The sequence below is a fragment of the Symphalangus syndactylus genome, chromosome X (genome assembly GCF_028878055.3).
Source record: "Symphalangus syndactylus isolate Jambi chromosome X, NHGRI_mSymSyn1-v2.1_pri, whole genome shotgun sequence".
Classification (NCBI taxonomy): Eukaryota; Metazoa; Chordata; class Mammalia; order Primates; family Hylobatidae; genus Symphalangus; species Symphalangus syndactylus.
Genome location: NC_072447.2, coordinates 85,847,553 through 85,919,641, shown reverse-complemented (window position 1 = coordinate 85,919,641; position 72,089 = coordinate 85,847,553). Strand labels below are relative to the sequence as shown.

General features: G+C 36.6%; 1 protein-coding gene across 5 annotated transcripts; it reads right to left on the bottom strand.

Annotated features, from left to right (window-relative positions):
• Positions 1-31,630: 31,630 nt before the first annotated feature.
• GPR174 (G protein-coupled receptor 174) lies at positions 31,631-62,411 on the bottom strand. 5 transcript variants are annotated; one of them, XM_055267163.2, is made up of 4 exons: positions 62,105-62,355; positions 61,592-61,696; positions 50,015-50,111; positions 31,631-36,483 (listed from the first exon to the last, which is right to left on the bottom strand). In XM_055267163.2, the coding sequence occupies exon 4, from the start codon at positions 35,928-35,930 to the stop codon at positions 34,929-34,931; it is 1,002 nt and encodes a 333-aa protein (XP_055123138.1). In that variant the 5' UTR covers positions 35,931-36,483; positions 50,015-50,111; positions 61,592-61,696; positions 62,105-62,355; the 3' UTR covers positions 31,631-34,928. The 5 variants fall into 5 exon arrangements, 3 of the variants coding, with proteins under 3 accessions (XP_055123138.1, XP_063490788.1, XP_055123139.1); XR_010119607.1 differs by having other exon boundaries at positions 31,631-31,875; positions 61,592-62,373; XR_010119606.1 differs by having other exon boundaries at positions 31,631-35,085; positions 61,592-62,358.
• Positions 62,412-72,089: the final 9,678 nt, after the last annotated feature.

Here is a 72,089-nt window from a genome sequence, read left to right as displayed (position 1 = left end):
TATAAATTGGGCCATTCAGAAATAACCTACGTAATACTGGTTAGTGATTAGTTAAGTGCAAAAACAAAACAAAAACTAAAATCTACCATCTTACTGTCTTTCCTGTTAGAAATGCCATAATGTGAATTCCATGAAGACGAGGTTCTTCTTTTAGGGTTTCTTGTTTACCTCTGCAGCCTCACTTTCTAGAGCACTGTTAGGCTGAGAATAGGCATACATTCAATAAATATTTATTGAATGAATATTGAAGAAGTAGTCATTTCAGGCTGTAGAGAAGATTTTTAAACATGAATATGAACAGGTGGCTGGCAAAATGGCCAAGTTGGAACAGCACCAGTCTACAGCTCCCAGCGAGATCAATGCAGATGATGGGTGATTTCTGCATTTCCAACTGAGGTACCTGGCTTATCTCATTGGGACTGGTTAGACAGTGGGTGCAGCATAAGCTAAAAACCTTGAAAAAAGTTTAGAAGAATCACTAACTAGAATAACCAGTATAGAGAAGAATATAAATGACCTGATGGAGCTGAAAAACACAGCACGGGATCTTCGTGAAACATACACAAGTAACAACAGCCAAATTGATCAAGTAGAAAAAAGTATATCAGACATTAAAGATCAACTTATTGAAATAAAGTGTGAAGAAAAGATTAGACAAAAAATAATAATAATGAAAAGGAGTGAACAAAGCCTCCAAGAAATATGGGACTACGTGAAAAGACCAAACCTAAGTTTCATTTGTATACCTGAAAGTGAGGAGTAGAATGGAACCAAGTTGGAAACAGTTCAAAATATTATCCAGGAGAACTTCCACAACTTAGCAAGACAGGCCAACATTCAAATTCAGGAAATGCAGAGAACACCACAAAGATACTCCTTGAGAAGAGCAACCCCAAGACACATGATCATCAGATTCACCAAGGTTGAAATGAAGGAAAAAATGTTAAGGGCAGCCAGAGAGAAAGGCCAGGTTACCCACAAAGGGAAGCCCATCAGATTAAGAGCAGATCTCTCTGCAGAAACCCTAAAAGCCAGGAGAGATTGGGGGCCAATATTTAACATGCTTAAAGAATTTTCAATCCAGAATTTCATATCCAGCCAAATTAAGCTTCATAAGAGAAGGAGAAATAAAATCCTCAACAGACAAGCAAGTGCTAAGAGATTTTGTCACCACCAGGCCTGCCTTACAAGAGCTCCTGAAGGAAGCACTAAATATAGAAAGGAAAAACCAGTACCAGCCACTGCAAAAACATACCAAATTGTAAAGACCATTGACACTATGAAGAAACTGCAACTAATAGGCAAAATAACCAGCTAGCATCATAATGACAGGATCCAATTCACATATAACAATATTAACCTTAAATGTAAATGGGCTAAATGCCCCAATTAAAAGACACAGACTGGTAAATTGGATAAAGAGTCTAGACCCATCAGTATGCTGTATTCAGTAGACCCATCTCACATGCAAACAAACACACAGGTTCAAAATAAAGGAATGAAGGAAGATTTACCAAGCAGGGAAAGCTAAAAAAAAAAGCAGGGGGTGCAATCCTAGTCTCTCATAAAACAGACTTTAAACCAACAAAAAATCAAAAAAGACAAAGAAGGGCATTACATAATGGTAATGGGATAAAAGCAAGAAGATGAGCTAACTATTATATATATATATATATATATATATGCATATATATATGTGTGTATATATATATATATATATACCCAATACAAGAGCACCCAGATTCATAAAGCGAGTTCTTAGAGACCTACAAAGAGACTTAGACTCCCACACAATAGTAGTGGGAGGCTTTAACACTGCACTGTCAATATTAGACAGATTGATGAGACAGAAAATTAACAAGGATATCCAGGACTTGAACTCAGCTCTGGACCAAGCAGACCTAATAGACATCTACAGAACTCTCCACCCCAATTCAACAGAAAATACATTCTTCTCAGCACCACATTGCACTTATTCTGAAATTGACCACATAATTGGAAGTAAAACACTCCTCAGCAAATGCAAAAGAATGGAAATCATAACAAACAGTCTCTCAGATCACAATGCAATAAAATTAGAACTCAGGACTAAGAAACTCACTCAAAACCACACAACTACATGGAAACTGAACAACCTGCTCCTGAATGACTACTGGGTAAGTAACAAGATTAACGCAGAAAAACATAAGTTTTTTGAAATCGATGAGAACAAAGACACAATGAACCAATATCTCTGGAACACAGCTAAAGCAGTGTTTAGAGGGAAATTTACAGCACTAAATGACCACAGGAGAAAGTGGGAAAGATCTAAAATTGACTCCCTAACATCATAGTTAAAAGAACTAGAGAAGCAAGAGCAAATTCAAAAGCTAGCAGAAGACAAGAAATAACTAATATCAGAGCAGAACTAAAGGAGATAGAGAGACAAAAATCCCTTCAAAAAATTAAGGAATCCAGGAGCTGGTTTTTTGAAAAGGTTAACAAAATAGATACACCACTAGCCAGACCAATAAAGAAGAAAAGAGAGAAGAATCAAATAGACACAATAAAAATGATAAAGGAGATATCACCACTGATCCCACAGAAATACAAACTACCATCAGAGAATACCATAAACACCTCTATGCAAATAAACCAGAAAATCTAGAAAAAAATGGATTAATTCCTGGACACATGCACCCTCCCAAGACTAAACTAGGAAAAAGTCAAATCCCTGAATAGACCAATAACAAGTTCTGAAATTAAGGCAGTAATTAATAGCCTACCAACCAAAAAACCCCAGGACCAGATGGACTCACAGCCAAATTCTACCAGAGGTACAAAGAGGTGCTGGTAACATTCCTTCTGAAACTATTCTAAACAATTGAAAAAGAGGGACTCCTCCATATCTGATTTTATGAGGCCAGCATCATCCTGATACCAAAACCTGGCAGAGACACAACAAAAAAAGAAAATTTCAGACTAATATCCCTGATGAACATTGATGCAAAAGTCCTCAACAAAACACTGGCAAACTGAATCTAGCAGCACATCAAAAAGCTTATCAAACACAATCAAGATGTCTTGATCCCTGGGATGGAAGGCTGGTTCAACATATGCAAATCAATAAACGTAATCCATCACATAAACAGAACCAATGACAAAAAACACATGATTATCTCAATAGATGCAGAAAAGGCTTTCCATAAAATTTAACACCCCTTCATTTTAAAAACTCTCAATAAACTAGGTATTGATGGAACATAACTCAAAATAATAAGAGCTATTTATGATAAACCCACAGCCAATATCATACTGAATGGGCAAAAGCTGGAAGCATTCCCTTTGAAAATCAGCACAAGACAAAGATGCCCTCTCTCACTACTCCTACTAAGATAGTTTTGGAAGTTCTGGCCAGGGCAATCAGGCAAGAGAAATAAATAAAGGGTACTCAAATAGGAAGAAAGGAAATCAAATTGTCTCTGTTTGCAGATGACATGATTGTATATTTAGAAAACCCCCTTGGTCTCAGCCCAAAATCTCCTTAAGCTGATAAGCAACTTCAGCAAAGTCTCAGGATACAAAATCAATGTGGAAAAATCACAAGCATTCCTATACACCAATAATAGACAAACAGAGACCCAAATTATCAGTGAACTCACATTCACAATTGCTACAAAGAGAATAAAATACCTAGGAATACAACCTGCTAGGGAAATGAAGCAGCTCTTCAAGAAGAACTACAAACCACTGCTCAAGGAAATAAGGGAGGACACAAAGAAATGGAAAAACATTCCATGGTCATGGATAGGAAGAATCAATATCATAAAAATGGCCATACTGCCCAAAGTAATTTACAGATTCAATTCTATTCCCATCAAGCTACCATTGACTTTCTTCACAGAACTAGAAGAAAAACTACTTTAAATTTCATATGGAATCGAAAAAGAACCTGTACAGCCAAGACAATCCTAAGCAAGAGAACAAAGCTGGAGGTATCATGCTACCTGACTTCAAACTGTACTACAAGGCTACAGTAACCAAAACAGCATGGTACAGGTACCAAAACAGATATATAGACCAATGGAACAGAACAGTGGCCTCAGAAATAACTCCACACATCTACAACCATCGGATCTTTGACAAACCTGACAAAAACAAGTAATGGGGAAAGGATTCCCTATTCAATAAACAGTGTTGGGAAAACTGCCTAGCCATATGCGGAAAACTGAAACTGAACCCCTTCCCTACACCCTATACAAAAATTAACTCAAGATAGATTAAAGACTTAAATGTACGACCTAAAACTATAGAAGTCCTACAAGAAAACCTAGGCGATACCATCCAGGACATAGGCATGGGCAAGGAATTCATGACTAAAACACCAAGAGCAATGGCAACAAAATCCAAAATAGACAAATGGGATCTAATTAACTAAAGAACTTCTGCACAGCAAAAGAAACTATCTTCAGAATGAACAGGCAACCTAGAGAATGGGAGAAAATTTTTGCAATCTATCCATCTGACAAAAGGCTAATATCAAGAATCTACAAAGAACTTAAACAAATTTACAAGTAAAAAAACCAAACAACTCCGTGAAAAATTGGGCAAAGGATATGAGCAGACACTTCTCAGAAGACATTTATGTGGCCAACACATGAAAGAAAGCTCATCCTCACTGGTCATTAGAGAAATGCAAATCAAAACCATAATGAGATACCATCTTACACTGGTTAGAATGATGATCATTAAAAAGTCAGGAAACAACAGATTCTGGAGAGGATGTGGAGAAATAGGAATGCTTTTACACTGTTGGTGGGAGTGTAAATTAGCTCAACCATTGTGGAAGACACTGTGGCAATTCCTCAATAATCTAGAACCAGAATTACCATTTGACCCAGCAATCCCATTACTGGGTATATACCTAAAGGATTATAAATCATTCTACTATAAAGACACATTCACACGTATGCTTATTGCAGCACTATTCACAATAAAAAAGACTTGGAAACAACCCAAATGGCCATTAGTGATAGACTGGATAAAGAAAATGTGGCACATGTACACCATGGAATACTATGCAGCCATAAGAAAGGATAAGTTCATGTCATTTGCAGGGACATGGATGAAGCTGAAAACCATCATTATCAGCAAAATATCAGAGGAACAGAAAAACATACACCACATGTTCTCACTCATAAGTGGGAGTTGAACAACGAGAACACATGGACACAGGGAGGGGAACATCATACACCAGGGTCGTTGGGGGGTGGGTGGCTAGGGGAGCGATAGTATTAGGAGAAATATCTAATGTAGATAATGGGTCGATGGGTTCTGCAAACCATCATGGCATGTGTATACCTATGCATCAAAGCTGCACACTCTGCTCATGTATCCCATAACTTAAAGTACAATAATTAAATAAATAAATAAATCCAGAACAGTAAAAAATAATAATAATAATAATGGTTTGTTCTCTTGGGTTTGAGATAATCCTCACAGAAACACAGATGCAGGAAGTAAAAGCATGGCCCAGGGATCAATATTAATTTAATGTAGTAAGATAGTAATTCAAAGCATTCCTTTATGGCCTTCCCCACCCCTGAGTCCGTGATCCTTCAATCTATGAGGGTTTTCTCCATTAACCCAAACAGTCTTCAATGCCCACTTCTCGACTTCTAAGCATAACATGGCATAGGGGCTCAGATAGAAACGTGAAAAAAAAAGAATATGATCAATGATAGGGTAAATAATTTGGATACAAATTTTCTGTTTCTCTCCTGGCCCTATTCCCATTTAAGGAATATTGTGTGGAACTAGTACCTCTAAGTACTCATACAGCACTGGCAGTCTATGGCGTCCTGTACCTGTAAAACTTTCAGCTTAGAGATAGAAGGGTACAAAGCAGGAGTCATCCCCTAAGAAACGTAACAAAGGTAGAGGAATGAGTCCTAGTGGTTGTTCCAATTCAACTATCCACAATCCCCTAGTGGATTTAGAAAGAAACTAGGAGAATGAACATTTGGGCTCAAATTTTGCAGCAAAACTCTTTGCCAAGTCAAAGGGTTCTAATATGAATGTCAAAGTCCCAACTTCACATCTGGAACTAATAACTATTGGGTAGTAGGCTTAGTACCTGGGTGACAAAATAATCTGCACAACAAACCCCCTTGACATGACTTTACCTATATAACAAACCTGCATATGTACCCCTGAAACTAAAGTTTAAATAAGATAAAACTTTAACACTCAGACATACACACACACACCACCTGAATCTTCCAATGCCCTTGCATACAGATGTCTCTTTGTGTCCTCAGAGCATTTTCATAAAGGGGAGAGGAGTAGTGGTATAGCGGGAAACACACTTTAGAAAGTGCTCTACTAGGAAGATAGTCCAAATCAGGAGCCTCCGAAAATTTTGATCATATATTCCTATCAGTTAAAAATACTTGAATACTTTGCATGTTTCCTTACTGCCAGAAATGGACCAAGTTCGTATCAAAACACGTAGGTGACTGGCCAGAATTAAGTTGGCAGACTCAAAATAACACTCTCTATGTATAAATGTGTTTAATAGCGATGTTGAGCACTGCATGGAGGAAGGTGGAGAAGGACAACTACAAACAACTCTCAACCTCTACCATCACTAATAACTCAGTCCTAGTCCTTAACCCGCAAATGCTCTTCAGCAGAACAAAAGACCTGCAGTTAACTAGACCCACAACGTCAGATATTAGTGCTCACTAAATATTCAAAGTGTTTTTCTATATTTCTCAACTGCCTTTGCTATTAGATTGGGTTGTGTGACCAGTTCTGGCCAATTTATTCAGAATGGGTTTGAAGGCTTTTATTGCTGGGCTGAGGCAGTTAAGAACCAATATGCCCACTCAATCTTCCCCCTCCTCTTTCCATGATGACCTTGGAGATCACATGTTTCAGATGGTACAGCTATACTGTGGCAGAAACCTCATTAGCTCTGGGCCCCTGATTTTGTGAGGAGAACCTTCCCACCTACCACCAATGTCAACCCACATTAGCCATTTAATGTGGGAACAAATATTACAGTGTTAGCATATTCACCATCCTTAGAGGGCAGTTTACATCCATCTGTTGTTATTTAACCTTGCCCCTGAAAAAAGTCCTTCTGCTCAAAATACCTCTTTCTTAGCCTATCACATGTATATGACATTAGAGACTCTCCTTAGATACATATTTAATTTAAGGCATTGCATTATGTAGTCCATAATGCATTAATTGAATTCACTTATCTCATTAACCCATAAGCTACTAACATGTATCTAGGAAACACAAGGACCCTGAGGAAAGCAGAGCTAGAATAAGCAAGTTTTGTTGGAAGATTACGTGAGTAGAAACATTAGACAAGGTGTAAGACCTGTAGTGGGTCAGGATAGGACAACTGGAGGCTGTGGATGCCCTGGGGGCAGTATGAGGAGGAATAGTTATTCAAAATGAGGGCAAGAGCTGGGCTGTACCTTGTACATTGGCTGGGGTCCTCATTTCCTTTTTTCGAATTTCTTTCACCTTGACACTGGCTTACTTCCTTTTTAATTTCATAGGTGACTGCAAGAGCTCTAAGGGAAAGGCTTGGTATGGGTAGGGCTTGGGTCCTCCTTTACGTGTCCTAAGAGTCATGAATTTCACAGTAGAGAAGAGACCACCTTCTCTGGCCATCACAGGGCTATCAAAGTGTGAGTACAATAGTCTAGTCTCTGTCAGGAAGGAAATGGTAAAAATGTCAACTGAAATGTGGACATCTAGGTTTCATTCCTCATTTTAACAAAAAAGAATATTTTCAAAAGCAACACAAAATAGGCTTTGTAGGAATAATCAGAAAGTCTGACATCTATAAATTATCTGTTGAGTAGCCAGTGATGATAGTGGTGAAAGGTGTTTTTTCTATAATCAAGAATTTCTAGCAGGGAACCTGGGATGCCAAAGAGGTGATGAGGTAATTTGAATCTAAAGCTGTAGATACCAGTGACTCCTCAAACAGTTTGCTGGCCCAGACCAGTCAAGCCTATAAATGCACATGTTTTTGTTTTGTTTGTTTGCAGCAATAGGAGTCTATTCTTTGTAGTTTTTTATAGATCTTGTGAGTTCAATATTTTGAGTGTTGACAGGTATCCTCCACAGGGTTAAATCCCTAGCTAGGCATAAATACTTTTCACAATCCGTCTCCAGTTGACCAGTCTCTCCTCATCTGCAGTCACTTCTCTGGATCTAAAACTTGAGCAACACAAGCTACTCATGATTCCTTTAATATAGGTTTTGGATATCTTCTATTAATTACTCCAGCTCTAATCTCTACTCTTCTCTGACCTATTTTTTGCACCCAACAGGTCTACCTGTATAGAATATAGTGAGGAGTTCCTTTGCCCTTAGCTTCCTATTGGCTTTACCCAGTGGGGAGAACCAGCAAGAGAAAAGAGGGAAAAAGAACAGTAAGATCAGGACATATATTTTCCCAGATCTCTTTTTATTAGTTAGCTGTTGCTGTGTAAAAAACCACTCCAAAACTAAGCTTAAAATACAGTCATTTGTTATGGCTTATATAATTGCATGTAGCTGTGGTTCAGCTTCTCTGGGCTGAGTGACTGGGTGACTGTTTATGGTTGAAAATTTATGAATCATAACCAGAGGAGGTTCAAGTCCATGTTTGTCTCCTTTTCCTTGGATTAGCAAACCATGATTGTCAGGGCATGTTTTTCCCATTCTGATACCAGAAGTACAAGAGGGCAAGTTCAATCATGAAAGTGTTTTTATGAATTTCTTTTTCTTTTTCTTTTTCTTTTATTTTTAATTTTTGTGGCTATATAGTAGGTACATATATTTATGGGGTACATGAGACATTTTGATACAGGCATGCAATGTGAAATAAGCACATCATGGAAAGCAGGTTATCTATCATCCCAAGCATTTGTTATTTGTATTGCAAACAATCCAATTACACTCTTAGTTATTTTAAAATGAACCATTAAGTTGTTACTGATCGCAGTCATATTGTTGTGCTTTCAAATAGTAGATCTTATTCATTGTTCGAAATATTTTCTTTGTACTCATTAACCATCACCACCTCCCCGCTAGTCTCACATTACCCTTCCCAACCACTGAAAACCATCCTTCTAAACCCTATGTCCATGAGTTCAATTGCTTTAATTTTTAGATCTCACAAGTAAGTGAGAACATGTGATGCTTGTCTTCCTGTACCTAACTTATTTCACTTAACATAATTATCTCCAGTTCTGTCCATGTTGTTGCAAATGGCAAGATCTTTCCTTTCATGGCTTAATAGTACTCCACTGTGTATATGTACTGGATTTTCTTTATCTATTCATCTGTTGATGGACACTTAGGTTGCTTCCAAATCTTAGTGATTGTGAATGGTGCTGCAACAAACATGGGAGTGCAGACATTTATTACATATACTGAGATCCATTTTGGGGGGTAAATACCCAGCAGTGAGATTGCTAGGTCATACAGTAGCTCTATTCTTACTTTTTTGAGAAACCTCCAAACTGTTGTTCCTAATGGTTGTAACTAATTTACATTTCCAGCAAAAGCGTAGGAGAGTTCCCATTCCTCTACATTCTCGCCAGCATTTGTTATGGCTTTCTTTTGAATATAAGCCATTTGACCTGGGGTGAGCCATTTCATTGTAGTTTTGATTTGCATTCCTCTGATGATCAATGATGTTGAGCAGCTTTTTATATGCTTGTTTGCCATTTGTACTTCTTTTGAGAAACACCTATTCAAATCCTTCACCCATTTTTAAATCAGATTATTAGATTTTTTCCCTATAGAGTTGTTTGAGCTCCTCATATATTTCAGTTATGAATCCCATGTCAAATGCATAGTTTGTGAATATTTTCTCTATTTCTGTGAATTGTCTCTTCACTTTGTTGAGTGTTTCTTTTGCTCTGCAGAGGCTTTTTAACTTGATGTAATCTCGTGTCCATTTTTACTTTGGTTGCCAGTGCTTGTGGCATATTTCTTGGGAAATTTTTGCTCAGACCCATGTCTGGAAGATTTTGCCCAATGCTTTCTTGCAGTAGTTTCAAGGTTTGAGGACTTAGATTTAAGTCTTCAATCCATTCCCATTTGATTTTTTTTTATATGGCGAGAGATAGAGGTCTAGTTTCATTCTTCCACATATGGATATCCAGTTTTTCTAACACTATTTATTGAAGAGACTGTCTATTCCTCAGCATACGTTCTTGGGATCTGGGTTGAAAATGAGTTCACTGTAAGTGTGTGGATTTGTTTCTCAGTTCTCTGTTCATTTTATTGGTAAATGTGTCTATTTTTATCCTAATACCATGCTGGTTTGTTTACTGTGATTCACTCATATAGTTTGAAGTCAGGTAATGTGATTTCTCCAGTTTTCTTCTTTTTACTTAGATAGCTTTGGCAATTCTGGGTCTTTTGTGGTTCCACATTAATTTTAGGATTTTTTTTCTATTTTTGTGAAGAATGTCATTGGTATTTCAATAGGGATTGCATTAAACCTGTCAATTGCTTTTGGTTGTATGAACATTTCAGCAATATTGATTCTTCCAATCCATGAACATGGAATATATTTTCATTTTTTGGTGTCTTCTCTAATTTATTTTATCAGTATTGGGTAGTTTTCATTATGGAGACTTTCCACTTCTGTGGTTAAATTAATTCCCATGTACTTATTTTTTGTGGCTATTATAAATAAGATTACTTTTTATTTCTTTATTCAGATTACTGACTGTTGGCATACAGAAATGCTACTGATTGTTGTATGTTGATTTTGTAACCTGCAATTTCATTGAATTTGTTTATCAGTTCTAACAGTTTTTGGACTGAGTCTCTAGGTTTTCCCAAATATAAAATTATACCATCTGCAAACAAGGATAACATGACTACTTCCACTCTAATTTGGATGCCCTTTATTTCTTTCTCTTGTCTGATGGCTCTTACTAGAAATTCCAGAAGTATGTTAAATAACAGTGGTGAAAGTGGGCATCCTTGTCATATTCAAAATCTTAGAAGAAATACTTTCACTTTTTCCCCATTTGGTATGATACTGGCTGTGAGTCAGTTGTATGTGGTTTTTTATTATGCTGAGGTATGTTTATTTATTTATTTATTTATTTATTTATTTTTTTTTTTTTTTTTTTTGAGACAGAGTCTCGCTCTGTCGCCCGGGCTGGAGTGCAGTGGCACGATCTCGGCTCACTGCAAGCTCCGCCTCCTGGGTTCACGCCATTCTCCTGCCTCAGCCTCTCCGAGTAGCTGGGACTACAGGCGCCCGCCACCACGCCCAGCTAATTTTTTTTTGTATTTTTAGTAGAGACAGGGTTTCACCATGGTCTCGATCTCCTGACCTCGTGATCCGCCCGCCTCGGCCTCCCAAAGTGCTGGGATTACAAGCGTGAGCCACCGCGCCCGGCTTGAGGTATGTTTATTATGTAACAAGTTTTTTGATAGCTTTTATTATGAAAAGATGTTGAATTTTGTGAAAGGTTTTTCATCATCAGTTGAAATAATCATATGATTTTTATCCTTCATTTTGTTGTTATGATGTATCACATTGATTGATTAGCAAATATTGAACCATCCTTGCATTCCAGGAATAAATGCCAGTTGGTCATGATGAATGATCTTTCTGATGTATTGTAGAATTAGGCTCACTTGTATTTTGTTGAAGATTTTATGCATGAACATTTATCAGGGATATTGACCTGTAGTTTTCTTTTTTTTTTTTATGTATCTTTGTCTGGTTTTGGTATCAGGGTAATATTGGCCTCGTAGAATGAGTTTTGGAGTATTCTCTTCTCTTCTATTTTTCAGGAAAATTTGAGTAGGATTGGAATTAGTTCTTCTTTAAATGTGTGGTAGAATTCAGCAGTGAAGGCATCAGATTCCTCTCTTTACTAAGAAACATTTTATTATGGCTTCAATCTCACTACTTGCTATTGGTGTGTTCAGGTTTTGAACTTCTTATTGGTTCAATCTTGATAGGTTGTATGTGTCCAGGAATTTGTCCATATCTTCTAGATTTTCCAGTGTATTGGCACATAGTTACTTACAGTAGTAACGATTCTTTGCATTTTCACCTCTGATTCTATTTATTTACATCTTCTCTCTTCTTAGTCTGGCTAAAGGTTTGTCAATTTTGTATAAGTTCTTAGAAAAACCTTTTTGTTTTATTGACCTTTGGTATTGTTTTCTTCGTTTTGTTTTTATTTATTTCTGCTCTGATGCTCATTATTTCTTTTCTTATACTAATTTGGAGTTTGGTTTGCTCTTGCATTTCTAGTTCTTTAAGATGCATCATTACATTATTTGAAGTTTTTCTTCTTTTTTCATACAGGCAAGTATAACTATAATCTTCCCTCTTAGTTCTGCTTTAGCTGTATCCCATAGGTTTTGGTATGTTGTGTTTTTATAATTATTTGTTTCAATAAATTTTTTTTTTTGAGACGGAGTCTCGCTCTGTCACCCAGGCTGGAGTGCAGTGGCGCGATCTCGGCTCGCTGCAAGCTCCGCCTCATGGGTTCACGCCATTCTCCTGCCTCAGCCTCTCTGAGTAGCTGGGACTACAGGCGCCCACCACCATGCCTGGCTAATTTTTTGTATTTTTAGTAGAGACGGGATTTCACCGTGGTCTCGATCTCCTGACCTCGTGATCCGCCCGCCTCGGCCTCCCAAAATGCTGGGATTACAAGTGTGAGCCACTGCGCCCGGCTGTTTCAATAAATTTTTAAATTTTCTTCTTAATTTCTTCATTGCCCCACAGTGGTAATTTGGGAGCACATTGTTTGATATTTATGTATTCGTATACTTTCGAAAATTCTTCTTGTTATTGATTTCTAGTTTTACTCCATTGTGGTCAGAGAAGATGCTTGATATTATTTCAGTATTTTTGAAGGTTTTAAGACTTGTTTTGTGACCTAACATACATTCTATCTTTGAGAATGATCCATGTGCTAAGAAAAATAGTGTGTATTCTACAGTCATTGGATGAAATATTCTATAAATAGCTCTTAAACCCATTTGGTCCATAATGCAGATTGTGTCTGATATTTTTGTTAACTTTTTGTCTGAATGGTCTGTCCAATGCTGAAAGTGGGATGTTGAGGTTTTCAGCTTTTATTGTATTGAGGTTTATCTATCTTTATCTCTAATAATAAGGTTTGTTTTATATATATGAGGGCTCCAGTGTTGGGTGCATATGTATTTTAAATTGTCATATCCTTTTCCTGAATTGACCCCTTTATCATTCTATAGTGTCCTTCTTTGTCTCTTAGAGTTTTTGTCTTGAAGTTGATTTTTTCTGATATAAATATATCTACTCCTGATTTTTTTGGTTTCCACTGGTATGGAATATATTTTTCCATACTATTATTTTCAGCCTATTTGTGCTTTTATAAGTGAAGTGTGTCTCTTATAGGCAATATATAAATGGGCCTTGTTCTTTCATTCATTCAGCCACCCTATGTCTTTTGACTGGAGAGTTTAGTCTATTTACATTTATTGTTATTATTGATAAATAAGGGCTTACTCCTTTCATTTCATTAATTATTTTTTTTTTCTGGTTGTTTTGTGGTCTTCTTTCTTTCTTTTCTTTCTATCTTCCTTCAGTGAAGGTGATTTTCTCTGGTAATATGATTTAATTTCTTGCTTCTTATTTTCTGTGTATCCATTATCTGTTTTTTGTTTTGAGTTACCATGAGGCTATTCAGGAGTTTTCAAGGTTCTTTATCACATCTTTTAGTACTCCATTGATCAAAATAAGTCACATGTCTGAGCACAAAGTATAGGGGCAGGAAAACATTCTGCAGCTTTAGTGCAGTGTATGAAAAATTAAAAGTAAATAATATAGATACATAGTGAGGTGAAGCATTGGAGCTGAGAATGCACTTATTTTACTCTCCCTGGCATTTATTGGGCTTAGTTGTATGCCTATAAAATGTTCAACAGCTAGCTCTCAAATGAAAAAAAAAAAAAGACCTGATTTGTAGAATTTGCTTGTTATCATGCAGAATTCATGCAACTAACATAAGGTCATTGAACATAGAAATCAAAAAGCTGCTAATGATTGACTCTCATAAGTCAGTACGTGCTGTCTGTAGAACATAACTTCTCTAGCTGGTTACATTCTTCAACCAAAAGTCAGAGCTCTGTTAAGGTGGTCTCCACATAACATTCTCCTTCTGGGTTCCCGTAAGTATCTCCTGTGTTCATCTCTTTAGGTCTAGGGTACTGCATTCTTCCCTGTGGTTTTTCTACACCCTACCCATATCTTTGTAGTTAGTTCCTTTATTAAACTCTACAAACTACTCAAATTGAATATATCATTTGTCTTCTTCCTGGACCATTATTATCACACGTTTCTCTTTCTTGCCTATGCTGCACTTTGGTTATGTTCTACATCATGTCTGCAATAGTCTCCCCATTTTTCTCCACTTGGTAATCTTCGTTTTATTCATCAAGGCTCTACTCCTGTACTACATAGAGTTTTTTGAATTCTACCTTCTTCCCCTCACCCATTACCCACACCATTTATAACCACTTCTACCTCTATTTTCCAATAATACACAATAACAAGTTTCCGTGTTATTTTATAAGAAGTTTGAACCATATAAAATAATATATTTAACATATATGTAAGTTATCAGCCATAAATCAATACCAATAAATCCATCACTGTAATTAGTAACAAGAAATTAACAATACTATACCTGCCCAATATCATTATTCTGTTTTCTTGCAGTGGTAACCACAATTCTGAGTTTTGTGTTCATCACTTCAGTGTTTCTTTTTTAAGCAGTTTTTTTTTACATATGTATCAATTCCTCAAAATTTTTATTTACTGATTTTTGAGCTTCATAAAATTATGTCATACTGTATAAAGTTTGTGATTTGATTTTAGCTCAATATTATATTTCTAATAGTCATCATGTTATTAATGTAATCTTAGTATATAGATATATACATATATATATAGATATATACATATATATAGATAGATAAATAGATTGTTGTATAATAGCCCATCGTGTGACTGTCACACAATTTGATCTTCCAGTGTACTACTGATTGAAACTAAGTTGCTTTATTTTGGGATATTTCCAAAAGCACTGCTACAACTATTCATTTATGTGTCACAGCACACACTGAGAAAAGTTCCTGTAGTATTATCTAAAGATAGTTTAATAACTATCAGCTCCAGAATTTCTGTTTGATTCTTTTAAATTATTTGAATAACTTTGTTAATTTTATCTGACAGAATTCTGAATTCTTTCTTTGATTTTATCTTGAATTCATCTGAATTTTATTTTCCACAAGACAGTTATTTTGAATTCTCTCCTGGAAAGGTCACATATCTCTGTTTCTGCAGGATTAGTTCCTGCTGGTTTATTTAGTTCATTTGGTGACATCAAGTTTTCCTGAATTGTCTTGATACTTGTAGATGTTCACCTATGTCTGGACATTGAAGAATTAAGTACTTATTGTAGTCTTCAATCTGGGCTTGTTTTTACTTATCTTTTTTGGGAAGGCTTTCCAGATACCCATAAGGACTTGGATATTGTGATCTGAGCTGTATCTGCTTTACAGGGCATGCCAAGCCCAGTAGTGCTGTGGTTCCTGCAGGCTCATAGAGTTACTACCTTGATAGTCTTGGACAATATCTGAGAGAATTCTCTGGATTAACAGGTGAAACATTTGTTTTTGTCCCTTAATTTCTCCCAAACACTCTCTGCTATGAGACAACTGAAGTTGGACTGGAGTGACACAAGGAGCCCTGTGGCCACTACGGGAGTGCTGGGTCAGACCTGTAGCTAGCACAGCACTGTATCTTATTTATGGTCTGCTGTAACCACTCCCTGTCCAATGAGTAGGTTCAATCAAGGCCATGAGGGTCTACAATCAATAGGTGGCAATGCAAGCCAGGCCTGTTTTCCCTTCAGGGTGGTGAGTTCCCCCAGTGCCTGAGCAGTCCAGAGGTGCTGCCTCAGAGTCAGTGACTAGACTCAATAATCTTAGTAGTCTACCTCGTATTCTGTTGTACTGCAGATGAGCTGGTCCTCAAACCACTGCATACAGTCCTTCTTACTCTTTCCTCCCCGTTTCAAAGGCAGAGGAACCTCACTCTATGGCCACTACCACCACAGGTACATGTAGAGTACTTCCAGGCTACAGTTAATGTCCCCTTAAGACTCAAGGGCTCTTAAGTCAGCTTTTGGTGAATGCTGCCTGACCTGGGACTTATATTCTTCAGTGGAGTGGGCTCTCCTTTGGCCCAGGGCAGGCCCAGAAATGCCATCCGAGAGCCAAGTCCTGAAATCAGGAACCCTAAGAGCCCACTTAGTGGTGCTTTATTTCTCTGTGGTTGTGCTGGTACCTAAGGCTTGAGTACATATTGAGTGTATATGAAATAGATTATTTTCACAGCCATATTTACAGCAGCTTTATTTACAAAACTCAAGAGGTAGAAGTTGCCTGAATGTTCATTGATGGATGAATGGATGAACAAAAGTTGGCAAAACCATACAATTCAGCCTTTTAATGGAAGGAAATTCTGTTATGTGCTATGATATAGATGAATCTTGAGGAATTATGCTAAGAAAAATAAACCAACTACAAAAAAAAAACAAATAAGGTATAAATCCACTTACACGAGGTATCTAAAGTAATCAAATTCATGGAAACGGAAAGTTGATGGTAGTTATCAGGGGCTGAGGGAAGGGAGAAATAGAGACCTGCTGTTCAATGGATATAGAGTTTTAGTTCTATAAAATGAAAATATTCTGGCGATTTGTTGCTCAGCAACGTGAACATACTTAAAACTCCTGAATTTTACACTTAAAAATGGTTAAAATTATAAATTTTATGTTTTTACCCATAATTGAATTTGTATAAATATAAATTATTGTTGTTACATACCACATTAACAGAATAAAGGAAAAAATCATGATAATCACAATTGATGCAAAAAAATACATTTGGGAAAAGTAACCACCCTGTTATTGTGAAAACACCCAACAAATTAAGATTGGAAGGAGACTGTTTGAACATAGTAATAGCCCTACATAAAAATACCACAACTAACAACATGCTCAGTGTTGAAAAATTGAAAGTTTTTATTCTAAAATCGGGAGTAAGGATGCATTCTTTCAGTGCTTCTATTCAACATAGTAGTGGATAGTCTAACCGGAGCAATTAGGCAAATAAATAAAAAATAAATGGCATGAAACGTGTAATGAAAGAAGTAAAATATCTGTGTTCAGTGATAGCATAATTTTGTACATAGAAACCATAAGTATTCCACAAAAAATCTCCAAAACTGTTTAAACTAATAAATTGAACCATAGTGGCAAAATCAACATGCAAAAATCAGTTTTGCTTCTCTACATTGCCAATAGAACATCCAGAAAGTCAATTAAGAACAATTCTTTTTATAGTGGCATTGAAAAGAAACATTACTTAGTAATAAACTTAATCCAGGAGGCAAAAGGCTTGTACACTGAAAAAAACAAAACATTGCTGCAAGAAGTGGAAAAGACACAAATGAATGTGTAGACATTTGACATTCATGGATTGAAAGACTTATATTGTTAAGTCATTAATACTAGCAAAGCAATCTACAGATTCAATTTGATCCCCATTAAAATGATGTATTTTGTAGAATAGAAAAATCAAATAGAAAAATCAAAATGGATCAAAGACCTTAATGTAAGAGCTAAAACTATACAACTATTAGAAGAAAACGTGAGGTAAAGATTCACAACATTGAACTTGGCACTGATTTCTTGGATAAGACACCAAAAGTACAGGCAACAAAACAAAAATATGCATACATTTTATTTTATAAAAGTTAAAAAATGTTCTGCTTCTAAAGACACTATCAAAAAAGTGAAAAGGCAACCCACAGAATGAGAGAAAAATATTTGTATACCATATGTTTGTTAAAGCTTTAATTGCCACAATATATTAAGAACTTCTACAACTCTACAGGAACAAAAAAACCCAATTAAAAATGAGGAAAGTCCTTGAATAGACACTTCTCCAAAGAAGATATACAAATTGCCTATAAACACATGAAAAGGTGGTGTCAACATCAGTAATTATTAGGGAAATGCAAGTCAAAACCACAATGAGATGTCCCTTCACACCCATTAGGATGGGGAGTATGAAAATAATTGGAAAATAACAACAGTTGGAAAAGTTGTGGAGAATTTGGCACACTAGTGCATTGCTGGTGAAAATGTAAATGGTACAGTCATTAAAAAAAAACTGTACTGTGCTTCCTCAGAAAATTAAAAATGGAATTATTGTATAATCCTTCAAGTCCATGTCTGAGTATGTACCCAAAATAATTAAAACAGTGACTCAAACAAATATTTATTTCTCAATGTTCATAGCAGCATTATTCACAGTAGCCAAAAGATGGAAATACCCCAAACGTCCACTGAGAGATGAAGAAATAAACAAATTATGGTATATACATGCAATGGAATATCATTCAGCCTTAAAAAGGAATAAAATTCTGATACATGCTACCATATGGATGAACTTTGGAAATATTGTGCTAAGCCAAACACAAGAGGATAAATATTGTGTGATTCCACTTATATGAGGTACCTAAATGGAGAAATTCATAGACACAGAAAATAGAATTATGATTACCAGTGGCTGAAGTAAGGAGGGTATAGAGAATTATTGTTTAATGGATGCAAAAATTAATGGATACAAAGTTTCAGTTTGGGATGATAAAAAGTTCTGAACCTGTATAGTGGTAATGGTTGCACAACAATATTAATGTACATCATGCCATTGAATTGTACACTTTAGTATAGTTAAAACAATAAGATGAAAGTTATACATATTTTATAAAAAAGCATTTTGAAACATTCATTTGTCAAATATTTACCAAAATGCTATTTTATGTCAGTCACTATGCTAGGTAGGTACTTCACTGAGAATTAATGGTCAGTTTTTATGAGTATACAACTTGGGTTCCAAACCGGAGTCTACCACTAGCTAACTCTGTACTTTCGTAAATACTTTTTCCTCTGTGAGCCTTAGGTTTTTAATTGTACAATAAAGAAGTTTGATACAACCAAACTTAAAATTTGAATAAGAATAGTTCAGAGTACTTGCTAACATACCAATTCCTTGGCCCTACTCAGGGATCATGATTTGAGGAAGGGCAATCTTTGAAATAAATTTTAAACAAGTAGCCCCAGAGCATTATGATCCTGGTAGGTTCCAGGCCACACTTTGACAAATACTCTACCAGACAACCTTAGGATTCTTTCACCTCTAAAATCATATGAATCAATTTCATCCACTGTCATTCAACACTTTCAGAAATTTCCCATCAACCACCTATTTTCTTTAGAGTACCATCTCTATTTTGCTACCTGTTACCACTGTTAACAAATTCATATCGTTAGCATGGACTACTTCATCAAATTAAATAAACCTGAGAGATCTGGCACTGAGATAATGAGAAAGTACAACAGGGCATATAGCAGGGCCAGGGTGACAAAACGGCAATGGACATCTGGGAAAGCAGAAAAGGAAAGCACAGGTTACAATGAAAAATTATTTATTAGACCTTTCTCCCATCAACCCTATCCTGGATAAGTGAGATATAAAGACTTATTGAAAACCCAGTCCTTTTGATGTCTCCCCTCGGAAAAAAAAAAAAAAAAAAACTTTAAAAAAATATGCATGTGACAACTAAAGACAGAGTTTGAGTTAAGAGCAATGTTAAGTTTTAGGGAGCCAAAAGTAGGAATATCTTGGAAGACAATACTTCCAATTAAGTTCCCAGGACAATGAGACCCATTGGAAGGTTTTTGTGAGATATTTAGACAGGGAAAATATTTTTGATGATTTAGCTAGGCCGAAAAAGTATACCTAATATTTAGATGAGTATTTATTAGTGTTAATACTAATAAATAGAGTCAATAGTCTTAATAGTTTTGATAGGTCTTAAGTTATTCTCTCTATATATGCAGATTCTCTCTGCTCCTGCTCAGTCACCTGACTGCAAACAATTCCTTCTCCTATCACTGGCTGGGATCAAGTGTGTGTGTGTGGTGAGGGGAGTGCAGAATAAAAGAAAAATACAAGAAGGAAGGAGGAAAGGAAAGAAGGAAGGAAGGCAGGAAAGAAGGAAGGAAGGCAGGAATGAAGGAAGGAAGGCAGGAAAGAAGAAAAAGGAAGGAAGGAATAAATGAAGGAAGGAAGGAAGGGAGGAAGGAAAGAAGGAAGGAAGGAAGGAAGGAAGGGAGGGAAGAAGGAACAGAGAAATAGAATTTCCACTGGTAAAAGAGCTGAGAGTGTAGTACTTTTAATTAGTGTGAAATTTTCTATTTCTCAAGGGAAAGAGGACTAGTGTTTATATGCCAGGAATCTCACTGAATTGACGCCATCTACCACACAATGGTCCTAAACAGGAAGTGACTCACAAGAAGGGGAGGATTGAAGGGCAAGTCCTAGTATTCACAAAGGCACAGTAAGCTTAACCTAGAGAGTTGTAGTAACAATTTTCATTTAGTGGATGAAGGTTTTAAAGGCAGTGTTAATAAATGCCCGAGATAGGATTCATTGCTCTTTTGTCTGTACAGTATGTTATTTTCAATTTGTGGCCAAGTCTCCTTGGAAACAAATTTCTTTGGGGCACTCAGCTCAGGCTTGAGGGCTCATGATAACTTTCAAGAGCTAGTAGTCAATCATGAGTCCCATCACTACTCCCTTTTAGGTCTGAATTTGAATCATTTGTTTAAGATCTGTGGAACAGTGGTTCCCAAATGCCAGTCCACACACAAAAAGTTTCATATGAATGGGAAAAATATAAACAATATAGTGAGTATTTCTGCAAGGCTAAATATATTCTATTTAAACAACTTTTTTTTTTTATTCTGAGTTTAGGCTCTTTCTTCAGGGAAGTTTGAGATATTAAAATGTTCTTTTTAAAATAAAATAATGGTGATAGTCACTGTACTTGGTCGGTAATTTGCTTTAGCATACTTGGCAAAATACAACCTTCTGTCAACCCCTCCTACTTTTTCTTTATGAAACATTTTTTGTACTGTGAAATCGAAGTCTGGCATTACTTTTGCAGGAATGATCTCTAATTTGCCTGAATATATTCTAAGGATTTGAGAATCCTTACTTCAGAAGGAAATCAGAGGCAAACACAGTAGTTCTTTGCATTTTCTTTCCATAAACTGTAAGGGGGCAGGTATGCATTACATCTTAAGGTAGCAATGATGACACAAAACACTAAACTCTGAAACGCCTGCCTTGTGAGCTTTAACAGCACTGCTTAACTTTCTACTGGTATTTTGCCATCTGGAGTAACTCCTTGGTTTCCGCAAGCAGTGAAGACATAGAGAACAGAAATATCTTTACTCCCACACATCACAGCATATAGAAAACCTTCAGTAACATTTCTGATTATACAGGTGATCAGATAATTTCATAAGACCACAAACCTTGAATACTAGAATGTTCCTTAGAAATTATAATTCTGTAATTTGAGCTAACATATAAATAAACTGAGGCCCTGAAGACAGTCTGTGGGTTTTTCTAAGCATAAATAGTAAAGCTGTTAATTGTGACAATAGCAATTCAGAAAGATTAGTATATTGGCCCAAGTTAAAAGTATCATATCAAATATGTACAAATTATACATGATAGTTTAAATTTTTTTTAAATTTCAGCTTGAATTCCTGTGAATAAGAGTATTTTGTTTTTCTTTTAAAGTAGTATCACCTCATTTGCTCACATAAGCCAGTTTTTTACTACAATGATCCAGATAACTGGTGCAAATCTCTGTTAGACTAGACTCAAGCTTCAACGAAGAGATAGAAAGGGGTAAAACTAAGACAACTTACTCTCAGGATAATAGACTCAAGACCCACTTTAATAACATCTTTCTTAACTTCATTTTAACCCTTATGTAACCTCTTTAATAAACAGATGAAAACAGTCTCACATCCCTCTTTAATGTTATTTATAGTTTAAAAATAGATTAGGCTGGGTGCAATGGAGCATGCCTGCAATCCCAGCACTTTGGAAGGCCGAGGTGGGTGGATCACCTGAAGTCAGGAGTTCGAGACCAGCCTGACCAAAATGGTGAAACCCTGTCTCTACTAAAAATACAAAAATTAGCCTGGCATGGTGGTGGGTGCCTATAGTCCCAGCTACTCAGGTGGCTGAGACAGGAGAATTGCTTGAACCTAGGAGGCCAAGGTTGCAGTAAGCCGAGATCACATCACTGCACTCCAGCCTGGGCAACAGAGTGAGACTCGGTCTCAAAAAATAAATAAATAAATAAATACCATGACTAGAAATGAATAAAAGTAATAGCAATTTGAGAATAAAATTTGTTTTTACCTTAAAATATAAATGCATATATAAATATAAATATAGTTTTCCCTTGGTATCCACGGACAATTAGTTCCAAGACCTCCCCCCAGTGCCAAAAACCAAGAATACTTAAGTGCCTTATATAAAATGGCATAATATTTCATATAACCCACATACATTTTTCCATATATTTTAAATCATCTCTATATACTTGCAGTACCTATTATAAGGTAAGTACTACGTAAATAGTTATACTGTATTATTATTTGCCTTAATTTTTATGGTTATATTGTTATTTTTTATTGCTTTTTTCCTCAAATATGTTCAACCCATGGTTGGCTGAAACCAAGGATGCAGAATCCACAGATACAGAAGGTCGACTGTATAGCTAAGTTTGACTCTGTGTAATCTAGATGGTAAGCTCCCAGAACCTAACTAGTACTTGCCATTAACTGATGCTCAAAAATATTTGTTTATGGATGAATGAAAAATACATGAAACCGTGACAGAAAGGCCAGATTAACATGTGCTGAGAAGTAAATGCAATGTAAAGAAGCAGAGACAGCCTTATTAAGCAAGCTCTGTAGTTATTATCTTCACATCCTGTTGCCTAACACAAAGCATGTTACATGGTACTTATTTAATATTTAACTATTTGAGTAATTAACTAGTAGGAAGAGTGGACATCAACAACTTTTTCTATCATAGTTAATGTTGAAGATAGAACATAATGTAGTTTATCATAAATATGAAGTCTATTGCTTTGTTTTGTATTTAAGTGTCACTTAACAATAATCATACATTCTGAGAAATGCATCCTTTGGAAATTTCATCTTTGTGAGAACATCATAGAGTGTACTTACACAAACCTAGAGGGTATAGCCTACTACACATCTAGGTTATATGGTATCGCCTATTGATCCTAGGCTATAAATCTGTGCAGCACGTGACTGACAATACTGAATATTGTGGGCAATTGTAACACAATAGTAAGTATTTGTGTATCTAAGCATATTTAAACTTAGAAAGATAAAGTAAGAATATTATAATCTTATGGTACCACTATTGCATATGTGGTAAATCATTAACCAAAACTTTGTTATATCGCACATGACTGCATTTTCACAGCCAGAAAGAGAAAAAAGTACAGCTCTGCAAATATATACATTAGGTACGTTATATTACTAGGCGTTCCTTTTTTAAATATTTGTATTTCTCTAGCAGTTTTAATGTTCCTCACTCTCTCACTAGTCTCCCAAACACACATTTCTGCCCCCATCTTTTTCACATACCCATTTTAGAGGAATCAGCTTAGTCATTCCCAGAGGTCTCTCTAACTGAAAATCTAAAATACAGCCAGTGACACAGATTGTGATGAGGTTAACCAGCAGACAAGGAAACTGAAAAGGGCTTAATTAAGCCTCAGTCTCATCCTATTCTGACTATATTTCTTTCCCAAACCTCTCTTTAAGTGTGAACTACCTGATCATACTGCTAAGTAAAATTCAAATTATCTTTTCAGAGCTGTTACATACAAGCTACTGATTTGGGGTTAACTATCTCATTAGATGATTTGTTAGCACATGATCACTATGTTCAACTCAGAAGCTGAACTGGGCAGTGGCAGAGTTAGTGGTGAGAATTTCCCTGTCCACACCAGGTCAGGTTCAGGCCTCAAACCCTGTAATACGATTGGTAATAGGAGAAAAACTGAAGTATTTTGTACTCACTCAGAAATAAGGGGTTAGAATTATAGTTGGTGAAGAAAAAACTAGACTGTTATTTAATTTCTACCTTAAGTCCAGCATTGACTGGATTTTTTAATAATGATTTTTACATGCCTTTGGCTAGGTCCCATTGGAACAATAACCAGGCTGGATGGATTGGTAAGGAAGTAATAAATTTCTGTCCTGGGCAATACCTTTGAGAAAGCCAATTCTCTCTTTCTGTTTGGGTTTCTGTATAATTTTGGCAGGTAAATCATTATGATTTTCGTAAGCTGATTACCCATAATGCAATTTTGGCTCAGGCACCGGCTTTAATGAAACCATGCTTAGACAGTTTTAAAATACAAACACATGCGACAGCTTAAAACCAAGACAAATGACTCATTTTCATTGAGGGGATAATATGTTTTTAAGGTACGCAAAAGTCAAGTATGATTCTTTTTTGAAAGACGAGCGTTTTCATCCAGAGCTGTGCCTATTGCAAAGAAAATCAAATTTTGTTTCTGAGACAGCACTGAATCAACGGTAGAATTTAGTTAGACTACTAGTTACCAGTTGAACTACCAGTTTCATCATATTTGTTTCATCCACTGACTTCAGTATTCTACTGGCAATGGCAATGATCAAATAAATTAGCTCTCTTAATTTTTGCTCCCTGTGTTAGAAAGACTATTTATCTAAGAAAGAATACAGAAGTTTATTTATAACAACCTCTCTGCTGGCTTTAACAGACAGATAAATGGGGATGGTCTTGCTATTCTTAAGTCCTATTTAATTGAGAGTCAAATATATAGCAATATTGAGATTCACCTGCTGTGACACCAGTTCTCTGACACCAACTGTGTGCCCTATAATTCAGTTGAATTCTAACACTAACTACCCAGAAGTAATGCAGAGCCCACAGGGGCAAGTCCTTCTCAAGACCACTACCACCTCAGATGCCAGCTGCAAGTTTCAGATGTGCCTAAGCCAATTGCACTTCTCTTTGGTGGCCTACAAATTTGGGGTTTCCTGTAACCTCCTTGGGTTAAATAATTCACTAAAATTACTCACAGAACTCTTGAAAGTGCTACTCTGTGATTGCCATTTTATTATAAGTGATAAAAGTGAACAGCTATATAGGGCAAGGTCTGGAAGGATCCTTAGTGCAGGAGCTTCTGTCTCAGTGGAGACATGGTGTGCCAACCTCCTGGTATGTTAATATGTTCACCAACCAGGAAGTTCCTCTGAGCCTTGGTGTCCAAGATTTTATCTAGGTTTTATTATGTAGGCATGATTGATTAAATGATTGGACATGTGATTGAACTCAATCTCCAGCCTATCTCCCCTCCCAGGAGGTTGGACAAACTCGCTAATCACATGGTTGGACTTTGTGGTGACTAGCCCCCATCCGGAAGCTATCTAGCTGCCCTCTTTCCCTTGAGTTACTTCTTTAGCTTAACAAATGCACTGTTACCACTCAGGAAATTCAAATGTTTTTTTTAATTCTATGCAGAGAACTCTGAGCAAACACCAGACATATTCTATATTATACCACACAAACACAAGGAGGTATGTATGACACAAAATAGTTGAACATATTTCCTCTTAGATATGATTTGGATGGTACCTGAAAATTTTGTAAGACCTTAGGTTAGCACCATGAATCTGAACTGTTATTGTATGCTATGAACCACAAACTATCAATTGATATAGCATTCCATACAAAGAGTGCCGGATAACAGATTTCTACTTATTTAGATTTATTATCTATGTATACGTTCCACATACATTTTTTGCATGTTTATTATGTTGCAGGTAGTGAGCTAGGCATTGCAGACACAAAATGAACAAATCGAATATTCAAGTGGGGCAGACATACAAGAAACAAATTTTAAAAATAATTACAAATTAGGAGTCATGAGGGAAAAATTCAAGGTAACATATTGGAAATAAACTTGTGTCTCTGGGATGGGGGAACTCTTTAGCTAGGGTGTCAACTTTGAGAACTGAAGGACTTTTAAAACTGAAGGAAGAGACAAGACAGCTATTGGAAGAACATTCTAGGCAGAAGGAACAGTTACTGCAAAACACTTTTGAAGTGATTTTAATTCCTTTGAGTAATTAAGTTTGGGGGCAATGCTATGCTATATATCTGAGTTGACTCGTACATGGGAGGTCAGAAAGGGAGTGTTGCTTCCTCTCTGGGAACAGAGCAAAGAAAGCATAGGTGGGACACTGATCAATAAAGTCATTCCACATATCCTCCTCTTTGATTTCTCAGCTTGCTGATGTTAAACCTTGTTCATACACTGCCAGGCCACCACTATTATCACATTTTCTAGAGGCTACTGCTTTTTTTGCTGTAGGTATAGGTGATATTGGAGGGTTTGGATAACCCCGACGGGGAAGAAAAGGTGTGGCTTTATTAGAGGAAAGTGGTGGTTTTAAAAAATGGAATGAACATACAAAGGTCTACTGGGGTTTGCAGTTTAGATGACATCTTTAGGGCAGATGACATTGCTGGTGCCTTTGATATCCCTAGAACGATAGGGACACACTGTGTCCCCATATTTATTTTTCATTTCTTCCATAATAAAGTAATATCTAATAGCATATGGCCACCTGAATAATGACTATAATTTCTAACCTCCCTTGCAGCTTGGCAGGGCTACATAGCTGAGTTTTAGCCAGTGGTTTGCAAGCAGAAAGAATATTCACAATTTCTAGTCATCCACTTAAAGGGAAGAGGCATGCCTCCTTTTCCCCATTTCTCAGTCATACTAGCTACAATATAAATGTGATAAGATATGATTAGAAGAAAACTTTACACAAATTAAATTTATCAGAGTTTGTTTGAGCAAAGAGCAATTTGTGAATTGGGCAGCACTCAGAAACAGAAGAGGTTTAGTGAGCTTTGCTTTAGTAGTGTGAGTAGCAGGCTTTTATAGTTTGAATGTGGAAGCAAAGTAAAGAAATCACTTGATCGGCTACAGATAGGAATTTGCTTTATTTGGGTTGAAAGTCGCTAGTTAAAGGGTTTTGGCAGTTTCTGATTGGTTAAGTTTAAGCTTCATTTTGCTGTTACATTGGGCTTCACTTTGCTTATGTAGGAGCCCAAGACACTAGAGACATTTCTGCAAAAGGACCTCCCATTTATTTATTTATTTTAATTTCAAAAATATTTGTAGGTGGCCAGGTGTAGTGGCTCACGCCTGTAATCCCAGCACTTTGGGAGGTCGAGGAGGGTGGATCACGAGGTCAAGAGGTCAAGACCATCCTGGCCAACATGGTGAAATCCCATCTTTACTAAAAATGCAAAAATTAGCTGGGCGTGGTGGCACGCACCTGTAGTCCCAGCTACTCAGGAGGCTGAGGCAGGAGAATCGCTTGAACCCAGGAGACACAGGTTGCAGTGAGCTGAGATCGGGCCACTGCACTCCAGCCTGGTGACAAAGCAAGACTCCATCTCAAAATATATATATATATGTTTGTAAGTACACAGTAGGTGTGTATTTTTATGTGGTACATGAGATATTTTGATACAGGCATGGTATGTGAAATAAGCACATCATGGAGAATGGGGTTTCCATCCCCCTGAGCATTTATCCTTTGAGTTCCAAACAGTCCAATTACATTATTTAAGTAATTTTAAAATGTACAATTAAGTTATTGTTGACTATAGTCATGCTGTTGTGAAATCAAATAGTAGGTCTTATTCATTCTGTTTTTTTTTTTTTTTTTTTTTGTACCCATTAACCATCCCCACCTCCCCAACACCACCCCCACCACACTTCCCTGCCTCTGGTAATCATTCTTCTACTCTCAATGTCTATGTGCTCAATTGTTTTGATTTTTAGATCCCACAAATAAGTGAGAATATATGATGTTTGTCTTTCTGTGCCTGGCTTATTTCACTTACTATAATGTTCTCCAGTTCCATCTATGTCGTTGCAAATGACAGAATCACATTCTTTTTAAGCCGAATATTACTCCATTGTGTTTATGTACCACATATTCATTATCCATCCATCTGTTGATGGACACTTAGGTTGTTTCCAAATCTTAGCTATTTGTAAACAGTGATGCAACAAACACAGGAGTGCAGATATCTATTTGATAAATTGATGTCCTTTCTTTCGGGTATATACCCAGCAGTGGGATTGCTGGATTTTATGGTAGCTCAATTTTTGCTTTTTTCAGGAACCTCCAAACTCTTCTCCATAGTGGTTGTACTAACACCACTATGTACATTCCCACCAACAGTGTATGACGGTTCCCTGTTCTCCACATCCTTGCTAGCATTTGTTATTGCTAGTCTTTAAGAAAAAAACTCATTTTAACTGGGGTGAGATAATATCTCATCATAGTTTTGATTTACATTTCTCTGACGATCAGTGATGTTGAGGACCTTTTCATATGACTGTTTGTCACTTGTATGTTTTCTTTTGAGAAATGTCTATTCAAAATTTTTGCCCATTTTTGAATCAGATTATTAGATTTTCTCCTATAAAGTTGTTTAAGCACCTTATATATTATGGTTATTAATCCCTTGTCAAATGGGTAGTTTGCAAATATTTTCTCTCATTCTGCATGTTGTCTCTTCACTTTGATGATTATATTCTTTGCTGTGCAGAAGTATTTTAACTTGATGTGATCCCCCAATTAATTTTTTAAACAATACCTTGCACCATTCAGATTAAAGGAATACCCAAGAAATATTGGCATTACAATACAGAAGTCTAGGTCTAAAACATCTCGCAAAGAAAAGCCACCATGCTGGCTAATACTTTTCCATGAAAGAGAAATACATTTGTATGTAGTTTAAGCTACATTTCTGTTAACCACAGTTGAACCCATAGCCTAACTAATCTATTCTTGTCAGAAGAAATTGAAAGGCAGAAAATGTGTAATGCTTGAGGGAAACTTTACAGAAGTCTACCCATCTATGTATGAGCAGCATTCACAGAGTACAAATTACTATGGCATAAGCTTCAGAAACATTGCAGAGTGTACATTTACATAGATGCATTCTAATACTACTTTATGATTATTGTTTAGTGGACCATTTTGACTACAATGTGGAAATGTAATCTGTTAACATTGGTATTTTTATAGTCAGTGGAGCTGAGTGTACTGGACTCCTTCTCATGGGAGCCATAATTTGGACCAAGGAGACCCTGAACTGAATTCAACATTAGTCTTCATTACAGTTCTGCAGTAGAAGAAACACCTACCTAAAAAAAAAACAGACTCAGGTTAATAAATGTTATTTTCTGAGTTTAAACTTGTTCAGATTAATCAAAGGGAAATTCTTCTACTTTTTGGAATTTAGCATTTGATGTCTTTACTGAATACAACTAAAATCAGTTTTTATTCCTCGGCACCTTTTGATCATACATTAAACAATTCATTTAAATGGTACTGTGACTTACTACAGTATTCATAGATTAAATTATGTAAGGGAAATGCACTTTAATATAAACTGGAGTAGGAGATTGGATGCAGACATAGAAGAAAAAAGACTGGGCCACGTGTTGATATTGTTTGAATTTCAATAATGGGTGTTCATTATATTTATTGCTCTTCTCTTGAATATGTTTGAAGTTTTTCATAGTAAAAAGTTTACCGAATTACTTTTTTCATAGTATTATCTCCTTATATATATTTTAGTAAAAAAGTTAAACTCGTTTAATGACAGAGGGCAGTAATGTGATTTCAGAACATTTTTAAGCTCTTATTACGGGTTTTACTTTATGCAAAGATAATGTGGGTAATTTATAGTATGACTACTTCCTCTATGCTTCCACACCAATGCCATAACTTGAACCATCATTTCTTCAAACTCTTTTTGTTTATTTTTGTCCTCTTATTAGAGTAGCATTTTAAAAGATAATGAATGCTACAAGTCTTCCTACAAGTTGTAGATACTCAACATTGTTTAGAAAAGTCCAAAAAATCTCACTATTATGGGCCAGAATCAAACTTCAAGAGCTCCTGCAATAAAAGTAAATGCGGCAGGGCACGGTGTAATCCCAGCACTTTGGCAGTCCGAGGCGGGCGGATCACGAGGTCAGGAGATCGAGACCACGGTGAAACCCCGTCTCTACTAAAAATACAAAAAATTAGCCGGGCGTGGTGGCGGGCGCCTGTAGTCCCAGCTACTCGGAGAGGCTGAGGCAGGAGAATGGCGGGAACCCGGGAGGCGGAGCTTGCAGTGAGCCGAGATCGCGCCACTGCACTCCAGCCTGGGTGACAGCGTGAGACCCCGTCTCAAAAAAAAAAAAAAAAAAAAAAGTAAATGCTGGAGTCAGAAGGGCAGGCCTAATGACAGCCTTCCCTGTGGAGCAGTTGTTCTATTATTCTTTGAAGAGATACAGGAAGGCAAATGGAAGGCTTTGAATAGGGCTATGCCTGTAGCTGGATCAGAAGATATGCATTGCAGTAAGAAGTAGGATGAAGATAATTATTCCCCGAACAATAGAAAAAATAGAGTATTGGCATATATCTATTACTTGAGTTATTGGGCAAAATCAAGTAGTGGTTAAGGCTGAAGAAGTTCTGAAGAAGAGGAAATAGTCTGTGAAGTTCAGTAAAATTACAATTCGCTCTCCCCCTCCCCATACCACATCCTTTAATAACTGAGAAATAAGCAAGTGAAGATAGCCACATTTGCTTGAGAGTTTATCTCTCACTCCCTCCTCTCGTACTTCCACCGCTCTATCAAAATATGGTGGTAAAGACAGTGAAGTTGTTTCTGGAAGGACTTCAGGAGGGCACAGAAGAGGTCTCTATAAAATGTGAGGGCATTTGAAGCATGGGGCATGTCTGGTATCTATATCCCATTATTTTATTTAGGTTTACCAAAGCATCAAAAATTATTCTTTGGGAAACCCTTCACCACTTCCTAGGAAAATATTTTTGCAACAGCCAAAATGTATAATTCCTAAAAATTTGGTTATTATAGAAGATATTTGGGGTCCTGAAAGTGCTAGGGATATAGGTGAGATGATGAGGGAGTTACTGAAGTAGAAGAAAGAGAGCCAGGCTGAGGGAAGGGTCAGAGACAATTTTCTTGACTTCACCCTTTTTTTTTTTTGTTTAAGTGGATCTGTTTTGAGAAGAGCAGAGGCGGACAGTAGAGGATGAGTTTTTATTTTCCCCTGACAATCCAGAGAAAAATTCAGACTGCCACATCTTAACAACCCTTAAGACTTTTAAAAAGAAAAGATTCTCTCTGTTCCATCATTACAAATATAGAGCTTTAAGTAGTTCTAATAAACTTGGTCCACAGTGAAGATGGGGAATAATATTTAGCAGAATATGAATAGTAAAATGTCTATCTATGGACAGAGTGAGTGGCAAGAGTGGGGTGAAGTTGGGGGTGTGGTTTATCTTTCCTTTCGAGAATAGACTGCACCTCTCAAAGAGAGAAAAGGTGAGAATAGAGTCTTAGGGGACTTTTATCCATGCATGTGAGAACACTAACAAAGATCATCAAGTCTATCAGTGTGTTGAAAGAAGTGACTAAGTACACATTGACTTCTGGAGGCAGAAAATTTCTATGTAATTACAAAGACAATCTTTATTATTAAAATGAATATTATAAGTTATAGCCATAAATAAATTCCAAGTGCAACATTTTCACAGTATCTTGGGAGTAAAATCAAAAGGTGACATAAAATGTAAGTTGCGCAAGAGTTCCACAGATGCACCCTCTCAGACCAAGGCAGCTTGGTGTGTTGCTCCTGGGGCAGACGGCTTCTCTTTGTGGAATTACCAGTTAATAGAATTGGCTGCTTAACTGAGTGACAATGAAAACATATAAATCATTTGAATATAATAATAATAACAATATTTTTACATAGAAATCACTACATATTCAAAGTTTTTCTTATTGGAATACTTATGCATTTTTGAATCAAAATTCAACAACTTTATATAGGAAATGTGGAATTATTTATCTTGAAGTATACATCACTGTGGTTGAGGGTGTTCACTCTTTGCACCACAATTCCATGGAACCCAGAGAGTGATAAATGAGAAGTCTGGATAAGCCACGGAATGGAGAAGTTCAGAGAAGAGGCTGCTGTCTGGATCGTAGCTGCAGCAGTACTCCTAAATTAGTAAGCTGCTAGTTTAGACTTTTCCCTGAAAATCAGACCCAAAGTAGGAAAGGAGAGAGGCAAAATGAAAAGAAGATGAGCAGACATCTGAGAAACTGATAGCCACGTTCATAGATACATTTCTTAATTTCTTAAAAGTCAGCATTCCCATTATGGTAACCAAAGTAGGTGTTTGCTTACTGTATGCAATATGAAAGGCAGTGCTGTAGGACCCACTTTATTCAAAATATCTTTCCCTCCAGTCTGTCTGCTTCAGTATGTATTAGCCTTCCATTGAAAGTCACCACTTTGGTTTAATGCCTAGTCCTAAAGCCTGGAATTCAGATATTCCTGGGTAAATTAATATGAACCTAACATTAGCTATTAGCACCATGGTGTGAATGAATTGATCAGGTTGCTGCCTGGGAGAGCAAGGGAATCAAGCAGAAGACAAAACATATTGATGGGATAAGGGGTGAATAAAGTAAATCAGAGCACTGAATACAAACGTAGATGGGCAGGCCTGGGGAAAAAGGGTGTCCTCAGCTAAGCAGCATAACACTGAATACTGGTCCTTTTTTGGAATGATGTAAATGGACTGCCTAACAAATGGGCCCTACCCTCAACCATTCATCTAAGAAGGTCAAACATCTCCTGAAAATATTTCCCTTCCTCTTTAAAAAAATAGTCAAAGTGAAATCAATATGTTAATTAAATCAAATCAAGCATCTTCCAAAGTGACCTTAAGAAGTGTAATTCATGCTAATCTAGACAATAGTAAGCACAAATAGTATAGATAAGACTCTCACATTAAAAATACCCACAGTTATTTCACACTTCCACAAAATTGTTACTTGCAATCCTATTTCAACACTAAATTATAGTCAAACAAAAGACACTTTAAAGCAAAGAGACAAGACACAGTTATAGATGTCCTATTTAAAATACAGTCTAACACTTATTGAAAACTTATTTAACACATCAAAACATATACCTTACAATGAATAGTTAAGAGACACATAGATGCTAGCAGCACAAAGTCAGTTTTTTAATAGGGTATTATCTTAATAGCAACATATGTGTAAAATCAACACTCGTCCAAAGAAAACTTTAGAAAACTTTCCATCAGTCTAGATATTAGAATTCATTTTGATGTCACCAGTTTTCCCCTAATGTATTAGTATCATAACTGTATGCCTAAAACAACCCCTTTCCTCTAAATATGATAAAGCCTTTGATTGGGTTCTACATTCCTTCTGTGAGATGTAGAAGGTATCTTCATTATATAGCACACAGATTTTAAGTAGAACTTTCTTAAAGTTAGAGCTTTTTGCTAAAACATGTTTCAAAATATTCTAATACTTACAACCTAAGATTTAATTAAGACTAATATCCTGGGTCTATTTCCCACACAATAGTACCAAACAGGTAGTAGGCAAATCATTGGCCATTGGTTGCCAAAGGCTGACCAAATTAATCTTCTATACATTTTTCAAGAGGTGAAATAATTGCCTTCCCCAGCTGCTAAGAGCTAGGCTTTGGAGGCTTTAGGATGGTACGTCTGGGGCAAAGCTAGACCAAAAAAAATCAATGTGGATTCTAGGGTCCATGTGACTGACTGTAATATGTATGCAATGATGGGGCAGAGAGACTTACTCTGGCTTGTGTAAGTGACTTGGCAGTCTAAGCTAAGTGTCCTTGTATTAGAGTAAGAAATACAATGTGATGAGAATTTTAAAAGGATTACCCAACTTTGCTTCATCTTTTCACTGTGGCCCAGGTTTAATGATTCATTAGTGCACTACTTCTTCCATAGGCTCAGAAAGTGCAGGAACCTGTCAATATTACCTCAGTGTATCTCTAGAAGCATGATAAAAACTTCCTCTACTAGGCGGGTCCATACATCTCCAGAAGTGTTCTTTAGAAAAAGTGTAAGAGAGCAGAACTGTGATTGTCACCTTTCTGCTTTCTCCTGGGCCTAGAGCCCATTTGAGTCACCTTGTATGGACTTTGACAAACTACCTGTCCTAGGTAGATGCAACACGGCATCTTTTCCAGTCACAGAGGGTTATCATATGTAAATATGTATATTGTTCTTAGTTTAAGTATGCCAGAGGCCTGAGTTCAGATTTTCATTCTGTGAACAGGTGTGACAAATGATGTTTCATGTTGACACAAAAATGAAGAAAATAGCTATTTTAGTCTTCAAACTCTGAAGAGTAATCACACTTGAGAGATAAAAATGATCTTATGTTTACATTTTCTTTACACAAGGTAATATACCATCTATCCCACTAAAATATAACCAAACATATGAAAATGGCATGTAAACTGTGATTACTAATATAAAAAGACACCTACATTTCCTCTGAATATAAAGACTCAGTATCTGTTGCAACAAAACTGAATGTTTATGGTGGCTCCAAGCTAATAATCTTTTTGTGCCTGAGGTTCACAGCTAAAAGTACTGACTACAGTTGAGAGCATATGTTTATAGGATGTCACAGAAATTTGATATTTTAAGATTTACAGACTTGATGAAAAATTACTACATGGACATGTCAACATCAATAATGGTGGATCATAATGCTCCAAATAGGTCCTGCTTTGAAGAAGTGAATTCCCCATAGCAGTAAGATAGAACAGAATTGAAAAGCTGTGTTGTTTTGCAAGTTCTTCCCTGTGGCTTGGGTATTGCAGATATGTTCTGATGTACTTGCATTTCAGGTCACATTCAGTTTGGTTTTTTGTTTTAGCATAATTCAGTTGTCATGGTGGAAGCTGTATGGTTACTCACAAAGGATTTTGCATGGAGTTGGATGCTGTCATGCAAATCTTGTCTTGAAAGCCGTCTTCGGAACTCATTAGTGGAAAAGTAGTATATGACTGGGTCAAGACATGAATTCAGGCTAGCAAGACACAATGCCACAGAATGAAATATTAGAATCACCCTTCTGGCTAGGCAGCTTTTAATTTCATTGGACTTCACCAGGAAATCTAAAGGAAAACTGAAATGATAAGGTGCAAAGCAAATGAGGAATACCCCTGCACAGGTTAGAATCATCTTCAAGGCTTTCTGTTTCTCTCCAAGATCTTGGGCCATGGGATATTTATCTTGCAGTGATAAAACCGTCTTCCAGGTACAATACAGGACAATCAGAAGCGGAGTTACAAACCCAACCAACTCTCCAATGGTCATCATAACAACGGACTGGGCCAGGTTGACATTCCTGGTAGGAAGATCCACAAAGCATTTGGTCCTATTGCCAGGGGTATCATCACTGGTTCTGAGGAGTGGAAAGAGTACACAGGCAAGGCAGATGATCAGCCAGCCAGCAATGCTGATGTACAGGTCATATTTCTGTTTGCAGTCATGGAAGCGAAAGGGGTACATGAGAAAACAAAATCGTCGCACACTGATGCAGACCAAGAAGTAGATGCTTGCATACATGTTGACATACTTCAGGTAGAAACAGAACATGCAGAGACCAGGCCCAAATGGCCAGTCATGATTCAAGTAGTAGAAGATCCTCAGTGGCAAGGAAAGAACTTGTAGTAAGTCAGCAATGGCTAAGTTTATCATAAATATCACAGCTCGTTTTGTTTCTTTCATATAACCGTAGAATACCCACAGGGCTAATATATTCCCTATGAGACCTGGCACAAGAATGACAGTGTATGTCACTGCATAAATAAAGTATCGAAAATCTGTATTGTCTCCATCTGGCCCTGTACACGTGTAATTAGCAGGCATGATTCTCTCTAGAGAAACTATCTTTGCCTAATGGTGGTTCAAAACTAAATTCACAATCAACTGCTGTTCCTTCCAAAAGATTGATTTCCAGTGGGTTGGAGATACGAAGTATAAAATAACCTTCCTCTTTTTACCACATCTGTCTGAGTCTCTACATATGATTTGGGGATTTTTCAAAGAACTATCTGCATTTTTGATTTAGATTTGTCTAGAGTAACTACATGGAAGTCTAGTGTACAAGCACAGATGACAAGAACAGTTTCCCCCTCTTGTTTATTTTAAGGCTCTCTGGGACATCCTGAGAGGTGATTCTTTCCCATTTGGAAAAGGAATGTACCATATAGCAGTTCCTCAAATTCCTATATGACGATAGCCTTCTCTTTACAGGTGTCTGGCAGGCCGTTTTTCTTTTTTTGGCTCACATAGAAGAAAGGATTGCTTTAGTGCACAATGAGTCCGCCACTCTTCAGGGATGATTAACTTGGAAAGATCAGCTTTCTGGTACTTTTTCAGCTATATGTCAAAAGCTAAAAAGTAGGAAACAAAGGCAGAGCTGCATGCAAAAGAAAATAAGTCAATTATTTCCTGGCCCAGCTTTGGGAAAAAAAAAAAAAAAAAGCCTATGTTCAGAAAAATATTCTAGTTTGAATGAAAAATTCTTATGTAAGGGAAGGGTATATGCTGCAGTTTCTACAAGGCACTTTATAACCACAGAAAAACATAGCTTGAAAGAACATGAGAAGTAATCTAGCCCCTTGTTACTCAAAATCCATGAACGAATGACGCTTGGGAGCTTGTTACAAATTCAAAATCTCAGGCGTCACCCTGGACCTGATGCATCAAGATCTGCGTTTTAACAATGAACTCAGATGATTCTTCTGTGTATTAACATTTGAGAAGCTATGATTTGGACTACTGCTTTACTAACCTTACTGATTGTCTGAATCACCTGAGGAAGGTTAAAAGTTAAAATACAAGCTTCTGGGTGTTTCCTCCAGAGATTCTGATTGAGTACTCTTGGGGTACAGTATGCAATTTGTATCTTTTCAAAGCTCTCCATTTGGTTTTGAAATAGCCAGCCCAGCATTTGTCCTTGAACCATCATTTGATCCAAATCATTCCTATATGCCTGAAAATAAGTGGACAACCAGCTTCTCTTTAAATAATCCCATTTACAGGAGTCGTTTAGTCACCTCTTAATTACTTGAGACAACAGATGTAGCACCAGAGCAGAGAATCAAAATCCATAGAAAGTTGAGTCAGCTGGGTCTATGACCTTTGTTCTGAGGTAAGTAAATTTTAGCTTAGGGGCCTGGATAGTTGCCTTAAGGCTGCCAAAATCTAGGAGGACTTAACTAACTTTAAAGATATGTGTGGGAAGAACAAAAATGAAATGGGAATTATGAAACATCCTGCCTTGAATGATCAAATCCATGTGGTTTGAAGTGTGCGTCATTGAGCCCCTGAACAAATTATTATTATTTTACTTCAATTTCACGGTAAGTGAAACAGCACGTTTTATTCAAAGATATGATCCTCACTTTACTTAAAAGGCTTGATGAGTGATTCATAATATGCCTTTGGATTGAAGAGATTAAATACCTGAGATTTCTCAGGTAAGGAAGACATAGAAAGACGGTGTTATAAAAAACAGTGAAGCACAACTGCAAACAATACCACTTTTCTTTGAGATTGTCCTTTCACAAGAAAAAAATCCATATTTTAACAGGGACTGAAACAGACTCCAATTTTAAATGAGACACTTATTGGAAGGAAATGCCAAGCTCCTTGGGCAGATTTTTTTTTCTTCAGTATACTGTACTTCCTCAATTGTACTTACTTTCTTGGTACGAGGAAAAAAGTAGAAAGAAAGGGAATTGATTGCCTGAATTCAGCATGCTAATTTTTCAGCCATATGTAAGTGAGAAACTATTTCATATGGCGTTCTTATGGGAAATTATTATTTTTTATTTATGAATATGTATATGTTCATCCAAATCTGAAGCTTTACTTAGTTTTACTTATGTTTCAAAAGTATTTTCCACCAATATTAGGTCTCTGGTTGCTTGTCCAGGTGAAGTCTCGTTCAAATGAATATTAGAAATGGCTTTTTGTATCATTTTGCTGAGACCTACTATATGCAAGCTTCATTATCTATGAAGATGTTAGTTGATAGCACCTTAAAACTTTCTCCCTTCAAAATGTGCACCCAAGTTTTAACTAAATAAAATGAATGATTAAAAATACTAGATGATCAAATTACTTAATTCCTTTTTTCGGTGTTGTTCTTAAGAGACAGGGTCTTGCTCTGTCTTGTCTGCTAGGTTGGAGTGCAGTTACACGATCCTAACTCACTGCAGCCTGGAATTCTTGGGCTCAAGCGATCCTCTCACCTCAGCCTCCCAAGTAGCTGGGACAACAGGTGCATATGACTAATTAAAAAAAAAAATTGTGTAGAGATTGGGGTCTTGCTTTGTTGCCCAAATTGCTCTCCACCTCCTGGCTTTAAAAGATGCTCCTGTCTCAGCATCCCAAAGTGTTGGGATTGTGCCCAGCTTAAATTGCCTAATTTCTAATGGTGGTCTTTGAGACACTAATTGCAAGTAGAGATGCCATCTGGGGTGTGAAGCCCTGTCCAGAAACCATCCCATCACAGGTAATAAGCAACCACTTGCTCAAAATTCCACTTTATATTACAGTTCTGGTTAGGTGCACACTTTATTAAGCCCAGAAAAAGCAGACCTAGTGTGCTGCAAGTGACTGCAAATGTTGTTAAACTGAACAGCTGTGTGCACGTATATCGGAGGCAATTGTACCACTATGACACATGAGTAATCCCAAGTTCTGGACAGAAGAGAAAAGAACAATTTCTTCCTAATTCTGATCAGCACACAGGCAAATCTCAGGGCTTCATTTTCACTTTTGAAAATCTTCAAATTATAAAATGCTTTGAAAAGTATTTGCCTAGTTAGTTCCCCTAGGAAATTCACCAGTTTTGCCCTACTGAGTATTCTATCACTTTTTTAAATAAATAAATTTCAAAGAGAGGTGCTCCTGGATGTCACTTCGAACCAGGCTCCCAATTTATCTTAGCTTCAACATCTTCTATGAGTTCCCTCATAGGTCAATTTCATGAAGAGAGGAAACACATATGTGTAGACAGACAATGCAGTTATTGTGAACATTGCCTTTTTGCCAGGAAGTTATTTTACTTAGCTAAGTCTAAATTTCTCTACTGAGATCTGAAAGCCATTTCCTCTTAATCAGACTGCATTCTGTGTCTCTGCTCTGAGAAGTGCTCTTTTAATTACTTGGAGACAGCAAGGAGGTTGTCACTCAGTCTCACATCACCAGTCATATTGCCTTTTCTCAGATTTCTTAATTTGTGATCATTTCATATTCTGGAGAATAGGGCAAACCAATTGGTATTGAGGACCTCACAGGCTATTCAACCTGTACTGAAATTAACAAGAACTTTAGCTACTATTCGCTTCCCTGCCCCTACCATCTATTGGGAAAAAAAAAAAAAAAAAAAAAAGGCTGCGTATTCTTACACTGCTTTTACCTCTCAGGGTCTATTTTTATTCTTCTCCTTTTACTTAGGCAAGGTTTCTCAAAATTTGGCCCCTGGGCTAATTGGAGTGCTTATTAAAAATGTGTATTCCCAGATGGACAACTGAATCTTATTTGTCAAAAAGTGGAGCCAAAGGATCTACATTTTAACAAGCATCGCAGATAACCAAATTGGAGAGCCTTAAAATCTGAGAATCTTCACCGAGTGATAAAGGGCAATACCAAAACCAATTCAGTTATTTTGTTAAGCTACATAACCAAACTGAAGTTTTTGCAGGAATTCACTGCGTTTTCCTATCTTCATTGCCTGTATTTTTGACTTTCTCTCTGCTTAAATTGTTCTATCCCATCTTTACCTGTTGAAATCCTGCCTGTCCTCCAAGGCCACTATCTTAAAATGCTGCCTTCTTCATGAGGCTTTTGTGATCTCTTGCCTAGTTGTGATTACACCTACCTGTGAACTCCCAAAGCAGTTTATTTGTGTCAGAAATATGTCCCTTTCTTATTCATTCCAGAAAATTGTGAGCAGCTGGCAGCAAAGACAGTGTTTTCATGACCATTATAATCTTCCACCTCCAAAGTGCACAGTTACTTTGCATGTAGACGAAACTCCATTAGATTCAACTAAGTTTAGGTGTAAGTTTAGATCTAAACCAGAGCCTAGTGTAGTAAGAAGAACCCTTTAGGCTGGGCGCAGTGGCTCACACCTGTAATCCCAGCACTTTAGGAGGCCGAGTCTGGCGGATCATGGGGTCAGAATCCTGGCCAACATAGTGAAACCCCATCTCTACTAAAAATACAAAAATTATCTGGGTGTGGTGGCACACGCCTGTAATCCCAGCTACTTGGGACACTGAGGCAGGAGAATCGCTTGACCCCGGGAGGCAGAGATTTCAATGAGCTGAGATTGAGCACTGCACTCCAGCCTGGCGACAGAGTGAGACTCGTCTCAAAAAAAAAAAAAAAAAAAAAAGAAAAAAGAAAAGAAAAAAAAAGATCGCTTTAAGTCTATATATACTATGGTCTTTTGCAAACAATTTTATACAACTCCGTTTTGTTGACTACTGTTTAACTTGTGATTCAAAGTGGTTCACACACCTTGTTTATCTATACATGGTTAAAAGACTAGTGAAAATATTAAATCACTTTTGATGGATACTATAAAACACTGAGAAGACAATTTAGGATTACATGTAGCCAAATATCTGGCTGGCTATCAGTATCTTTTGTTTTTAGCACTCTAGGTATGTGTACTCCAACTCTTAAGAGGCAAGTCACAATTTTACAGAGTTCCTTTTTACACATTAAATTTCAAATATTTCCACTTAGTAGAAGTGATGAGAAGATCACAAGTTAGTATGTTACAGTGGGAAAGCTGTATGTTTCCTGTTCTCGGTGCTGACAGGGCTGTGGGGATTTTCCTCCAGCTTTTCTGAATGTTCACCTTGTGTCTCAGAGAAAACATGAACATTTGGACAAGAAACAGGATTTTTTAAAGGAAAGTTATGGGCTTCCAAGCTTACATAAAATAAACTAAGTTCCAAGATAATCAGATCCTTCTGGCCCCTTTCACTTTTTTTCAGTTCTCTTGCAGTTTTCTCCTAGAGAGTGTGCCCTATCCACTACTCCACACGATTAATAGCCTGTGAAAAGGGAGGAGTAAACCAACCTTATGGGGTCTGGTAGAAAGACCAAGCACGGAATGGAAAATAAAACCAGTTATCAAGGCCTCACTCCAGGTTCTGGCCAGAATTGTTGGTATAGGTGGCTACCCCATATGGTGTGATTTTAAGGGAGCAAAAATCCTTATTTTAAGAAGGAAGGTAAATATTCTTTCCCACTTGGTTTGGGCCCAATTTCCTTTTTTCTTGAGGATAAGCCTTTTGTCCTATAGAGTTTAGGCTGCAAATGCCAGACTCACACCTTTAAAGATGGGGCCCAGGAACTTAAGCTTGGCAAGCTTTCCCTGGAAATGTCAGTACTTCACACAAACTGAGAATTTCTGGAGCATATGCAATATATCCCAGTAGATCCCAGAGCTTTTGCACCTTTGGCCTTTAAGCTCAGTTACTATATCAGCTTCGTTTTTTTTTCTTTTTTTTTTTTTTGTCTTAGTGCTTCGTTGTATTCCTCCACGTTTACTTGTGCTTTACTTATATTTGGGAGCCATTTTCTTCACAATACATTATCCAAAATCTATAGCATTTCATTTTAAAGAACAACAACAACAAAAATACGGAAACCTCTAAGCAGACATTAGGGTTTTCAGAAACTTTTAGGAGGAATCCTAATGAAAATGATTTAAAATTTAAAAATTTAAATATTAAATTAAACTTCAAATATTAAAATATTAAATATTAAAAAATATTAAAAATTAAATTTTAAAAATTAAAATACAAGTGACAAAAACAAATTGTTGGCCTCTCAGTAATTACTCTAAAAAGTGCACATGGAGCTTTTAGTAATTACACAAAAAATGCCCATGAAACATTTTATGTCTCAATAACTACACAATTAATTTAAAATACAGGTATCTCATTCTTGCATTTTAAATGACAGACACTAGACTCTGTCCTTAGATTAAGTTTTGAGGGAGGTATGGGAGGGAGGTACAAAACATTGACCACTATTATTCCAGATAATTGAAAATAAGCCTCCCCTAGTGGCACAGTTTTATCTTTTGCTAGATTTGTATTAATTTTCTGGATCTTCGTAGCATGTTTCCTCTGCTACTCCTACTAAACAGGATTCTAGTTCGTTATTTCTCAATTTTCTACCATTTTTCCTATGCCTTTAGAGTGGATATCATCAATTAGGCAAGACTTTGGAAGAATTTATTTTATCCCTCAATTCAGAAAATAAGCCTCCATGGTCATTGAGCAGTAATGACATGCAAAGAACCAGTATTGTGGGCCTATATTTCTCCTTCCAGTGGCATAACCCTCCTGATTAGTAGAAACAAACCAAGCATTTTGGCAACTTGTGGCTCTCAGAAATATCCTTCTGGTTAGTGACACTGGAGTGTCATTAAAAATAAAGATGGCTGGACTCTTTAAGTAATCTTCCACCAGTGATGACAACTCTGTGTCTGGCACAAGCCACCTGGCTTTGGTGGAAGCAGAAGGTGACACATAATTTCTAATGCATCTCCTACATGGTCTTTTTCTTTTGTAAGCTACTTACTACATTTGAGAACAGAGCTATAATTGTAAAATGTTAGAGTAGTAGGTGGTACCTTGGAACTATCTCCAAAGGAAGGTATGGGGTGTGGTGGGGGCGGGGAAAGATTCCTAGATTAACCTTAAAGACTTGTGGCACATCTGTTGTACCCATGACCCAAGTACTCAGGTAATGACATATTCATTTGGAGCTCACTCTACTCCAAGTCTATAATAAGGATGCCCCAAGTATGAAATATCGAACATCAAATAATAATGTAGGTCCTCATCAGAACTGTTGTCACATTTTTCTCAGATGGCATCATATATATTCATTGGAAGGAAGTGGTGAAAACCATTCATATAGGACCATTTCGTATGGCTCCCTCTGTTCTTCCCACAATAATCTTTTAGGTACTAGATTCACAAAGAGCCACACATTTTGCTCTCCTGTACGAGATGTATAAAGTGTCCTAAAGGATAGCAGACTTCATCCCAAGTCTTGCCTGAGATCATGTGAGGCCCTAGAGTTTAATGCATGGACAATATTCGAATGGAATGTTACATATTTGTGTTCACTGCATAATATTTTGTTACTAAATAAATTTTCAGTGATTTATATTATTTGCAATATTTCGCTCATTTTGGTGACTCCTTATTTCATAGGATAAAAAGTAATACAATTTGATATTGGGATCTAATGAAGGAGGACTCAATGTCTGCTTTTGTTTTTTGGCTTTAAAAACAGAAATATATTATCCCTTCTTTTCTTGTAGTCTACAGTTTGAGTTACAAATCATCTAGGAAACTGAGAAAAATCCCTTCTTCCCAATCTTTCCAGATGTTCTTGCAGAAAGACTATGGACTTCCATTCTGGGTTAACTCAAAGGACACAGTGTTGTCTCCTACCTAAAATTAATAGACTAGTAAATATCCTGCTGGCAAAAGTAAACTTTCTGTACCTTTTCAGTATGTATCAGTAACACTCAGCAGTATTTCAGAAGGCAAAAACAAATTCGTATTTTCTCTTTTTATAAAATGTTGACATGAACAATCGCCCTACTTCCTTTTTAATACATTAAATAGCAAGACTTTCTTATTTTAGGCTGACATATTTCTGCAGTTGCCTTTATTAGATACAGGTTGAATTATCTTATTAAGTTGTGTAAAATCTTTCAAGTGTCCACACTGAAATGGCCTAAAAAACCTAACATTCTAAGCCTTGTTCTGCCTTCTAGCTTGATTTATTATTGCACCCTTTCAAATGCCCTAGGCTTCCACCATGCCAGACTGTTCTAGCACAGTGTCTACCTCGATGTCTCTGTCTGACTTTAACTTGAACATCCTTATTTTCCGGCTTCCCAGCAACACTTTCTCACCTGATGGGTGGGAAAATTCCTAATAGTAGAATTTTGATTATCTAATTTCTTCCCATAAATCTTCCTTGAATCATTTACATTGGAATTGGCCCTTTTCCCATAGCACGTTGAATGTTCCTGTGCCATAGCCTGATATGGTTCGACCTCTTTGATGGTGGAGATAGTTGTCTACACAACCACTAGATTCTAATCTCTTTGAGAGTAGGGACACTGTCCTATTAATTTATGCACTCCTCACAACAATTAGAATAGACCTTTACTAAATGTCCATTAGTAGATCTTTAAGAAACACCTGTTAAACAGGTACTACATCTGTCCTTGTATGTTTACAGAACCATTATTTTAAATTGTCCATTTCTGTATCATCTTTGTAGTAGAGCATTTAAAGGCCATTCAAGTTATAAAATCTAAAGGCATATTTAGTGATTTCTAGCTATTGTTTTACTTATTGATATTGGCCACTGAAAAACATTTACATTTGAAAATTTCAAAGACTGATAGTTGCATTCAGATTTTTTTTCTTTACACTCTTGTCTCTCCTCTCCCCTCAAGCCTATCTGCCGGGAAATTTGCTCTTCCTTACTGGTCACCTGCCAATGGATAAAAATAAGTGCTTTGAACACTGCCCATTGAACTGATTAGGATTTCCTGCATGGTTTCCCCCAAATAATCACAATGTGTTCACTTAAGTGTTTGTGAAGTAAACTGAAATAACTTTAATAACAAGCAAAATAAACCAACCCCTTTGCAGCAACAATGACTTCTCTAGCTTCGTGTCCATTTAACCTTTAAAAAAATCATCCAACTAGAAAATTACCATCTTTATCTGCAATCCATGAGCTAAGGCAGAGTACACAACTCAAAACACAGTCATTGCCTCATTTAAAAATCTCAACTCTTGTGGAAATACATTTATGCAGCCACATTGGATTACAATCAAAGAAAGTAAAAACGAAAGCAAGTCAGTTGAAGAAAAAGCATCACCTCCTCTCCACACACACGCACCAAAATGGAGTAGACCACACTTCGTTGTGGCAATGTAGTGCTATTTTTATTTTCCCTATCATAGCCTGCTGCCTTCATCTGGCAGGAAATGACAAGTCCCTGCCCACCATAGCTAGAGGACTTGGCAAGTACCCAAAAATATGTTGAACAGACACTGGCCTCCAAAACCTACAGTTGAGAAAAAGTAATATTTTTAAATTAAATTTACCTGCTGATTTGCTCCCTTTTATTTGTGCCGTGGGCTAATTGTTTACCCCATACATCATTATTTACTCAGAGATTAAGGCTAGACTCCAGAACACCAGTGGCCCTATGGAATTAATTTGGGCTAGGGTGACTTTATATGTAAGTTAAGCATTGGCTTGCTATTTATTTATTTCTAACTTCTTTCCCTTAAATGTATGGTGTAAAAATCTAAACAGAGAAAGTATTTCTAAACCATAACTTATGACCATAAATAAAAGAATTGTTAATAATGTTATTTGCAATATTTGTTTTTTTATGATTTTATTTCATCAGAGTGAAAACTAAGCAACTAGCCAATTCTTGAGATTGATTTAAATCAAGTTCAATGTATTTTTTGCCTGTTTTTTTTGTAAAATTTAAACAAGTGTTAGGGTAATGATGTTTACCTCTAAGTCATGGCAAATAGCTTGAGTTCAGATGCCCCTTCGGTGTACCTACCAACCTGAGTATTTGTCAGGTGCAAAGAGATTAGAAACATAACTCTGACGGTTTGGAAAGCCAATTGTTTGTTTCAGCAATTACATCAGTAACAGTTTAATTACAAATATGCAATTTCTGGTTATTTTTATTTTAAAATGACCATCAAGTGGTTATGCACTTTCATCATTTGTTCTGTGATAGGCCTCTAGTCTACTTACCTACTTAACTATCTATTTATCTGTCATTTAGACAAGCTTTCCCAGATGGGATCAAGGAAGGTTAAAACAAATAACTAGCAATCTTAAGTGGAAATTTATCTAAAACTGAGACACTTCTATTGCCCTGCCCTTCCTAACATTAGGAACATCACTGATACCACCAATAGCTCAATGTTTCAACTCTGAAGTATTCTGTAATTCCTCCCTTCTCTCTTCACTGCCTTCTATTTAGACTTCTACTGAGTTTGTCTGACCTTCTCCATAATATTATTCTGATTTAACTTGTGCTTTGCCTATTTTCTTGCTTTATTTACCTGAATTATTTAACTGAAAACCTCTGTAGGTATGCTATCATCACATTCCATATACCACACCAAGGTATACATCTTCATGAAATCTCTTTTGCCTGAGAGAATGAGTAGTAATCTTCATTTGGAACCTCTAAATCTGAGAAAAGTTACCCAAGAAACACATCCTACACACCACACACACTTAGTACTTTCTATACTTCATAAGTGAGTTGAAACTTTTAGGACATGGAATTCCCCACAGTAATAATATTTTATTTAAATAATAAATTTATTAAAAAGCAGGAATCCAAATGAGTTTGTCTCTCCTAACTTGTCACTTTGAAGGTCTATATGCATATTTCAATTTTTGGAATTCTCTTTTAGAATTACACTCAGAACATGCATCACTTTCTTTAGAATAATTTTATGGGTGACAAATCTTTGATTTTTAAGGGTAGATAAATTATTGGGAAACAATCAAAAGCCATTCGTAGCCAGTCTGAACAGTGAAGTTAGAGATCAAGTAGAAAAGAATGTCATTTTTGTTCAAAAGCATGATATGATGACATTGTTTAAAGCCTCATTTTTCTTGATCAGCCCAAACCTATTCCAAAGACAATTTCAAAGAATATGAGAATATTTGGTGAAATACAGCATCATTAAGATAAGCATACAGCCTTGTGAGGTCACCTTCAAAGTGATGACATTTATTTGAAAATATAAGTTGTGCTCTTTACTTAAATTAGTCATAGACTGAGAGTGAAAAGTCTTGAATTCTTGTTCTACCTCTGCAATTGAATGCCTGTGTGATCCTGAGAGAGTCACTTAATTTCTCTGGGTCCCCATTTCTTCTCTAAAATAAGCATGTTAAACCAGATAACTTTTAGAGGGAATTTTAGCTCTAATAATTTGTCACTTTACTTCTGAGTTTTAAATAGCCTTGGTTCTCCATGCCATATACATTTATTCATATGTATGGGTATATAATATTACATTATATCCAAATTTTTGATAAATAATAAGGCATGATTTATAGTAGGCAAAAAGAACATGGACTCTGGAGCCAGTCTTACTGGATTCAAACCTTGTGTCTGCCACTTCTTAGCTGTGAGGCTTTGGGCAGGTTATTTAAACATTTCTGTGCCTCAGTTGCCTCCTCTGTTAAGTGAGATGATAATAGTACCTACCTCTATGAATATTTAATGAGTTAATATTTATGAAGCTCTATAGTAAGTACTATATAAATATATAAAATAAACTAATTCTTAGCATTTTATGCAGTGGAAGATAACTGTATGCATACACAAACGTTGTGGCCAAAGGCTGAATGCTATCTAATGTATCCAGGAAAAATAATTTAATAAATTTTCATGAATATCTTTATACATCTATGAATAAATGTTTTGCTGTTTTGGTTTGTTTTGTTTTTTGTTTGGTAGTAGTAATGGTTGGGTCTCTCTCTTTTAGTCTCTCTCTCTCTCTCTCTGTAACTAGACATCGTACCTTGATTACGAATTTTCATGTCTATTTATAAATGAAAATGCACTTGAATTTCCCCCAGTTAATTTGAATTTTGTATCATAACAGGATTGCAAAGATGAACCAGAAATCTCATCTGTTAATACCTCCAACAGAGGTATAGTACTTCATTTTAGCCAATAGATTATTACTTTTTTCTATGTTTAATCTTTTAAAATTTTTCTGAGTACATAGTAAGCATACATATTTGTGGGATACATGAGATATTTTGATACAGGCATGCAATATGAAATAAGCACATCATGGAGAATGGAGTTTCCATTCCCTTGAGCATTGATCCTTCGAGTTACAAACAATCTAGTTGCAGTCTTTACATTACTTTATAATGTACAATTAAGTTATTGACCATAGTCACCCTGCTGTGCTATCAAATAGTAGGTCTTATTCATTCTTTTTAATGGTTTTTTTTTTTTTTTTTTTTTGCTCATTAACTTTTGACAATAGAAATATGCCACTGTTGGCTGGGCGTGGTGGCTCACGCCTGTAATCCCAGCACTTGGGGAGGCTAAGGCGGGTGGATCACGAGGTCAAGAGATTGAGACCATCCTGGCCAACCACCCCGTCTTTACTAAAAATACAAAAATTAGCCGGGCGTGGTGGCACATGCCTGTAGTCCCAGCTACTCAGGGGGCTGAGGCAGGAGAATCGTTTGAACCCAGGAGGTAGAGGTTGCAGTGAGCCGAGATTGCACCACCTCACTCCAGCCTGGCGACAGAGCGAGACTCCATCTCAAAAAAAAAAAAAAAGAAAAAAGAAAAAGAAATATGCCACTGTCTGTGTAGGCTACCCTACCTAACATGAATCACTAATATATGAATGTTACAAAAAATATGCTTCAGATAGGTGCCTAATTTTTTATCCCTGTCTCATTCAGCTTTCAGCTGTACTCATCCTGATTACATCAGGGGAAAGGGCTCAAGTGGTTTTGAACAGAGGTTCATTTCCCTTTTATGAGAAAGTCTCACTAGAAAGAAAGAATGGGGTGGCCTAAAAGATATAACAAAACAAAGAAAACAAATGGGGTGGCTTTAATTTGGCTTCCAGATACCCAATAAACACATATATTAGTTTGGTGCAAAAGTAATTGCGGTTTTTGCCATTCCCTATATTAACTGCAAAAACCACAATTATTTTTGCATCAAACTAATATTAAATACTTGGGTTAAACATGAAGGGGATATGTGCACTACAGGAGTTTTATTAGCTGGTAGAACTCTGACCTCCTGGTCCGAAGTATGACATAATGCTAAAATGGTTGAGGTGTTTTTCCCCCATGTTTAGGTGAACTGTACAGTCCTTTTGTTCATGATTTTTCAAACTAGGCTCAAGCACTAGACATGTTCCTTTACAATGATTAGATATCAAGGCTTGTCCTTGGGCAACACACTTCTTCTAAAAACAGGCATCCAGACAAAGAACTAAAAAGCAAACAGAATAAACACTTGCTGCTCTGAATCTGCATCTTCCAAATCTGCCCCTAACCTGATACTTACCAATCAATAAATAGAAATTCGCCAAGCATTCAGGTGATTCACCTACAGCTACTGTAATTTTTCTTTTCTACAAACAGCATCACCTTTCTCAACATACACATATATTACAATATCGTGTGCATGTAGAGTGGCCGGTGTGTGCTGGGTGAGATTATATTATATAAAAGTTTAACATTGGAAGCATTTATTTAATCTGTGCATAGACTTGCTTTCAAAATGGGAATAAAGGCTGTGTACCCTAGTTTCCCAAATCCCCTTTAAAGCTAAAAAGTAGGTCAAACAGCCCATAAAAATCAGCGCCAGGACTAGTGTTAGATGAGTGAGGCACTTTCCTTGGACACAAAATTTAAGGGGTTGAAAAACAACTCAGTAATGAAGAGAAATATTATTTCAATGCAGTATTTTTTAAATTGAAATGAATGGAAATATTCACAGTAAACAAAATATCAAGATAGTAAATAAAGACAGGATCAGTATGACTGATTTTTTTCTTTGTCTCAGACAAAAAAGACTCAGCAGAGCACTATTGAAAAGAATGCCACATTTTATCAAATACTCCAGAAACTACAGCTTTTCGTGTTCTGTAAGACTGTATATCTTGATTGCTAGAACCAGGCTATTGCTTGGTAATCTATCAAGTAGACCAGCAAATGTGCAACAGGGAGCTAGCAAAGGCTCTAATTGTCTGTACAGGGCCCACAGGGTAAAATAGTATTATTTTTAGAAAGATGCTGAAATAGAAGTCAGGACTGTATTTGACTACCTGCTGTTTTCTTCGGTGCTGATGGAACTTCTTAATCAGAGCAATAGGGTCTCCTGAGGAAGCGTTGGAGAATCTGGCACGATTAACTCATTCATGCCTTGAAAAACATAGAAAAGCAATGGTCAGGTGCAGCATGGAGAAGATGCTCAGAGAGGGCTGGGAAATTTCAGCAAGTGGATGCTGAGATCCCAAAAATCAATTACCACAGGAAAAGGAGAGTATAGAGAGTTACACTTAGTCATTAGTGGTAGTGAAGTAGAGTGAGTGAGAATCCCTTTAGCATCTGACATCTCTTTTTGACATGGCCCCTTTTGGAAAGAGTGAGAGAAGGTAGGAATGTTGGTGGAAAGGTTCATGTGTCACTCCCTGGTCACAAGGAGCCCTTAACTGTGGTGAACTATGTTAGAAAAATCCCATAGCCTCTTGTTAAACTCACAATACAGTTGAAGGGTAAAAGCTGTCTTTTTCTCAGTTAGTGATCTTTTCTAAATAGTTGGCATGACCACAACTGTTTCAATGATTATTAAATACATATGGAGGGAGATCCAGCTGGCCAGTGGTTGTCAGCACAGCTGATGCTAGGAGAAAAATTAATTTCTACACAAAGCTGCCCTACATGTGACCTTAAAATGCTTGTAGATAGTTTCTTATGTATAGTGATTTAGGGACACCAAAAACCATACCCCAGCTTCCTCTGCTCTGCTTTACCTAAAGATCACTTGTCCAAGCTTGTCACCTTGCCAGAAATGTCCTATTATAGATTCAATCCTTTAAGAAACTATGTGTCCAGGAATCTACTGATAAAGTGAAAATACTACAAGAAGGGGTTACATATTAGCCTTTTAACTGTAATCAATCAGCTAAGCTAGATTTTCCTTTAGAAAGTGGAAGAAATGAAATACAAATAATACATTTACTTGGTAGAATGAATTAAGGGAACATAGAGGGGGACAGCATTAGGTGGGTAACATAGTAGGATTACCTGAGATGCCAGATCATAAGGGTTAGCAAAGGATTCTGCAAAGGGAAGGATAAGGCAGGAAAGATAGAGAGAAGGCACCCAACGAAATATTTTCCATCTACACAAATTTGCTTCAAGCTAATCCTTTTAACACGATGATTTTTATTTAGAATGATAACTTTTGAAGCAATCCTTTGAAAGAGACTTGCGTTCTAATGCCAGCTTCAGTTGAGTAATCTTGAACCAGTTGTTTTGTTTCTCTCTCTCTCTTTCTGTTTCTTCCTCATGTAAAATGAATAAAATAATAATGCCTACTCCTGGGGAACATTGTTAAGATTACATGAGATATCATAAGTAAAAACCAATAAGTCAGGGCTTGGCACATAACAAGTGCTCAATAAATACTACGTATCCTTTTCTTCTTTCCTCTAGCACCTAGTAAATAGAGTACTAGACACATTAAAACTCCTTAATAAATCCTTTTAAAAAGACCTGATGAGGAAAAAAAATAGTGATCAGGATTAAACACACAGTAAAGTTATTTTTAAATTATTTTTTGTCCTTGACAGAGGGTAACAAAGTGGGAGAAACAGACCAAGTAGAAGATGAGTAACCAAAAGGCAGGTCCAGAGGCCGAAGAATCCAAAGCAGCTTATCATGGGGACTAGGAAAGAAAACCTAGGCAGTAAGTTACAAAGTGACAAAATTATATTCCTTGCTGGTAGTTTGTGAAAACAGAACCAGAACAGCACCACTTTAGTGTGTCAGATATGTGAGATCAAACTAGAGTAATAGTCTGCAGGGACAGAGTTTAATGACTGAGCAGGGTCACAGATTAATCATAAATACTAGACAAATGTAGCTGGCTAGAAGCAGATTTTATTGAAATAGTGAATATTCTTAGGCACTGTTTAATTTTTAATCATTTAATTTGTTATACTTTATGGACAGGAGTCAGGTGAGATATCAAAGAATGGATTTTGCTTTAGAGAGTCACTTCATTATTTTTTTTCCAGGATAGCCATATACTTTAAAACTATTCTGCTTTACTTGAAAGCTTTTTCAACTCCCAAGACAAGTCATTTAGGCTGAGAGAAACAGGGTGTATGGAAAAGAGCACTAATCAGAGACATATGACACCTACCTTTTAGCCTTGGCCTTATCACTAATTAGTGGTGTGACCTTGGGAATGTCCCTTCTATCTCTTGACCTCGGTATTTCGTCTGCGGAATGAGGGAGCTACTAGATTATCCCTGAGGTTACTTTGTGCTCTTACAGTCTAAGTTTGGTAGAAAGTTTGAGTAGACAGATAGGCCCAATTCTTGATAAATATTGGGGAAGATACAAAGAATCCCTGTGTTCTTCCTTCCCAGTGCATTATCCTTCAGGCCTGACTGAATCCTCACACCACAACTTTAACTGCCTGGGCTCCATATCCAATCCAAGACCCATAGTCCTAAGCAGACTTTTCTAGTTGGCACAGATTTGTTCCTCTCACGGACTACTCCCCATCAAAATATCCCTTATAGCCAGTGTTTCTACTTTTATGTTTAAAACTACTGCGATGTGATAAGTGGATTTAAGCTAATGCATTAATGAGAGAGAACTAGAAAATAGTATCCAGGACATTCACAGGGAGTGTGCAGGGATTTTCCTAGCAGCCTTTCTTAAATAAAAACATGGGTACCATTGCAGATCTAGACGAAAAGGATCACAGTAGCATGAAAGGAGAGTAGGGGAGAGGTTATAGTCAGCTTGAGTTCCTCAGCCTACGTATGGAGTAATTCAACAAGTTCAGTCAGTGCATATTTAATGAGCACCTTGGGTAGCATGATTAGTTCATGATAAGTTCAATGGTGATGTAGATAATGATTAATGAGCCTTATAATATTTTCTCATTTTCTGAAAGAACTGATTCAGCATTTTAAATAAAAATTAGACTTTATTAATCTTGATTAAACCTTCGCTAATTTTGTATCAATCGCTATGAATGCTCTGCTTTTTACAAACAAGGTAGCTGAGGCCCAAAGAAAGTAAGACTCATCCTGAGTTATATAACAAGTTAATGGCACAATCAGAACTAGAACCTAAGTTTTAATTCAAAAGGCCTTTGTTCATTTCCTCACATCACACTTCCTCCCTACTACACATTCTATACTATGTGTGTAGCTATTTCTCTTTCCTTCATATGGTCAGACTATCTAAATGTAAGCTTTATGTTGTTAAAGACTGTCAATTTTTTACATCAAATACCAGTGTACAAATCACCAGAAATAAGTATCCCTTTGTTTTTTTCTACAATGGTATAGAAACCGATATTCTTAACTGTATGCAGAAGAAACCACAACCTATTCCTGTCCGTTCCCCATCTCTCTCTCTAACTCTACTTTACCCCATGCAGAAACACAGATATTCTCTTTACATTGAGTTCATTCATTTCTGCTGGCATTCAAGACTGGAAGAAAGTGACTAAAATAAGACAAATGGTCTTTTTACTCTTTGGCCCATTTCCTGCTGCTCCATTTTGCTAAACTATCAAGCTAGGACAAAAGAATGGAGTGATGAGATGAAAAATACCTTGCTGTAAATCAAATCATCATGCTAGATATCACAGAAGATAACAAGAAATGAGACATAGCCCCTGCCCTGGAAAATCTAGCAGAAGTGACACAACAGAATAAAAGAGAGATGTGTAAAATCAGTTGCTAAATTGGGCAGGTCAAACGCTATGCTTTGTAGAAAGCTGCCATATATTTAGAGTAGAAACATACACCAGACCTTAAAGTGGTTGGACTATTCCATACAGCATTTCTGAAAACAGCTATTCACTGATCCATAAAAGTTATGCCTCTCTTTCTCATTGATTCAGCTGCAAGCTTTAGAACTATTTTGCTCCTTGTAAGCACTTCAATCTGCAAGCTTAACCAGGCATAATGCTGACATGTGCAAAGGGAAATTTGTCTGTCTGGTGAAAGGCAAGTACAACTCAATGTTCCCAGTGTGATTTCAATCCAGTAGCACAAGGTATTTTGCAAATTGTACAGAGGAGCTCTGGTAAAAGAAATACAAAGTACCTGTTCAGTATCTGCATGTGATCCATACCCTTGAGAGAGAAGTGTCCTCAATTATACCATTTTCACAGAGAGAGAAACTGAAAAATGAGGGAGCTCAGTACCAAAGGAGCATGACTTCAAACTTGTGATTGGTGCCTGCTGAAAGCATAATTTAGAAGAGAGTTTAGAAATTGATGTCGCAAGGTTCTTCCTCTTTTTCCTCTTGGATAGGGAGCACAGACAGAGGAGGCGAGTGTGTAGAGAGCAAAAGAATGTGGTGGGAAATAATTGGCATTATCAGGAGACAGACAAGCCTAAAACTTTGTTACTGTGTTTTTGTTCTTTTAACTCAAGATTCTATAACTCACTGGATGAGATGGTTACCACACTGAGCTCCTAAACTTAAGCATGCGATTAGATTCCAGTTAATTCTCTCTGTAATGTAGGCACAGAGTATGCTCTGAAACAAGAACAGGCATCCTATAACTCCAAGTCCTTCATCCTAAGGAAAAAGCTTACTCACAAATATAAAAATGGCTCTATCCTCTTTTCTGATGGTTGATGTGTAAACTTGATTTGCATATGAAGGATTTCATGTTTTCCCCCAAATTCGAATTCCTTATAGCCAATATAGAATGCGCTAGGAAGCCAGCAAACAAGTAAACACAGAAATTAATCTATTGCTACAGACCTGTTTGGGAGAGCCTCTGTGTACAATTTTTTGAGCCCTTTCCTTTTGCTGATATTAACTTGCATCTAAAACCACACATTGTGCTCTAATCTCTAACAGAGGCTCATATCTGGAGTTCAGAACCTTTGCTCTTAAACCTTAGCATGCCATAAATTAGATTATGTAGAATAAAGCAAAAATTCTAATCTGATTTTCTTTTTACATTATGTCAGTTTAAGTGTAGATGAATGGTGATTCTGTTTAAGGAAAAAAGTTCCATAAATTCAGACACCTTCTTCCTAAATCTCTTTTGTATAATCAGAATTAATATGTGCTAGCTTATCCTCCTCAAGTAAATAAGCTCTAAGAGGGCAGGGGTTATATCTTGTAGAAACAGTAAACACATCATAAAGAATGGTTGAAGATAAATAAAACATTTAATTTTTGCTTTTTACAATTCTCAATTTTATTCATTTTATTCCCTATTCCCTGCCTCCTTTTCCTTGTTCACCTAGCCTAAATCCAATCAAAGGACAGCCTGTTTTGAAATGGGTACATCTTGATTTCTTCTATTACCAACTCTCTTGATTCTCAGGTGGAAAGGGACAAGATAGTGAGTTATAGCTTCATCGTATGGAGACAGCATAACATAAAGAAAGAGCTTTGACAATCAACAGAACTGGATTTGAAACTCAACCAAGATAGATATGTTTATTGCATAGATTATGGTGGTGGTTTCCCAGGTATATATTTATCTCCAAACTCGCCAAGTTATATATATTAAATATACACATCTTTTTGTATGCTAATCATACCTCAATAAATTGGTGTTGAAAAAAACAGTTGTATATCACTGGGCAAGTTAAGTAATTTCTTGGACATTAGTTTCTTAATCTGTAAAATGGAGAAAATAAATGTAGTTGTTGTCAAAATGATGTAAGGCATCTTGCCTAATGCTTAGTATATCGTTAAGTGTATATATTACTTTTGATGATAGAACACTAAAAATAAAAGAGCCAGTAGTAGATAAGCTCAAAAAACCTGCTAAATCTTAGATTCTGAGTAGCTGCTTAGATAGTTTATTGCTTTTTCTAGAGTTATTACTAAAAATATACTTGATTTAGAATACAGTATAAACTCTACAGGGAAAAAAAATCCATAGCAAGGATAGTCTGAATCTGATGCTGACCCTTAGTTCATGGTGAGACTTTGGACCTGCTTTGAAACTCATGTAAGGAGCTGTGAGAAGGCTCTGGGAACTCCTAAATGTACGTCCAAAATCCGAAATCATATTAGAAAACTATTATTTTCCCTTTGCTAAAGAAACTAGACTGAACTCCCAGAGATGTGGGAATAGAAAAAGGCCAAAGGCTCAGAATTCCCCATGAAGAAAATAAAGTCATTATGCTTACGAGTGAGACTGAGCAAATAAAACCTAATTTTCCTTCTAAAATAAATTATTACAATCTAAATATAATTACTCACTCAGGAAAGGGTTATATGAAATTAAATTTTTTATTTTGAAAACAAATGTTTACATATGAAACCAAATCAATTCTATCTTTTTAATTAATGTACTGAAATTTTGCAGAAAAATATAAAGAACTGATCACCACTTCTTAGAAGTATTTCATATTATTTGACCCAATATGAAAAGTGGGTTAATGCATGCAAATGTTAAACAGATTAAATTTAAAATTTTCAAAGCAACATCATACAGTCTTTAGAGGGTCTATATTTGGGTGATTTACTATTGATTTTCATTTCTATTGTGTGTCCAAAATTTTTCCAATGAGTGTCCAGGTGTGTCACTAAATGAAAATTATGAAGAGAAGATTGCATCTCTATGTATTGTATTCAAGAAGCCCACACAACAGAGGGTTCACAGCATTTGAGGAGGGGCCATCCTGATTAACCACCATGCCCATATTCTTCAGATATTGATTTAGCCTATAGTTTTACTCTGGCCATTCATGTCTGGCCCAAGTCCCAGTCAAGGAATAACTTATAACCTGGGGCGATCAATTTTTCTCTATGGGACTATGTCACAGATATTTTCAAATTTAATGATTCCCAGAGATCAGTTAGTTGTAAAATTTCTGAGTAAATCTTTCCCGGGAAAGACCCAAACAGACACAAAGATAGTATTTCCTAATGAAAAATTCTTAAAACTGTAACTTAGAACTAAATCAGTCATCTTAACAAGTAATTATACATCAAATATAATCCAGGTTATAGTCTGTATTCTGAAAAACAGCCCTTTTCTCTCTGCAGGTTACAGAATGTCCTCATAGTGTTTGCTTAACCAAATTTCATGGCAAAAAAGAAAAAAACTGAGGGAGGTTTAATCTATTCTCCATGATCAAAAGAGCCTTTCAGCAAGATGTCAGAGCAAAACTGGGTATCCCCAAACCCAATATATGATCACTCACTCAGGATAACTTGGGTTGCAAATCTGCCTTCCCTAAATAATCTGGATGGATTATCTAGACCAGCCACTTTACAGTCTAGTCTGTTATAGTCATACTCTGCTTCAGCTAGGTAGAATTCTCTTTTTAACCCTAATAAACTTTTAGAAGTCATAGCATTTCAGAGAGAAAGGTATTACTGTACCAGATGTCTTGATATGCACTGTGACTTTTGATACAAAACTATTTCTAGGATCAGTAGTTCTTCCTCAGAGAGGCTAATGCTAGGTCAAGTTACTGAACTTTCCTTTGTTAAATTGAGTTAGTTTTATGAAGTATTACAAAATCAGTACTACCTAGTTTTAACCCTAACTTTCTTAGAAGAGGGAGAAGTCAATGGATACATTTATAATTATAAGGTATAAAAATAAAGGGGAAAAAAAGGTAAAAATAAAAACAGATCCCAATAAAAACTGGACCAAAGAATACAGAAGCAGAATGCTATTGTCATAAGGATGTGGGGAAAAAAGTCAAAGAAATATGTCTTTAGAAAATTAAATGAGTAAGTCCTTCAGTATGAAAATTAATAGGGGCCATAAAACTATAGATTAAAATAAAATGTAAATTTAAAAAAATAGACTCTGTGGGCTCTTTCATCTCATATATATTTTGCTCATAATATTTAATTGTGAAAACATATGTGAGAAATAATAAATCAGTCCATCTTCTACATGTTATTCATTTTTTTGCACATCATTAGTTTTAAAGAAGTAACTTATAGGTCATCAGTATTACCTAAAATAGATTAAATACTTTGAACAGTAAAGGATTTCATCACTGTCATCCTACACTTAAGTTGTAAGAATTATTTTATCATACAGAAATATGTCACTGGGGCTTAGTGCAGGGGCTCACACCTGTAATCCTAGCACTTTGGGAGGCCAAGGTTGTGAGATTCCTCAAGGCCAGGGGTTCCAGACGAGTCAAAACCCTGTCTCCACAAAAAAAGTACAAAAATTACCCTTTGGTGGTGGTGCATGGCTATAGTCCCAGCTCCTTGGGAGGCTGAGGTAAGAGAGTCATTTGAGCCCTAGGGGATCAAGTCTGCAGTGAGCTGTGATCATGCCACTGCATTTCAGCCAAGGTAACAGGGTGAGACCCTGTCTCAAAAAAAAAGTCATTGATTTATAAGAAATATCTGGTAACATGTGATTAGCTTATAAGAAATACTGAATCTCATCTGCCAAGTAAAGCTGAAAAAAGTATTAGCTAAATAATAATAACAATCTTAAAGCCTTTCATCGTTGCTGAGAATGTAGAGAAAACTTTATTTTCTGCCCTAAGTAGTGTGACATTTTGTAAAAGCTTTTTGAAGAAACAAATATTATGTCAGGAAGTAGGAAAGGAGTTGATGGGCACTTTTGACCTGGTGAGATATTTGCATATATTTTAGTTTCCAGTGAGATAGTACTTATGCTATCCAAGACACAACTGAGTCTGAATTGGCAACCCTGGCTCCCACGGTGGGCACAAGTCATGCTTCTGCATGACCCACATAACTGAACCTGATAATGGTTAAATTTTAGTTTCCTCACTAGATAACTAAATTTAGTGAACTTCTTGACCCATAACCAAGTTTCCAGAGTCTATACAGACTTGATTTTGGCTAATATCTTGCATATCTGATTATTTGTCAGGAGCTCTGTCTGCATCTTGATCTCTGGTTGCTGCTAATGCAGCTGTTGCTGCAAAGGAAAATGATGCCTCTGGAGCACACTCTTTATCTTTCAAAGGCTATAGCAGAAGAACCCACTTTAATTTTCAGATCTCAGATAGCACTTAGTTATACGACAAACATTAGCAATATTCAAGCCATTAATTACTGTATTCCTTTTCAGGATTCACATACTATCACTTACTGTATATATTTATCTTCCTCACACTCTCACCTTAGTTGATCAACCGCATATGTCTGTTTCTGTCAGACAAGTTACCCTAAAATCTTCACTCCTTTCTCAAATCTGGAATCTCCTAGACCTCAGGACCTCCTGCATACTCTCTCTTGTCTAATGAATTGGCTGTATTGTTGCTCTGACACTCAATACAGCACATACACTTCCAGTATATGGCCAGGTCTTTGTTAATCTTGTATTACAGCATCTAGTATCAATTTGCACTTTGGGTTGTTTTTTTTTTTTTTCTATGAGCACAGTAGGAAAAACTCTTTCTTATTCTTGGAAGGAAACAGTGGTAAAGCCCAACAACTCAAGGTCTGTTACAATATTAAGGCCTTTGGGAGAAACCTGAAGTGTGCCTGTTACTGAGAGATTCTTGAATGCTCTCAAAATGAAATCTTTCAATGTTTCCCAATGAATAATGCATGTCTCTTAATCCACAAACCTTGATAGTCACCAAGGAGAAATGAACAGAGCACTGGACAAGGTATGAAGAGACCTGGATTCTACCTTTGTCTCTGTCACAGACAGACAGAGGTACTTGACCCAGTCACTTCACCTCTATGAGTCTCATTTTTTCCAACTGCACAATGTACACCATGAACCTACTTTGCTTCCCAAAGCATAAAAGTCTCAGATGTTTGCCATTGCTCTGAAAGTGACAAGAGCTGAATCTGTTTCTGACAATTTCTTATTCTCTGACTAGGGATCTAGAGACTGATTCTTGAGACTTATAGCATAAAAAGAAGGTTTTGGGTGGGGAGTCACTTTAATGGGCAAGGGAAGAGGCACCTTCTGTGCCCTGCTTTTATCAGGATTGGGTGGAGATCAGGAAAAGGAGTTTACTTCCCTTTTTGGTTCTGGGTAGCTGATTGGTGCCAAAAGTATCTATGAGCGGAATGCAGAAGGTGTGTTTCTTTGTCCTCTTCCTTTCAGTTACCTAGTACAAAGGGGCATAATGAAGTGCATTCATTCCTAGGGGTCTTCACATGAAATTCAGTGAGATATCGGGAGCAGTCTATGACTCACTTTGTGTTTATTCATCTTTACATTATTCAGCATCATATTAATCTGGCCCCAACAAAATAGGTACACTAGGTGGTTCCTGTCTCACACAAATATTATTACAAATATATAGCAAAGCAGAGCAGTACATGTGTTCACAAGCGCAAAGCACATTATCTGCAATTAAAAGTATATCCTTCTCGGACACAAACTTCTTGGTATATCCAAATGTTTGCCAGTGTGACTGGTATAATCTTGCCCTGGGTGGAAGAACTTTAATCCTCTCTATAAGTTTAATGTTTTTGTGTTTATATCTGATATTTACAGAAGCTAAAGGAAAAACAAAATTCTCTTTGCTGAATGATCCAAAGGTCTCTAAAGCATATAGTTCTGCTTATTGAGTAAAATTATAACTTTTTCTTTTATGAAAAATTTTGAGCAGTATAAAATAAAGTCCATGTACATTACTGTTGACAGGAGAGGAAGGAGCAGGAAAGTTATTTGAGATTTAATCCTGGGTCATGTTGTACCACATCCCTCCTCATTTCTATCTCTCTCTCACATAGGAATTCGTGACTTTTTTCTTTTAGTCTCTGAATGCAGCTCCTAGCAGTTACACACAATTTATAGTATCATCATACGGTTTAAAGTCAAAAGGCACTGTCCTAAACATTTTCTCTTGGAGCACAAAAAAGAGACAACATGCAAACAAGGAAATAATTTCACTTACATTTTGTCAAAATAAGTCAATTTTGAGTATCTAGAAATGTAAATTAAATTCAAAATCATTTTAACCATTGTTGATTTTTTAATGTGCTGATTACTTACTATCGTAGATAGAGCTTATCTATGAAAAACAGAGCAACTGTGCCTGTTGTCTTATTTCCTCTTTCTCTCATTATAAACAAGTTTTCTTAAATGTGTTTGAAAACAGAATCTTTATATCTATCATTAATTACAACAATTAACTTTTACAGTGAAAATAAGTAACTTACACAAGCTGATAGGAACATGCATTTATATTAGCTAAGGTCCTGAAATATTGACTCTCTCATTTTTCAAATAATTGTTCATTTTGAGAAGGACACAAAGTTAACCAGTTTAATTATGCAGCAGATAAAAATAGCACCCCCAAAGAGTTTTAGCAAAGAGTAGATAAAAATTGTCCTGAACCTTTATGTAAGCAACTCTACTTAATACAAAATAGGTTAAATTGCAAATGTTCACAGGACTATTTTATTCAATATCAACTGAGCTAAACACATTATTAAAAATCTCTCCATGTCAAACTTGTATTTCCCCAAGTTTAAAGTTGCCTCCCTCCTCTGGCAGCCCATCATACAATTATTTTTGTTTGTTCAAATACCAACGAAATGACATTTAAGGATGGTCCAAGTTCATTATATCCATAACCATGCTTAGACTTGACAAGTTGTACAGTTCCTTGTGTGAAGAGTCCAGTTCTAGATATTAAGGGGAAAATGCACAGATGAGAGCTAATTATGCATAAATAATTAGAACCTACCATTTCAGTTTCTTTCTGTTTTCTTCAGAGATCTCCAAAGAATTCATGTGATGGCCACTCCAACAAGGATGCTACTGATCTGTGCATCAGTTTAGGCTCCCTGTTCTGAAAATAACCAATCCAATTCTCCTTCACTAGCAAAAGGAGAAAAAGAAAGAAAGAAAGACAGAGAGAGAGAGAGAGAGAAAGAGACAGAAAGAAAGAAAGAAGAAAGAAAGAAAAAAGAAAGAAAGAAAGAGACAGAAAGAAAGAAAGAAAGAAAGAAAGAAAGAAAGAAAGAAAGAAAGAAAGAAAGGACAGACGGAAAGAAAGAGAGAAAGAAACAGAAAGAAAGAGAAAGAAAGAAAAGGAAAGGAGAGGAAGGAAGGAAGGAAGGAAAATGAATGAATACGGGAGAGAAGGAGGGAGGGAAGAAAATAAATAAAAGTAAAAATAATACAAAATAAAAGAAAACCAAAAGAAAAATTATGAAAGCAAAAGGAAAAAAAATTAAAATTATCAGGAATATCTAACCACTATCATGTTGAAAAGCATAGTAGTAAGATGTCAGAGTGAAATATGCAAGCCACTCTCTGTGTACACTGAACATTTCCGTTTTCCAGGGGGCAGCCAGCATGCTCTTTTGCTTTCATTCTCTCCACCCCCGCCCACCCCCGTTAATGATGCAGGGCTGCACTACAGGCTGTATGTAGAGCCTGCAAAGCTTCACACTTAGGAAAAGAAATTCTCCTTTCTATTTCGAGGGCCACAGTGCATTGTCTTCTGTGGTTGCACTCAGCTTTGAGCTCATGATAACACACAGCCTATTTGCCTATGGAGTCCTTTGCTGAAGCTAGGAGCCCTCGAGTTGCTTGCATAGATAGTGGGCCACCACAATCTTAGAGTGATCCTTTCTCACAGCCTCTCACTTGCATTCAGTTATCAAAGTGAACATTCTCAAGAATGTTCCCTAGAAAGCTGCCAGTAGAAGAGGTGAAGGTGAGCATGATCTCTGCCTAGGGCATTCTTGAATACACAAACTTCTAAAATTCTGACATTGAATTAAATACCCCACTCCTTAAGAGGAATCTGGAGCTATAATCCACCTTCCACTTCCTGTCCACCCACTTCCCATTGCCCTCAGGGTCCCTGTTACCAAGAAGTGCAGGTAAACCCCCATTTCTTCTCAGTGATTAGGCAGGATCCAATGAAAAGAGATTGGCTTTCTGCAGCCCAGACCCATTGCCACAGGCTCTTGAAGATGGTGTTCCAAGGAGTCCCAGAGTTCCAGCCCCCTGAGACCAGTGCCACACTGTATTAGGCACCTAACACCCCCCTCCCCACTCCCAAAGGTAGACGAACAGGAAGCAACTGAAGGTAATACCCATGACTTGGGTAATATCTCTAGATCAGAGTAAAGGGAATTTTCACATAAGCCATGGAAGAAAAAAACATGTTATTGCAGGTCCAGTCTCATGCCAAGACATACCTGTGTGGTATATTATAGGGAATACCCGGAGGGCTCTCCACCTCAAAATATCACCTCCACTTTGCCTGAAACACCAGTCCTCTAGAGGCAAGAATTTCTTTCTTCCTGAAGTCTTGATTTTAAAATTCTCATTCTCCTAGAAATACACTTATTCGAAAACCTTGGTGTGAATGAGTTTAGAACTGTAAAGGTAGGAGTACATGTTGAGAACAGGATATAAAGGAAAACTGAAGAGATCCAAGGATAGGAAAACAACTGCAAAAAGCAAAATAACAATTTCGTCATAGGCTAGCTTTAGTGAGAATTGTCTTGAGCAACTGGAGAAAAATATAAGGAGAAAAAGGTTTTTTTGTTTTGTTTTGTTTTTGACAGATTCTTGCTCTTTCACCCAAGCTGAGGTACAGTGGTCCGATCTTGGCTCACTGCAACCTCTGCCTCCTAGGTTCAAGCAATTCTTATCCCTCAGCCATCTAAGTAGCTTGAGATTACAGGCATGTGCCACTACTGCCTGCTAATTTTTGTATTTTTAGTAGAGATGGGTTTTCACCATGTTGGCCAGGCTGGTGTTGAACTCCTGGCCTCAAGTGATCCACCTGCCTCAGCCTCCCAAAGTGCTGGGATTACAAGCATGAGCCACCGAGCCCAGCCAAAGAGTAAATTAATCTAAATGTGTATTGGGCCAGACATGTTTACAACAGGCAGAAATATATTGCCCAGTTGTCTTCCGATTCTCTGTTTCGGGGTCTGGCAGATGATGTGGGTAATACTATGTTTGCTTGTTTACAGAAATATTTTTTTGACTTGCCTTAGTGTGTCTAGAGTTTATTGTGATGTGCTCTTTCCTCACACAGCTTTAGCTCCATTCAGCAAACATATGTTGAATAACTCTTAAGTGTGGAGGAGTGGATCAAATTCAACTAGGGAGGTGAGAATAAAGGACAGGGTGGCAGAGGGCTGATGGCAAAGGAAAGGATGCCATGTCCCAGAAACTCTTTAGAATCCAATTAAGTCGATTTATATATATATATATAAAATATATATATATATAATGCAATTGTCCCAAATATAAGACAACATGAATATAATAAGGGCCTAAGTCATATCTAGTGCTGTAAGATTTCAGAGAAGTCAAGGATCTCAGAGAGCTAGAGTAATGGGTACAGTTTTACTGTAGAAGTCGGGCAAGTCTTCCAGGAGAAGAAGGGTTTGGGCTTGGCCTATTAAGAATCACAAGATTTTAGTAAGTAAAGAACAGAAATATTATTTGTATTTCTTAAAACCCATAGCTCTTGCCACGTTTTACTGGCTCACCTCTTGGTATCCTCATTTTCCTCCTGATTGCTTCCACCAAATAAGCTTTGGAAGCAGCAATGTCTTTCCCTTTTTGTGAAACACACATCTTTTGAATTTCCAGCCTCAGAGCTCACAGGAGCCAAATTTCATGTGTTTTGAAATAAAACACCCAGTGGTGAAATTCCCTGAGTGATACTGCTCTTATCTTTTCTATTTAGGTCAAGAAGCTTGAGCCTGACTAGAACCAAAGGAAATAATCCTATAGGAACTTCTGATCTTTCACTCCAAGTTGGTTCAATTATAGCATATCAGAGCTGAAGGGGATATGAGTGATGTTATAGTCAGCTCTCATTTTAAAGATGAAGAAAGTAAGAAGGAACCCAGTTCAAGTCTCACAGTTAATTAATGATAAAGTTGGGATCTGAAACAGGGTTTTTTGACTCTTAAGAGAATGTTTTTACCAAAATCTTTTCCATCTGGCCAATGTCTCATGGCATCTATGAAACAGTGATTTATTTGTAGTTACATTATCTGTGGCAAGGGTTTTTCTTTAGTTACAGAGGCAAGGTTAAATATTAAATGGACTCAACTATACTTCATGGCTCTGCATATATATATATATGAAGCTTATTTGGTGGAAGCAATCAGGAGGAAAATGAGGATACCAAGAGGTGTATATATATATATATATATATATATATATATTTATATACCTTCATACACATATATATATATGTGTATGAAGGAGACATTTTGACTCATTTAGATCTTCTTAAAAGATCTAGAAAAAGAAAAAGAAAAAAGAAAAAGGTTAAGCCTTCTTAAATTAAGAATAGAGACCCAAATAATTATTTTATTCTTTCCCTATAGAGCAACTCCAAAATATAAAATATATTAAAGTGGAAGCAAAGTAAAAGTTTCAGCTCTTAATATTGGTTTGAGGAGATAATTTCCTTTATAATGAATGTTTCATTATTATTTAATGTTTACCTTGTGATTCTAAAATTACTAGGTCTCAAGTTGACTTCTTCGTTATACTGTAAATAAAAGATTACATGGTACAGTATAGATTATGATTAATGTAGTTTTTCTAAACATTCATACCACCAGGCCTACAATTTTAAATCCAAGGGATCCTCCCATTCCAAGAATTTTTAATATTTTTAATAGTTATGATTTAATCATGACTAAAATTTATTTAGCATTCTATAATATGCAATGTGCTTTATGTCTGGCCTCGCAATTGCATAGAATTAACTAATCAACATCAATAAAATATAAGATTGCTACAATTAAAGGATTTAAAAACATTTTAAAAATCAGTTATTCAAATTATTTTGGGGTGGGAGTTATGACTTAAAGTACTAATTATATTCATTCCTTGTTTAAGTAAAAATACTTTTTTGTGAATGACAAAGGTATTTTATGGCCTGAGAGTTGGCAATGTGCCAGGCATTGTGTTTGATATTAATGTGTTTTACAATCATTATTTTATTTACTCATCAAAAGAACTCCATACTTTAAGCTTAATTCTGACCCCATTTTATAGTTGAAAAAACAGGCTCAGAGATGTTAAGTAACTTTCCCCAAATTAAACAACTTTGATAGTCAAAAAAAAAAAATGCTCAGTATGGATTTGGAGTTGTGAAATCAAGGAGATTTCAAGCCAAAGAATGTCACTGCCGATTCTCAGGTTATAGTGATACCTTTGGTAAAGTACAATACTGCAACTGAATTTTTTTAATCATCATTTTTTAAAAATCAGAAAATAAAGGAAGAATTTGTTAATATAGATTCAGCGAATTCACAGGGCTAAGAGAAAAATCCCCAGGCTTGGGATGATGGGGTTATGGCAGCATTAGAGAGATCGTATATTTCTCAGTACCCTAATTTCAAGCAGTTACAGGGTTGACCACCGGGTAAACTCCTTCCTACCTTGCCAGAGTTTTCAGTTCTATCTGCTACCGGTATGTTTTGTTTTCCCTTAGGGGATAGTCTCCGAATTGATTACAGAATATGATGGGAAATAGAATTTATTTTGCAGAAATATAATGAGTCTAGGAACAAAGTGAAGGGGAGTGAGTCGGAAGTGGTTTCTGTACCAGATAAAAGCTCCAGTGTCCAAATGCAAAATGCCACTTTACTCAAGATCATGATTGTTTGCAAAACCAATGTATTAAACTTTAACTTGCTAATTTAATTTCTATTTTTATGCATAAGATAAAGGAAGGAATAAATGGTTCAAAATACAGTGCCTGAAATAAAAATTAATGATGTGATTGCATGTTAGGGCAAGTTTGAAGCCTGAAAGGAACCTAATTTATTATTGGAAAAATGTCCAGAATATATTATACTAAAAATTATAGTTTAGGTGCAAATGAACACTGGATTTTCCAATCAAAAGTAATACTCAGGGGAATACAGCAAAGGAGTGTTGTTTGGATCTACATACTAAGACAAGAATCCAAGCCAGGAGTGGTTTTATTTTTATTGACTTTAAGTCCTTACAATTAGCAATAAGCGGAACTTGGTGATAGGAGATTCAGCTGGGGCCCACAAAAAGTCACTTTATACAGACTGCATTCCTGTATGCACATGTGGACAAGGCCCTATAGAGAAAGAAACACTGTTATGAATAGACAGAGTGGAAGGTCATCTATCACACACAATAAAATACTCAATGCAAGTGTTATAACCCACAAAAACCCACTCACATACCTGCCACTGGTTTGAAAAGCTAATATTTCAAGTGTGTTCTTTTTGGCTATTCCGCTTCTGTGCCCTTTTTGCAGAAGTAAACTCTGTTGGGAAGGGTAAATGTGTAGCCTCAAATTCCTCATTAAGGTTTGATTTTATTAGGAGTTAGTGTAACTTTATCAGGTAAATCCACTCTCAGTAGAGACCCCAGCAATTTCAGTACAATTAACAAGAAAGGAATACTGAAGAGAAATGAGAAGAGTATGGAAAAGTATTTACCACACAATTTTGTCTTAAGCCAAACATGCTGACCACATTAGAGACTTGTGGAATATTGGAAGTAAAAGGATTCTTAGACATCTTGCTGGGCATAGGTTTTTACTGGTGAGCCATGCATAGACTTCAGACGGTCCTTGAATCCCTGAAAGCATTTATGAAATCTTGTTGGCACTCTTCTGTGCATTTTTCTTAAGAGAAAGTTCATAGTTTTAATCAGATTCTTAAAGGAGTCTGGGACCAAAAACATGTTAAGAATCACAGGACTAATGAACATTGCCACCTCAGACTCTCTGCTATCAGGAAGTGCAACCTGGCAGGAAGGGCCCGGCATAAGGGTTTATCAGATAGTAATCCCCCGAATGGTTACAAACCACTGATCTGTCCAACTTCCTCATTTTACAGGTGATGAAATTGAAGCCCAGTGAGTTACAAACCTTGTCCAAATATGGCATAATGAGAGTTAATTCAGTGTTAATTATTTTGAGAGATGAACTCTCATAGGTACGTCTTTCTAATTGCCTTGATATTTCTTCTGAGAGTCACCGTAGGTGCTAAAGTGAGTACTTCTTGTTTTAGATACAGGCTTATGCTGGTACTTTCAGATCTGAGTAAAGGCAGGAGAGGAAGGGTGATAACAAAAAAAAGGAAAGAAAATATTGACTATATTGGCTGCATCCATGATATTTAATGTAATTTTAAGCTTAAAAAATCTCAAATTGTACAAAAATGTTTGTGTGTGTGCACGTGTGTGTGAAAGAGAAACTCTGTGTATGTATTTTACTAAAAAAGGTTCTATTACTACCATAACCTTCTTTATAGTACATGACCCAAAAAAGTTAGAAATTACTGACTTTATTTTAAGATAACTAAGGCCCAGAGAGAAGACACCTGCTCATTTTCTAGAGCTTGGAAGTGGAAAAGCCAAGACTAGAACCCAATTTCTCAAATTTGCTTTGGTGGTATTTATGTTGTCCCAGACAGTCTCTTTCTTCACTACCATATCTCTCTAAATAGTATACATTTTGGTCTTTCCCCTATTTAGTATTTGGGAAAGGATCTGATCAGATGTCCTTAAGACTAGAGACACCATTGACAAAATACAGAAAGGAGTTTTTAAATAATAAAGGATTTTTAAATAAGGAATATTTTAAAGGGGCTTATTTTGAAAGCCCTTTCTGTATTTAGTCTATGCTGTCTCTAGTCCTTTCTGTGCAAGGAAGCCTTTTGAGCTCTAAATCATTCCGCTGATGTATTTTCAAATGACTCTAACCACTATTGCTGGGGTAAAAGGTTTAAGCTACATAGGTTAGGTTTTTAATTATAGACACTCTAAAATGAACTCTATTTAATTTAGACAGAAAATAATTAATTAAAGATAATTAGATAAATCACCAAATCTCTAGGAGAGACAAAGAACCAAGCTTAAATGCCACACAGACAGGAACAACTTAGCCAAGGTCAATGCCCAGTCATACCATGAGAGTATTCTAGCAACAACACTAGTGTGGTCAATGTCCACCACTCAATACTTATGACATTTGGGAATGCATGTGACAGTTTTCCCAGATTCTCTAAAGGAATGAAATGTCTCTGTCATAATTCTTTCCAGAATATTCAATCTTCCCATAATGGCTCCAGCCTCATACTGCTTTCTTCCATCTCCAGGTATCATAAATATTTCTTCACTTGACCAAACCTGAGTCACTTGTTGTATGTCAGATGCATATATATATATGCAATATATTGTGTACATATAGTTTGTGTCCATGTAATGTAGATTTCAGTTTTTCTGACTTAATAGTACAAGAAGCCAACCTAGAAAGGTGTTGAAATGAGTGTTGGGGACCCAATATAGAATACTTTCCATGAAAGCTAAGATTGGTCAACTCTGTTTTACATTGCAGCATGTAACAGGAGCTGGGATTAGTGGGAGAATAAGAAAATCATTCAAGAAGGAATTTAAAATCAAAACTGACTTGTTGAGAACCCTAGGGAACTCCCAAACCATCTACCTTCGTAGTGAATTAGTCTGATAGAAAACTTTTTGGAATTTTAGCTTAAACTTAATAGGATTAATAAAATAAATACCCAAAAAGGTAAAATAACTTAAAGCCATGTCTGCAGTACTTAAATTGGAATATCTGTTTTTTAGTAATTGTCTGTACTTCTGCATGTGCCCATAAAGAATCGATTATGTCAGCAGGGCGTGGTGGCTCACGCCTGTAATCCCAGCATTTTGGGATGCTGAGGTGGGCGGATCATGAAGTCAAGAGATGGAGACCATCCTGGCCAACATGGTGAAACCCTGTCTCTACTAAAAATACAAAAATTAGCTCAGCATGGTGGGGCATGCCTGTAGTCCCAGCTACTCAGGAGGCTGAGGCAGGAGAATCGCTTGAACCCGGGAGGCAGAGGCGGAGGTTGCAGTGAGCCGAGATCGCGCCACTACACTCCAGCCTGGCGGCAGAGCGAGACTCCATCTCAAAACAAACAAACAAACAATCAAAAACAAAACACCGCATGTTCTCACTCATAGGTGGGAATTGAACAATGAGAACTCATGGACACAGGAAGGGGAACATCACGCTCCGGGGACTGTTGTGGGGTGGGGGGAGGGGGGAGGGACAGCATTAGGAGATACACCTAATGCTAAATGACGAGTTAATGGTTGCAGGAAATCAACATGGCACATGGATACATATGTAACAAACCTGCACATTGTGCACATGTACCCTAAAACCCTAAAGTATAATAAATAAATAAAAAAAAAAAAAAAAAGAAAATAAAGGAGAAAAACCATATGCTCAATAGATATTGAAAAGGGCATTTAATAAAATTCAATCCCCATTCTTGATTTTTGAAAAATTATTTTAGTAAGCTGAGAATAAAAAGAAACTTCCTTAACTTAATGAAAGATATTTATCAGAAATGATTTCTTTAAACCTGACAAAACATAATAGAAATCACAGAGGTGTTCCCATTAAAGTCCAGAATAAGATGTGGATGCCTACTATTGTTGCTATTATTACTCAATTTTCCTCCAGAAAGCTCCCAACCTAAGTAATAAGACAATAGAAATAAATGAGAGGAGTACACACACACATTTCGGGGGACCTGCCCCAAAATAATCACATAGGTTCTTTTCTATTTCCCTAAGCATCGGCTAGCTTTAGAAATAAAGGGACAGAGTACAAAAGAGAGAAATTTTAAAGCTGGGCGTCCGGGGGAGACATCACATGTTGGTAGGATCCGTGATGCCCCACAAAAAAAAAAAAAAAAAAAAAAAACAAAAAAAAAAAACAACAACAAAAAAACAGAATTGGCTGTGTCAGGAATGTAAAAGATGAAAGAGGCAAAACCCCACCAACTCATGAATGCCTGCCTGATCCTGTTTAAAAAGCACAGTGAGGTAAAAATAAATTAACAGAGGAAATAGAATGAGGATAGATAACTGGGGGCTATGTGTGAAGGGAATACAAAAAGACTGAGAATTGCGGAAAAAGGAAGAAGAAAAGATGAGTTAATGGTGTAGATGGTGAACAGACTCATTTTAGCCAGAGTGAAGAATAAGAGAGGTTCATAGGCAACATTCTCTGTATCTGTCCAGAACTCTAAAAAGGGACAGATATTCTTGGATGACCAAGGAGGTAGAGCTGGCTGTAGGCTACAGTGTATTGATTTTTCTGCCTTGTACCCTAGCTCTGACTTAAAGGGGCAGAGGTCAGTAGATTTCAAAGATGCTTTTTTTGGGACATACGGAGGTGAAGTATGTTATAAGTATAGTCTCCATATATTACTTAAATACAGTAGAAAATCAAGATTGATCAGGAATAAGCAGTTCTTCCTTGGGTTAGAGAACTGGGCTAATTTGCTTCTATTGCTCCCTTCTAATCTCAAGGGTTTGCTGAAGCTCCTTTTTGTTGGGGAAAAGGAAACTAATTTGAAACTCTCTATTAGAGTAAAATAATCACACCCAAAATAGCTATTTATATTTCAAGTTTTGTGTGCACATCACCAGTCTCCATCTTTAAAATCTGGAATGCACCTACATGTTTTGAGCACATTTTCCCAGTGTTTTTGCTTTGGAAATTATACTCAGCAAGAGATGATATTTTTTATGTGGACCTGCTTTCTAATTTTTATTAGATCAAAGCTACTTGAAATCATTTATCAACATGTATTAGCATTTACTATTTTATTTTTGCTTCCCATCACCTATTAAACAAAGGTCATGTCTAGAGACCTAGATAGAGCACAAACTCAGTTCTTTTCTGTTAGCCCAACAAGATGCTAGTCCCACAGTAATAACTAAGATGCTTCCCTTACCCCATGTAGGAAATAGCTGAGTCCATGGTTTCCCATCCCAAAAGGCCGTGCTTTCTGTCGTTATTAATCAGCTATTCAACAGGGGAACCCCAAACCATCTGCCACTTTCTGGAGCCTCCCCATGTATACATCTCATCACTGTTCTTTTTGTTCTGTTTTCTATATGTCTTCTGTGAGAGAAAAAAATAGTAGGCGCTCTAATTCACGTGGATTATTATTACATTGACCCAGTCATCCTTTGCCCAACCCCAGATTTCAGTCAGGACACTTTCATATGCAAGTGACTGAAATCCAATTCAAATTGAGTTTACCAAACAAAAATGTGTTGGCTCATCTACCTAAGAATTTCAGGACTTCAAGCATTGCTGGATTCAGGTGCTCAAACAATGAAAACTGAAGTATGTTTCTTGTCATATCTTGTTTCTTATTTCCTCT

Excerpts from the sequence above, each read along its gene's own strand:
- GPR174 (XM_063634718.1), bottom strand. The coding sequence starts at position 35,930 with ATGCCTGCTAATTACACGTGTACAGGGCCAGATGGAGACAATACAGAT.